The sequence below is a fragment of the Curcuma longa genome, unplaced genomic scaffold, assembly GCF_044706935.1.
Source record: "Curcuma longa cultivar G26 ecotype Majalengka, Jawa Barat unplaced genomic scaffold, ITB_CL_G26_1.1 contig_18985, whole genome shotgun sequence".
NCBI lineage: Eukaryota > Viridiplantae > Streptophyta > Magnoliopsida > Zingiberales > Zingiberaceae > Curcuma > Curcuma longa.
In genome coordinates, this window is record NW_027430964.1 from 32,876 (window position 1) to 104,964 (window position 72,089).

At 38.8% G+C, this 72,089-nt stretch overlaps 4 protein-coding genes and 1 non-coding gene across 6 annotated transcripts; 3 read left to right on the forward strand and 2 right to left on the reverse strand.

Annotated features, from left to right (window-relative positions):
* The first annotated feature begins 469 nt into the window (after positions 1-469).
* Positions 470-541, forward strand: TRNAW-CCA (transfer RNA tryptophan (anticodon CCA)). The gene has a single exon. It is a non-coding gene; the product is annotated as a tRNA-Trp (tRNA).
* Positions 542-20,218: 19,677 nt separating this feature from the next.
* On the reverse strand, positions 20,219-21,138 carry LOC141816986 (uncharacterized). Its single transcript, XM_074704699.1, has 2 exons — positions 20,337-21,138; positions 20,219-20,247 (listed from the first exon to the last, which is right to left on the reverse strand). The coding sequence occupies exons 1-2, from the start codon at positions 21,136-21,138 to the stop codon at positions 20,219-20,221; spliced, it is 831 nt and encodes a 276-aa protein (XP_074560800.1).
* A 6,157-nt stretch (positions 21,139-27,295) lies between these two features.
* On the reverse strand, positions 27,296-27,759 carry LOC141816987 (10 kDa chaperonin, mitochondrial-like). The gene has a single exon (XM_074704700.1). The coding sequence runs from the start codon at positions 27,757-27,759 to the stop codon at positions 27,442-27,444; it is 318 nt and encodes a 105-aa protein (XP_074560801.1). The 3' UTR covers positions 27,296-27,441.
* A 6,339-nt stretch (positions 27,760-34,098) lies between these two features.
* Positions 34,099-41,254, forward strand: LOC141816985 (transcription factor TGA4-like). 2 transcript variants are annotated; one of them, XM_074704697.1, is made up of 9 exons: positions 34,099-34,352; positions 36,215-36,380; positions 36,472-36,546; positions 37,463-37,522; positions 37,603-37,680; positions 37,763-37,829; positions 39,097-39,368; positions 39,682-39,912; positions 40,758-41,254. In XM_074704697.1, the coding sequence occupies exons 1-9, from the start codon at positions 34,258-34,260 to the stop codon at positions 40,911-40,913; spliced, it is 1,200 nt and encodes a 399-aa protein (XP_074560798.1). In that variant the 5' UTR covers positions 34,099-34,257; the 3' UTR covers positions 40,914-41,254. The 2 variants fall into 2 exon arrangements, with proteins under 2 accessions (XP_074560798.1, XP_074560799.1); XM_074704698.1 differs by lacking the exon at positions 34,099-34,352 and adding an exon at positions 35,074-35,166.
* A 348-nt stretch (positions 41,255-41,602) lies between these two features.
* LOC141816989 (trafficking protein particle complex II-specific subunit 120 homolog) lies at positions 41,603-57,860 on the forward strand. The gene is made up of 10 exons (XM_074704702.1): positions 41,603-42,162; positions 45,539-45,745; positions 45,862-46,044; positions 46,206-46,315; positions 47,136-47,195; positions 49,231-49,522; positions 51,747-52,039; positions 53,992-54,866; positions 55,795-56,745; positions 57,382-57,860. Exons 1-10 carry the CDS (start codon positions 41,749-41,751, stop codon positions 57,600-57,602), a joined length of 3,606 nt encoding a protein of 1,201 aa, XP_074560803.1. The 5' UTR covers positions 41,603-41,748; the 3' UTR covers positions 57,603-57,860.
* The last annotated feature ends 14,229 nt before the right edge of the window (positions 57,861-72,089 follow it).

The following is a 72,089-nucleotide window of genomic DNA, read 5'->3' on the forward strand; positions in this document are numbered from 1 at the left end:
AATTGTATATTTGTGTATTAAACACGCTTGAGTCAATATTGCTAAAAGAGAGTCTAGCATGCATGTCGACTCAATAATTACATGCATCACACACGGTTTGTCGATATCTCAATTTGTTTTTTTATTTCTAAACAATTTCTTTGTCTCACTTGACTTATATTTTAGTTAGATTTATTTGTTTAATTTAACTTATTTAATCTATCTATCTATATATATATCATATAGTCGCTTAATTTACTCGTTTTAATTGTTAGATTCAATGGTCTCGCTTGACCTGTATTTTGCACTATACTAGCTCATCCCGTTCATTCCATCAAATTATATATATATATATATATTACACATTTCTTTTAAATTATATATAAAAACATATTTACACTATGGAAGAATTAGTAAATTAATAATCTGGAATTTGTTCCTTAACCTAAAAAATTAAATTATATATATTTTTTCAGTTAAAGATCACAACGGATCCGTGGCGCAATGGTAGCGCGTCTGACTCCAGATCAGAAGGTTGCGTGTTTGATTCACGTCGGGTTCAATTTTGAAATCACGGATAATTTATTTTTTACTGGGCCTAGTTCTTATACTATTACGAAGGCCGATTCTCTAGTTGGGCCGTCGGGGAAAACCAAGCTTATCTGCCAAGAACTTTGCTAGGATATTGTAGATGAATCTTGTCGAAGTATTTCATATCTTTGATTTCATCATGTATAAAATGTATAAATCATAAAATAATATTATATTTAATAAACTCGTCGGGTTTTGTAAAATAGATATTTTATTTTATTTTATAATTTAAACTAGTTCTAAGTCAATTTATTACTACGATTAAAACAATTTGATAAATCAAAAATTTAAATTTAAACTATCTCTAATGGAAAAAATCTAAAACTATCTCTTATAGGTTTTCCATAGGTGCTATAAATGTAGTAGTAAAGACTGGCGTTACTGTTGTAGTGGATGACAACTCTCTAGGGATCTGCATGCTTCTAAAAATAATTTTAACCGTATACAATGCAGCAGAAAAGGGATCCCTCCAGAAGATCCATGCGAAACCATATTCATTTTACCGATTCTATCTACTAGAATCGAGATTACCTTCGATGCGAGCCTTTCGCAATCCCGACAGCAACTATTGCCTTCAAAGGTTGACGGATCTCAGCATGATCAGTATGTTTGCGCCTCCACGGTATCCACACGAACACCGAGTTGGAGATGAACCAAACTATGGTGCTAGCCACAGATCAGGTTCGGCCAAGGAGGTAAAAGAGAAGAGGAAGAAGACCAATAGTCCTTCTCTCAAGAGCCTCGATCTTATCCCTTTTTATATTCAACCATGGAATATGAAGAGTTTTTGACTCTTGAGATTCCATGGAATTAATACATAATCTCATGCATGCCATGTATGATGATCATGCAACCCTCTTAATGATGCTCATGCAACCCTTTTAATGATAAAGAAATTAATACCCTATTAATCTTATGCATGATGATCATGTAACCCTCTTAATGAATTTGATTTGACTTGAGTCCAACTTAAATCTCACTCAATCCGCATTGGCACTAAGGACTGACACTAACAAACTCCACTTGTAGTTGTCTCAACTATTCACTCGTAGCCGTCAATAAAATTGTTAATTTTCTCATTATATCAAGGGCTTCCAAATAAAGAGCAAGAGGTGATGAAGAATATGTGAAAAAGGAACATTGATGAGAAAAAGAAATTTAGTTTGTGAATCAATAGGGATGGTTCGTCATAATCATCCACTAAACGACAAACAATATTATAAATCGTAAGGCATCAATCGATTATATGTGTTTTTGTTCATTTATTATACTATAAATATTCATGCATATCGAAATGCAACAATAGTATCAGAGTCTTATTCATATGCATGTTTATCCATGTTTCCTATGCGTGTTTGTTAAATTGTAATATAACTGTTCAGTATGCAACAGTGATCGTGTGAAACATGGTTACGTGCAGTTGTGTTTCTCAAATAACCCTCTGGATTTCTGTGCATGTTCGTGTATGCATGTTTACACTACAAAAATTACTGAGAATAGCGACAGAAATATTCCGTCGCTAATCGGTCGCTAATCGAGATTAGCGACCGATTAGTGACGGATATGGCCCGTCGCTATTTTTTTGGTCGTTGACGTCACATTAGCGACGGAATTCTAAATTCCGTCGCTAATTAGCGACGAAATTTTTTATCCCGTCGCTATTTATTTAGCGATAAATTTTAAAGCCGTCGCAAAATATAGCGACATAACAGTAAATTCCGTCGCAAAAAATTGCGACGAAATTTAATTTCCGTCTCTATATCTTGCGACGGAATTGATTATTCCGTCGCTAATTAGCGACGAAATAATCAATTCCGTCGCTATCTTGCTTAAAAAAAAAGGGAAAAGTATATATTTTTAGGGTTTATTAGCGACGGAATTAATTATTCCGTCGCTAATTTAAAAAAAAAATTCGGTTATTAGCGACGGAATTATAAATTCCGTCGCTAATAATATAATTTTTTTATTATAATTTAATTTGTTTTTTAAATTTCCCTGTTTACACATCAATAAAACACGATATAATAAATCAGAGAATACACAAACAGGCCCATAATGCTAAAACATAACACTAATATAACATCTAAATACATCACATCAAAATACTCCGATACAATATGCAACAATATAATTACAAATATCTAAATACAATGATACTAGATCAACTGTCAGAATACAAGAACTGATCAAAATTATATCTAAACCAGCGAAGGCAAAATAGAAGATCATGCAAAAAACCAATAAGATAGGTTAGTAATAGAACAACATATTTGAAAAATACAAGTAATAACGTAAAAAAAATTAAAAGTAATAGAAATGCTAACCTACCTTACAGACATCTACTGATCAGGAGCATTAGGGTCCTGAGTCTCCGTATCAGGGTCCGCACCTCGCATCGCAGCTCGCGGCGCATCAAAAGCAGGCTGCGATGGCGTCTGGCCGAAGGCCTCCATCCAGGCCGCCATCTGGCGCCCAAGCTGAGCTTGACTTTCTGCCTGCGCCTCTAATGCAGCGAGTCGATCTTGCTGCCCCGCGAGTCGATCCTTTAATTCTTGATTTTCTTTTTGTAGGGCTTCTATCGCTGAATCTGATCCGCTGGGACGACCCCTGGCTCTAGGGGCCATCACACGATCATATACGACTCGAGCCTGGGACCCTAGACCGTAGAGGGTGGAGCTCTTCTTCCTCCCACCGACCACATCATAGTAGATCTCATTCAACTGGTCGGTTGAGAGCTCCTGCCTCTCTCCTCCCTCAACTGCAGGCGCAGACGCCTGTGCAACTCTAGCTGAATATTCAGTCTGTTTAAAAATAAATTATTATAAAATTTAAGATTAGAAAAAATAATTACATGTAGGTAATGTAAAATAAATAAAAAGCGAGCGAGCATCAATAATGTAAAATATATATTTTCTTACGTCTATGGCCTGCGAGCGAGCATCAATAAAAGTGTCATCCTTAGACTTGTGTATCTTTGTAAAAATCTCCCAACAAGTAGGAGGACACTGTAACTGGTGCTCTTGAAAAATAAAAAATATAATTAAATAAAAATAATGACATTAATAATTAATTAAAAATATACTAATTGTAAACTTACCAAGTCTAAGGTATGCTCCACAATGGAGCGGGATCCAGCTGTATGTTTTGTGGATCCGGTGCTAGGGCCAGCTATCTCAGTCTTTCTGTTGCACCGAGCTATCTCTGCATTTGCCTGCATTCTTTCTGCATGCCATACTGCTTGCCATGCAGCTCAGATGTCCTCTGGGATCCAAGATGGTCTGCTGCCCTTACTTCTAACTTTATATAGCATATCTTTATATAATTTGTCAGCAGCAGCATTCCAGGCATCTTGAAACTCCCGCTCATGTCCTGGCTCAAAAGTATATTTTTCTGCAAGAAAAAAAATAATTAGTCTAAATAAAAAAAAACTTCATTATAAGGTGGTTAAAATGACTAACCAAAAACTCGTCGTAGTAGAAGGTGCGCATGGCCTCATCGACATGTCTCCAAGTATGTCCTGAACGACATACTCGCTCACAGAACTTACTAGAAATATATCCTGCAACTTTATGGCCCTCTTGTGTAAAACTGATTAAAAACTATGTAAATGTTAGATATATGCTATAAACCAAAATATGAATTAAAAACTAGCTAAATGTACCAATACTTACCACCCGGCAACAAATCTCAATACTGTCCGGCCACCTAGTGTTGCTGCCTGATCAGACATATCTATATCTGCAAAATCATAAATGAAGAAGAGGAAAAAATTGCTAATAGTCAACAATAAATTGCTAAATCTGTGAAGGTCAATAGCCGGGCAGCTTGCTAATAGTCCAATCCGTTTTGGTTTCCCTACTGGTTGGATTTCATGTATCATGTCTATTATAATTTCAGCAAGAGGCTCAGAACTGGTGAACAATAAGGGAGGATGTTTGCTTGCAAAAAAAGGCTTAAGGAAATAGGTAAACCTTATCCCCTTATATGTTCAATTTGATCGTTGATGTTTTGCACAGCTTGTGGATTTGCTAATCAAGTATTGGAATACCAGCAATAAACTCACAAGTCAAACAAGGAACATTTGATACCCTTGCAAGGTAACAACTCACACTGCCTTGAATAGAAATAAATTCTTAAGTGAGAAACTCAAAGCCATGTTTTCACTCCATAAAATCCTTCACCGAGTACAAAGTAGCGTAATCTAAAAAGAGAGATAAATGATCAACGATTGCACGCAAAGCCAAATTAACTTAACGATTGCATAAAATAAATTACAAGTATTGATTTGCCTTCACAAAGGTCATTGCTAATACATTTAGCAAATATTAGAAGTAGAACGGCATTGGTAATAGCATGCATGATAATCTTAAAGGTGAGGGCAATTACTAGAGCTAAAGATTGTCTAATTGGCAACCTAGCATACCATTTCACAAAGGTCATCATAACACACTGATGTAATCCATATGCAGTGCCAAACGAAAATTATAAATGCAACATAAAAACACCAACATAAAAGCACGAAAATTATAAATTACAAACTCAACTCCTCGAGTTGAGCTTTTAGTTGTTTACTCCTAAGAGGAAGTTCATAAGTAGGCAATAATTAAACTAAATGTAATGAGAGCTAATCTATTTCTTTTTAATCTGAGAGAGAGAGAGAGAGCCACTCTCTCTAAGATTCAAAGAAACTTGAAGAGTTTCCTTTTTTTATCATGAAGATTCAAAGAAATCCTTCTATATGGAATTTAGATTATCATAAAGCATATACGGCAGGTCCCATTTCAATCTTCGCTTACAGATACCTAACCTAACCGAGATGCAGATCAGTTTATAAACATCATATACCTAACCGAGAGGAAGCCGAGACGAACTCGCCGCCGGTAGGAGAGATGGCCGGAGAGAGCCAAAAGAAGCTCGCCGGTCGGAGGAGTGTGCGCCGCGAGAAGAAATCGTCGGAGGAGAATGCGCGAGAGACGAGACTGCCGGAGGGAGGAGACTGCCGAAGGGAGGAGAGTGCCGGAGGGAGGAGAGGAGAAAGGATTTTCGCCGAGAACGAAGAAACGCGCACGGGAAGAAAAGAAAAGGGCCGACAAGCTCTAAATTCGCGATTTTAGCGACGGAAAATAATTTCCGTCGCTAATTAGCGACGGAAATTATTTTCCATCGCTAATTCTAGAGACGGAAATTAATATTCCGTCGCTAATTAGCGACGGAATAATAATTCCGTCGTTGATTCTTTGATTAGCGATGGAAAATAATTACTACCGTCGCTATATTTAGCGACGGAAATTATTTTTCGTCGCTATTTCCGTCGGTAATTCCTGTTTATTTTGTAGTGTTAGCTTTGGTGCATGTTTGATACGAATGTAGGAGCAAAGTAATATGATTTAGTATAGTATTCACAAACCTATAATATTACCATGCTATGATGTTATGATTGCAAGATATTCAATGCACATGATTAGGTTCACATTCGATTGCTTCTTTATCTCATGATCTTTATGGATTGCAAGATATTGAATGAACAGTAAGTTTATGCCCATGTGAAATTAATATGCATGTTCAAATGTGCATGTGAATTCTGTAATTTTTTGTTTTTTGTAAACATCCAGAGGCTATTAACTCCGAACGTCCGATTCCTAACGAAGTGTTTTTTATATGCAAATGATCATAATTTCATAATTGATAAAAAAAATAAGTCAGATGATGATGAGGATGGAGGCCACACTGATTACACACGCCATTATTGGTGCAACAGATAGTATGATACTAATATACAGATATGCCCAGAGATTCGCGGTTCGATCCCCAACTATGGCGTATTTGTAAGAATTTTCTTTCAAATGGGGAACACAATCAAAGGATGCTGGACATCTGGATTGACCGTCGTATGCGCTTCCTGATTTATTCTGGTGGTCGGTGGGAAACTTAATTTCGTAGGACCGGACCGGCTACCCCTAAGGATTGAGTCCACGAGATTAACTGAGATTTATCATTTTTTTAATACGCAGATATGTCATCCAAAAGTATGCATAACATGGACGTAATATGTCATGGGGTGACATGGTCATTGATGTGGTTCAATCGGCACGTGCATCGCACATTTGAGAGTATGACGACACATGTGAGTACATGGTTATATATTATGGGTCGGTTCAGATTAATTCTCTGATTTTTCAATATCTTTATAAATTTTTAAAAATTGTTTAAGTATTTTACATTGAATTTTATTTGTGGAAATTAAATTTAAAATAAAAAAAATATCTATTGATTGCTTGTGTGTTCTTGTGTATTAGTTCTATGCTTATTTTGAATTGAATTAAGTTAATTTTATTATTAGTTTTTTGATTTTGTATTGATTTTATTGATTTTAATTCTAGATGACACGGATTATATACATTATAACTCGTTATGATGTGAACGAAATAAGTTGAGGGAGGCTATTTAGGAGATAATGTATAACACTTCTTATGGAGTCAGAGGGGCATTAAGAAGCTTAATAATTTATTTTAAAAACTCGAGTAGTAAGATTTTCCTATCTTAGACAATTACTTGATTTGAGCCTTGGTTCAATCACTGATAAAATATCTCAACAAAGTATCACATCACATAGGAGGGCCTTATAAGGGATGCATCACATATGTGGAGTTGATCAAAGAGCTACTTTGTCATATGGACATCTAGATGACGTACCACCTCCTCAAGAGGATCTTGATGAGATCGAGAAGGATCCAGAGGAGGATCCCAATTTGGATTCTATAGAGAGTTCTGATGCCAGCCTGTTTGAATTCAATGCCTCTGGTAAGTCTAGGAAGATAAGGGTTATGCTCGCTATTACTACACTAGTGTCAGTTTTAGTTGGAATAGTAATGATTTCTCTATTTTCTTAAAGGACATATGTTATTGTAATTATATTTGTTTTGCACTAGTTTATTGTACTTTGTACTTTATTGTCTTTTAAAAGTATGAAATGAAAAAAATATTATAGTTGAACAACATCTTTATTATAAATGATTTATTCATTTATTTTAAATTTGATGGGTTGTATCTAATATGATTGAATAATATTGGTTAGATTTCACTGTACGAATGATGATGAGTGGAAACATTATTACCATTTGATTTTATAAATCGAGTCAAATTAACATTGAATTGCATACATATATGTATATATATATTATAAATTATAATGAATTGCTAAACAATGTGTTTATTTATGTTAGATTATGACTTCTAAGAACATTATAGTCGAACTTAATAAAGGAGAAAAATTAAATGAGGATAACTACAAAATATGACATCTCAAGATGCAATATATGCTCGAGGAGCAGAAAGTTTTTATGACTATTAATCAAGTTATGAAAGAACCTGCTAATGGTCCTATAACACAACATAGACGTGATCTTGATGCCTATAAGACATGAAAAAGGAACGACTCTACTGCTAAGGGAATCTTGGTCAGTTCTATGGATGATGATCATGTTTGTGAGTATGAGCAGTTACTAACGACTCATGCTGTCTGGGTTGCCCTTAGAGAGAAATATAGTGGAGTGAGTTTGAGTAAGCTTCGACAGCTGACTAGTTTGACAGTTACAAGAAGCACCCAAATATTACTATAGCCCAACACCTAAGGGAAATGACAAATATGACTCAGAAAGTAAAGGTTGTTAGTCATGAGTTAACTAATGAACAACAACTTCAGGTAGTAATCCATTCCCTTCCTAATTTTTACAAGACAATGAAACAGAATATTAATCACGGTGAAAGTATCAAAACTTTCGCTGATGTCTCATGCCATGTTGAATTGGAGGCGTTGAGAATAGAATCCGTAAGGATTTTAGGTAGACTTTTGTAGTTGAAAGTTTTGTTGGATCTAGAGTAAGAAAAAATGATTTAAAAAGGAAAAGAGAAATGAAGCTGGTGTTACTATTGGGTTAGGTCCAAACAAGAAGAAATTTAAAGGGAAGAAACATGGACAGAAAACTAAAAGCAAGCTAACTTGCTATAACTGTGGCAAGAAGGGTCACTTTGCTCGGAAATGTACAGAGCCGAAAAAGGTAGATCCATATTTATCTTCTAGTCATGAGTATCATGTTGCTAGTACAATATTGTTAACTAATTCTTATCATTTGTGGATTATAGATTCAGGAGCAACAAACCATGTAGCTCGTGAACGAGTTACATTCGTGGAGTATCATCGGGTATCAACTGGCATTAAGTAGATATATGTGGAAAATAATGTAAGAATTGAAGTCAAAGGAGTTGACACATGCAAACTCAATCTACATGGTAGGCGTACCTTGTTTCTACATGTTGTCCTTTATGCTCTTGAAATTCGACGAAATTTGATTTCTATTACATGTCTTCTTGAATTGGGAAACAATTTGAATTTAGATTGATAATTATTTTTCAAATATTGCTCTTACTAGTGAGGTTGATATTAATGTTCAAGTTTAACATGCTAGATTAGAACATATTTGACAAGATCGAATGAATAGATTAGCTAAAGAGGATCTGCTAGACACTCATGCTAAGATTAACTTATCTGTCTGTGAGTATTGCCTTGTTGAAAAAATAACTAGGAAACTATTTGGTAAGACTATTAGAGCTAAATCACTATTACAATTAATTCATTTGGATATTTATGATCCAATGAATGTGAATGCTAGAAATGGAACTTTCTATTTCATTATATTTATTGATGACTTTACATATTTTGGTCATGTGTATTTGATTTCTCATAAATCTGGAGCATTAGATTTCTTTAGATGTTACTTAAATGAAGTTGAGAATCAACTAGAATAATAGGTTGAAACCTTATACACTGATCGTAGGGGAGAATATTTGTTTGATTAGTTAAAGATAATATGCAATGATAAAGGAATTATTAAATAACTAACAATTCGAGAAACTCCACAATAAAATGGGGTTGCTGAAAGAAGAAATTAAACTCTTCTAGATATGGTTAGGTCTATAATGACTCAAGCCAATTTGTCAATTTTCTATTGGGGAGACGCATTATTAGCTGCAACCTATAACTTAACTGGATGCATTCTAAATTTGTTTCATCTATCCTATATGAACGTTGCATAGGCAGAAAATTAGAATTAAATCATTTGAGTCCTTGGGGGTCAGCTGCCTATGTTCATAATAAGACTCACAAATATAAAAAATTAGGATCCAAGGGTAAAAAGTGTATCTTTGTAAAATATTCTGATACCTCCAAATGTTATGTTTTCATTACTGAGCAACTAGATAGAATCATCTCCGAAATAGAGTGGAGAGATGCAACCTTTCTCAAAACTAAGTTCCCAATAAGAGGTGATGTTGATAAAATTATTCAGCTATTTACAATAGATGAGGAGGATGGTACTTTTTATCAACGAACAATGTATCATAAGAGATGTCTGAATCTAGTCAACCAGTGAGAGTAATTTGCCAAGTAATGAGTTGATTTTTCAAGAGTCCAATCTATGAAAAAGTGGTAGTAAGATTATTCCTCAAAAAGAATTTGACATTGAGAATGAGACCTTAATGATTCTCCTAGTTGACGATGAAAAATCTCAAAATGTTAAAGAAGCATTGAGATGCTTAGTTAGAAAAAAGTGGAAAGTTATAATGGATGAGGAAATAGAGTCAATAAAAAAGAATTAAATTTGAGAATTAGTTGATTTTCTTCCAGATCGAAAGGTTATTGGAAATAAATAGATTCTCAAAATTAAGAGAAAAATAAATAGATCAATTGAAAAGGCTATATTCAACAAGAAGGTATTGATTTTAAAGAGATATTTTCTCCTATTGTAAAATTTATGTCAATTCGTATCATTTTAGCTATAGTAACATATTTTGATTTAGAATTATATTAGATGGATGTAAAGACAACTTTCCTAAATGGTGAATTTGACGAGAAAATCTATATGACTCAGCCAGAGGTTACATTGCTGAAGACCAAGAGGATAAAAGTGTGTAGCCTTAAAAAGTCTATTTATGGTCTAAAGCAAGTGTCAACACAATGGAACATAAGATTTAATAAAAAAAATTTATCTTATAATTTTGAAATGACTAATAAATATTATTGTGTCTATTTAAAATGAAAAGAAAGTTTATCATCTAATCATTATATGTTGATGATATACTAATAGTTGGAATTGACACAGAGTTTATGATAAAAGTCAAAGTATGACTTTTAATATAATTTGACATAAAAGATATGAGAGAAGTTGAATACATTTTAAGAGTAAAGATCTTGAGAGATTGATCAAAAAGACTTTTGGATTTGTTTTAAGAGACTTATATTACTGAAATGCTACGACACTGTAATATGTTGAATTGCAATATTGAATAGATACTTATAGCGAAAGGTATTATTTTGAACAAAAGTATATGTCTCAAGAGACAATAAGGGTGTTATAAGAGACACAGTATGTAATTCATATCATATGTGCTATAGAGATAATAAGGGTGTTATAAGAATGGATTCATGCTTCTCTACTATGTGAGACCCTTGATATTATAAGATAATCTTAGTTTTGTCCTCAATGACTTTTTAGTTGTCTACTTGAAATTTTAATCAATGTTTGCTACTTTAGTAAGTGTTCTAATAATCATGGTTGATTCGGTTTATGGAGCATGACTAAGAAAATGACTAATTAAAATTAATAGATTCTAGCTAAAAATGAAGATTAAAATTATTTTACATCTTTTATATTTATTTACTAGTCAACCAATTATATTTTTTATTTAGTACTAAAAATGTGATTGTGAATAATTGTAATGATTGGAGATATTGAACACGTTTTTGACATAATAGTCATTATGAAGGACTAAAGATATTCATGTTGAGGTATATGATTTAATTTAGGGTTAATGTAAGATATTGATGTCTCTATATTTATCTTGCAAAGCGTGGTTATATAAGGTGTAACAATTTTTTTAGCATTAATCGTTCAATATGCTTACTGTGGCATGAATTTTTTTTCTTAAGTATAAATTAGATGTTTTAATATGATCTTTGTGATTTGACTTGAACTAGTAGAAGATATTGGTAGTGGATGACAACTGCACTTGTAGTTGCCATAACTATCCACTAGCAATAGTTAATAAATTTGCCAATTTTCCCATTATATTAAGGGCATCCAATTAAAGAGCAAGAGGTGACGAAGAATCTGTGAAGAAAGGACATCAACACGAAAAAGAAATTTAGTTTGTGAATCGATAGGGGTGATTCATCATAATCGTCCACTAGACGACAAACAATATCAACAAATCGTAAGACATCAATCGATCGTAAGTGTTTTTGTTCATTTATTATACTGCAAATGTTCATGCTAATGTACCAAAAAACTCAGATAGATCAATCCAAAAATTGAAGTCTACATGAGGCTTCTCTCTGTTGATGCAGTCTGACCCGGTCAGATTTGAGCCGAGTCAGACTTAAGTTTATTTTGTTGTTTGACAATTAATTAAGTCCGGATTAATGAAATAAGATTTAAGTTTAGATTAGCCGAGTTGATTGATGATCGATTATGTAGTGTAATGGTTAGCACTTTGGATTTGAATTCAAGAGATTCTAGGTGAGCTTCTTTCGTTAATTGATTAAACAAAACACGCTAATTGAATAACTAATTAATCAATTAAACTTTTATTAATTAAACAAATTGAAAACACGTTTTAAATTAATCAATTAAACTTTAATTAAACAAATTGAAAACACGTTTTAAATTAATCAATTAAACTTTTATTAAACAAATCGAAAACACGTTTTACTTTATTTCAAATAAAGTGGATATGCAGTATGCTGGTCGACCAGCTTGCTCTGGTCGATCAGCTGATCGACTAGCATGCATGCATTGGTCGATCAATGATCGATCAGCCAGCTTTGGTCGACCAGCTGGTCGATCAGCGTGCTTTGGTCGATCACGCGGTCGATCAGGTCCTGTGTTATCGTGTTTTTTTAAGCCGGGAAACACTGCTCTTGGTCAGGAAAATCTTGCCCGGGAAAATTTGTGTTGGTCGGAAAAAATATTAGTTTGCCCGGGAAGACGTTTATCTTAGTCTAGAAAAGGGTGGCCGGGAGAAGCAAACCGAGAAAAACTTGGCCGGGAGAAAACAGTAATGTTTGGAGACGGAAGCAATAAACATGCCCGGAAACTTGACCGGGAGAAATAAGATTTTACCCGGGAGAAGGTTACACTGAGAAGTTCTTGCCCGGGGAAGCAAGAGTTTGCCCGGGAAGAAGATTACTTACCCGAGAGAAATGAAGTCGGGAGAGACAAGGTGTTGGTCGGGAGAAGCAAAGTCTTAACTGGTGAAGTGAGAGCTTGCCCGGGAACATGACCTGGAAAGAAAAATGCCCGGGAATTGATCTAATAGATAAGGGCCTGCTCGGGAAATAGGTTATCATGGTAGGGGTTAGTTAGGCCGAGTAGAAGATAACAGTGGCCGGGAGAAAGGGACAATGGCCAGGAGAAAACCAATGATAATCGGGAGAAAGACCGGGAGAAAGGGAGGAAAACAGCTGGAACCAAGCTGCTGATCGACCAGCCGGTCGATCAGCATGCCAGCATGCCCTGATCGACCAGCTGGTCGATCAGATGGGGCTGATCGACCAGCCGGTCGATCAGCATGCCCTGATCGACCAGCCGGTCGATCAGATAGGGCTGATCGACCAGCTGGACGATCAGATAGGGCTGATCGACCAGCTGGTCGATCAGATAGGGCTGATCGACCAGCTGGTCGATCAGATAGGGCTGATCGACCAGCTGGTCAATCAGCCTTAAGTGTTGTTTCCTGGAAGTCCGTCTTGATAGGGAATTTAGTATTTATGAAAGATTGGAGAGAGCTTTAGTAGTTCTCGACCGAGGTGGTCTAGAAGAAGCCTTGGTGGCTTAGGACCGAGATAAGAGAGAAACTTGGTGTTCGTAGGCGGATGAAGAGAGCTTTGGTAGCTCGTCTTCGAAGTGGTCCAGAAGGAGTCTAGGTGACTCAGGACCGGGGAGCTTGGTGCTCGTGGGAGAATGGAGAGATGTAACGCCCGTCCTTACCATACCAGAGCCTTATGACGGACGTTACGGGGTTTTTTTTTTTTTTTTTCATACATACATATAAAGTATATCACATACGAGAAATCTAAACTTGCAGCGGAAACATTTTAACATAATAGAAGTTCATATGTGATACTTAAAACATCTTAAGAGCATGCAAATATTGTCTAAGTTATTAAGGTTCTATCATCAACCACATAACATCATAAATCTTAAAACAATAGCAATTAACACAGTCATTTAGCATGCAGTGTTTAGGTTTCATATTCGTCGTTATGGCACCACCACACACATCTTTATTGGCCTTGTCCAGCTGCTTCCCGTTCCCTAACGGCCTTGATTTGGTTCTGCAACATGAGAAAGAAAAGACTGTAAGCACAAGGCTTAGTAAGCTCCTTTCCTACTCACCAAAACCAAGTCGTTAATCCGAGCATATAAATATCATATGGTAAAAGCAAGCATAAACATCAAAGCATACCATTTCATAAACATTGAGCACATGTAATTTCCTTAACTCTACATTGTCATAATATGCATAAGTATAATGCACATGCTTTTGAAAACTTATTACATAATAAGTGAAATTAATCATCTTATCATTCTTTAGGGATCCCTGGCTTGTACCCATTCATCTTTTGCGCGCCATTCCAAATAGTACGAGGTTGCAAGTCTCGACTATTCGGTTACTAGGTCTTTTGTCTTTCGACCTAGAGCCGTTCTTTAGGTGGCCATCCCTTGGACCCCTTTCGGGTTCCGGTACAAGCCATTCATTAAAGTAATTTAATGCATATACCTTTCTTTTTCATTTCATAACATGAATGTCCTCTTATCATTTCATCGTTCATCATCCTTTATACACGATGAACATTCGGACATCATTTCATGTGGTATGTTATAACATATCATGATTTTCATCTTGTGTCATTAACATGAGATAAACTCACGTCATGAACCTTTTATCATGGTTATCCACATGAACATCTTTGTTCAATCAGAACCTTACACTTTTCTTAGGGTTAAGCGACCCCCTTATAGGTTACCTTTTTCCTTAGGTCCTGTCATTTCTTATTACTTGGAACGTAATAAGTTTGACTAAGGTTACCCATTTAGTAGTTGATCGCATAAGAACTCTAGATCCGACCAAGTCCCTAATCTCTTAAGGTTGGTCGAATCGTCTCGGAGTCCCCTTTGGTTTCTTTGCTTTCCCTATGTACCCTTATCTATTTTAACTTCATACGAGAGCCTCAAGTCGTGTTTAAAACCTATTAGAGTAGGTTCAAACCATTACTTGGGTCCCCTACCTAGGTTGGCCGAACCTCACAAGGTTGAACCTCGAGTTAGGTTTAGCCATTGATGTCCTAGGTTCTTGTTAAGGTTTCTCTACCTATTAAAGCCATTAGTTAGGATTAGAACTACCATTAACCTTTTTGTTTCATGGTGGCCGAACCCTATACATTTTCAAAACCCATTGATAACCTTAACTTAGTTACATATTCTCTTATATCATGATAGGCATTCATTTCATGGCATAGACACATTACCTAGTTTGAACGATCCTTAAACCAGTTGGTTACATGGTCTTGGCCGAATGTTCATCCCAAAAGCATAGGGTAGATTCCTAAAAATAACATCTTGAAGCATGTGATCATATCCTCTAGCCTATCTAATCCTTGTTAGGTTTTAGCATCACATAAAACATACCATAAAAGTCATTGCATGTAAAACCTTCCATATAAACCTTATCTTGTATTTTCTTCTAAACCATGGCATGTTAAACAAACTCTTAAAATTTCTAGCATGTATAGCCAAAAACCTAAGGATCTATAGCATGAGCCTTAAATTTTTATCACATGGAAAATGAGCCCGTTTACTTATACATTTCCATAAATGGCATAAAGAAACAACTTACAAAAACATGCTTTTAGATCCTATTTTTAACTTCATGGTTGAAAGTTATAATCAAGACTTCTTTATATTTTTAACATGAAAATCTTTAGGAATACAAGAAGTCATAGAACAACCGTAAACTATCATGTTGCAGGGTGAGGGAGTCTTACACTGGTTTCGTTGATTTTTTTTTACTCTAAAACCCTTCTTGTTGCTATTTCCTTGGTGCCCTTCCTTCCTTTCTCCAAGCCTTTCTAGCCCTTGGTGTTGTCTCCTTGTTTTGACAACAAAAATCATGAGAGATAACCCATCCATAGTTTCGGCCAGAGGTTAGAGCATGGAAAAGATTAGAAGAAAGAAAACCAAAGAAAACTAAACTATCCCTTACCAATGACTTTCCCTAGAGCCCTTGTCTTGTTGTCTTTCCCTTGCTTGGTTGGAGCCGCCGGCCCGTCCACCTTAGGTTTCGGTCACAAGAGAGGGAGAGAGGAGAAGAGGGTTTCGGTGAAGGGAGGAAGGGAGAGGTGAGAGAAGAAAACCAAGGAGAACTAAACTCTTACCAATCCCTTGCCTTAAAGCCTTTTCTCTTGTTGTTTTTTCTTCCTCTTGCTTGTAGGGAGGCGCCGGCCACTTGGAGCTCTTGGGAGGTCTCGGTCACAAGGGGAGGAGGAGAGGGAGTGGGTTTCGGTGGAAAGAATGAGAGGAGAGGGAGAGGGTTTCGGCTATAAGAAGGAGTTGTATAAGGAAAGCAATGAGGTGGAAAAGTTTCCATGTTTCCCCTCCTAACTTGGCATGAAATTCCCTCATTAAACACTTTCCTAATCTCCTCCTCCTTCCATGGCCGACCAAAGCCTTCCTTCCTTCTCCCCTTTTTGAATTTCGAATCCCCCTTCCCTCCATGAGGTTTCGGCCAAGGCTCCATAAGGAAGGAAAACTAGATTTGAGGGGGAAGGAAATTGATGGAGAAAATGCTTTAAACTTACCATTGGGGAGAGGGTTATTCCTTATCCTTATTTATTCGAAATTTGAATTTCGAATTCCCTTTTCCTTCTCTTAAGATTTCGGCAACCACACTAAGGAAAGAAAATCTTGATTGAGGGGAAAAATATAATAGAGAAAAGTAATTGGAAATTGCCTTTTATAACCTTTTCCTTTATCTCCTCATTTAAATTTATTTCTCTATGTGTCTCTAACAAGATAAACTTGCTAGCACATTTGGTTAACTCATGCTTCTACTAGGCTTGCCATTCATGAGGTCCAAGGATCAATCCCCGGCTCCTCCATTAATTTTTCTTTCTTTTTACCTTTGCAAGCCCACATGAAATTAACCCATTAAATCATCAAGACACATTTAGAAATTAAATTCCTTTGGAGCAATCATTCATTATTATTATCCAAGAATTATTTAAGGAAAATTGCGGGTATTACAATCCTCCATACCTTCTGAAAAGTTCGTCCTCGAACTTAGAATAATTCTGGATATTTCCTTTTCATATCATCTTCACGTTCCCATGTCATCTCTTCCGATCTTTGATTTCGCCACAAGACCTTGACTAAAGGAACCTCTTTGTTCCTTAACCTCTTGACATCCCGCTCCAGGATCTGTATAGGCTTACTTTCGTAACTCAGATCCTCCTGGATTTGAACGGCTTGCGGCTCAATCACCTTGTCCGGATTCGGAATATGTTTCTTTAACATTGATACATGGAATACATTATGAATAGCGGCCATTTCTGGAGGTAACTCAAGCTCATAAGCCACCTTCCCAACCCTATTCAGAACTTTGTATGGTCCCACATATCGCGGACTTAACTTTCCTTTCTTTCCGAATCTCATAATCCCTTTCATAGGAGCTACTCGGAGAAAAACTAGGTCTCCGACATTGAACTCCAACGGCCTCCGTCGTTTATCAGCATAATTCTTCTGCCGACTTTGGGCCGTCTCTATACGTTGGCGGATATTCTGTATCGCCTGAGTGGTGTCTTGTATGAAATCCGACTGAATTCCCATTTCTTTCTTTTCACCACTTTCGAACCAACAGACAGGAGATCTGCATTTCCTTCCATACAAGGCTTCATAAGGTGCCATGCCGATAGTAGCTTGATAGCTATTGTTATAAGCGAATTCCGCTAAACATAAGTATCGACTCCAGCTTCCTTTGAAATCCAAGGCACAAGCTCTTAGCATATCCTCTAGTATCTGGTTCACCCTTTCTGTTTGTCCATCTGTTTGAGGGTGAAACGCAGTACTGAACTTCAGCTTTGTGCCTAAAGCCTTGTGAACACATTCCCAAAACTGGGAAGTAAATCGACCATCTCGATCAGAGATAATGGTCTTGGGAATACCGTGCAATCTGATGATCTCCTTAACATATAATTGAGCCAGTTGCTCAATAGAGTAAGTCATCTTGATTGCCAGGAAATGCGCTGACTTTGTCAATCTGTCGACTATAACCCATATCGCATCATATCCATTAGTGGTCCTGGGAAGTCCTGATATAAAATCCATAGAGATATCTTCCCATTTCCACTCGGGAATTTGAATGGGTTGCAGAAGCCCTCCTGGTCTTTGATGTTCTGCCTTGACTTGTTGACATGTCAGGCAGGTACTGACATGCTGAGCTATGTCCCTCTTCATTCCGGACCACCAGAACCTTACTTTCAAATCTTGATACATCTTGGTGGATCCCGGGTGCATAGCATAGGGAGTCCCGTGAGCCTCCTCTAATATCTTTTTGCGTAGTTCCGGATCGTTAGGGATACATAAACGATCCCTAAGGTATAATACCCCATCATTGGCAATCCGAAAACCTTCGTCTTTTCTTTCCTGGATCTCTTGCTTGATCTTTTGTAGACTTGGATCCCATTTTGTTTCACCAATATATCTTCGAACAAGGATGGCACTATGGCCAGAGTCGAGAGTTGTCCAGAGATAACTTCGATCCCATAGCTCATAATTTCTTTCGCCAATGGTCGAGATAATACTGATAAGGACATCAAAGTGGCACTAGCTTTTCTGCTAAGTGCATCTGCCACTTTGTTTGCCTTTCCCGGATGGTAGAAGATCTCACAGTCATAATCCTTCACTAGTTCAAGCCATCTTCTCTGTCTCATATTGAGATCCTTCTGCGTAAAGAAATATCGCAGACTCTGGTGATCTGTGTAAATTTTACACTGTGCTCCATAGAGGTAATGCCTCCATACCTTCAGAGCAAAGACCACCGCTGCTAATTCTAAATCATGGGTGGGATAATTCTTTTCATGATTCTTTAATTGCCTAGAGGCATAGGCAATCACTTTCCCACCTTGCATCAGTACAGCTCCGAGTCCTAGTCGGGAAGCGTCGCTGTACATATCGAAGCTCTTATCGTTCTCCGGAAGAGTAAGAACGGGAGCATTCGTAAGTCTTCTTTTCAGTTCCATGAAGCTCTTCTCACAATCCTCCGTCCATATGTACTTCTTGTTCTTCTTAGTAAGAGCCGTCATAGGTGCTGCGATCCTTGAGAAGTCTTCCACGAACTTACGGTAATAGCCCGCTAATCCGAGAAAACTCCTAACTTCGCTAGCATTCTTTGGCCTACTCCAGTTACTCACAGCTTCAATCTTTCTTGGGTCCACCATAACTCCATCTTTGGAAATAATATGGCCCAGAAAGGCTACTTGCTCCAACCAGAATTCACATTTGGAGAACTTAGCATATAACTGCTTTTCCCGAAGAATCTGTAACACCGTCTTCAGGTGTTCGGCATGCTCCTCGTGACTCTTCGAATAGACGAGAATGTCATCGATGAAAGACATCACAATTTATCGAGGAATTCAGAGAATACCCGATTCATCAGGTCCATGAACATGGCAGGAGCATTGGTGACTCCGAACGGCATGACTACGAATTCGTAGTGTCCGTATCTCGTTCGGAAAGCTGTCTTCGGAATATCCTCTTGCTTCACTTTCACTTGATGATAACCAGACCTGAGATCAATCTTCGAGAAAACCGTGGCTCCCTTCAATTGATCGAACAGATCATCTATCCTTGGAAGAGGATATTTGTTCTTTATCGTCACATTATTTAGTGCCCGATAATCTATGCACAAGCGCATAGTTCCATCTTTCTTCTTCACAAAGAGCACTGGAGCTCCCCATGGGGAATAACTAGGGCGAATAAAACCCTTATCCAGTAACTCTTTGTAACTGAACTTGAAGTTCCTTCAATTCCGCGGGTGCCATACGATAGGGTGCCTTTGAGATCGGATTAGTACCAGGAACCAGTTCGATCCCAAATTCGACTTCCCTATCTGGGGCTAACCAGGCAATTCATCTGGAAATACATCTGGGTAATCGCATACAACTCTGACATCTTCAAGCTTCCGCTCCTTAACTTGAGTTGTATCTATCACATAAGCGAGAAAACCCGTGTATCCCTTGTCTAACATTTTCTGAGCTTTTAGAGCCGATAAGAATCTCCCAGTTCTTCTCTTTGGCTCTCCTATAAATTCAAACATACTCTCTGCCTCAGGTTGGAAGACCACTCTTCGTTTACGGCACTCGATAGAAGCACCATATTTGGTCAGGAAATCCATACCCAATATGACATCATAATCTTGCATGTCCAGTACTATCAGATCGCAGTAGAGTTCTCTTTCTGCGATTCCGATGGGTACGGCACGCAACATGTGGGTAGATGCCATTATTTCCCCCGAAGGCAGGGTAGTTAAGAATTTCTCATCTAACATTTGTAAGGGTATCTTCATCTTCTTAGCATAAGATATGGAAATAAACGAATGCGTTGCCCCAGTATCAAATAATGCATTAGCATATTGACGGTAAATGAATATCTGACCTGTGACAACAGTGGAAGCATTCGCTACGTCCTCCCTGGTAATGGAGAAAACCCTTGCATTGGTCATAGCTGGAGGGGCCTCTAGCCTTCCCTGGCTGATCTGTGGTCCTTCCAGCACAGCCGGCATATAGTGCAGCTGCGCAGGTGCCTTCTGATACTGCAGTTGTTGTTGCGGCTGCTGAGAAGACGCTTGGGACTTCTGGGACTTGGTAGGGCAGGCGTGAGCCTTATGCCCTTCCTTCCCGCAGATGAAACATTTGTTGGTCCCTAAGCGGCATTCTCCAGGGTGGTTCTTCCCGCACTTTGCACAGGGATTCAACTTAGGTTTCTTATTTGCAGGGCCGCCTTTGGACTTATTCCATCTCTTCTTATCCTTGCGGTTATGATTCCCAGTAGGCTGGTTCTTGTTTTCAGTCTTGACCTCGGTTGGTGCCTTCTTTTGTTTCTTGATGCCATTCAGATAGTGCTCCGTAGCTAAAGCACCACTGATCAGCTCCTCAGTGGTCTGCGGCTTCGTTACCCCGCCAGCCACATTCATGGCTATCTCGGGCCGCAGCATCCTCAACATGAGGCGAACTTTCTCCTTTTCTGTGCCCACTAGCTCAGGGCATAGGCGTGCCAACCGGTTGAATCTCTTGACGGCCTCGTTCACCGACAAGTCACCTTGACGGAATTCGGTGAACTCGTCGTAGTGCTTGTTGGTGACCCTCATGTGGAAGAACTCCTCCAAAAACTCTGATTCAAAGTCTGACCATTTCATCTCATTAATGGTCCTCTTGGCCTTGACCCGATCCCACCACATTCTGGCATCTCCCGTGAAGCAGAAGGATGCACACTTGACCTTCTCATGTTCAGGCCAATCCAGCATCTCCACAATGCTCTCCACAGTCTTGAACCAGGCTTGAGCATCCCATGGTTCGCCAGCACCCGAGAATGATTCCGGTTTCAATCTCTGCCACTGTATCAGGTAAGCTTCAGGTCTCATTACAGAGGCAGGGCCCGCTGAGGGTCCGGGTGTAGTCGAGGGTGCTACTGGTGCTGCTGATGGAGGAACAGCGTTCCCTTGTTGCTGACCCATCAAGGTGTTGATGGTCTGTTGTTGTTCAACAAGTTGACGCTGGAGCTCTGCCACCAGCTGGGTCAGGTCTGACTGATTCTCAGTCCCGTTGATTCTGTTACTCCTTCTAGGCATGTTCCTAATAACAAGCAGGTTAGTGTAAGAGTTCATTTCCTTGGTATGTATGCATCATTATATGCATTACTTTCCTAAGGTAAGAACATGCTTCCATCATGCAAAATGTTATTCTAACTAACATTCCTACATAATTAAGCTTAACTAACCCCATGTTATTTACCCATACCATATAGCATGAAAGAAAGTATCATGCTAGTTGGAGAAACCATCCTTCCCACCTAAGTCTTCTTCACTCCCTTAGGTGGGGATACCCATCTAGTGTAGGGTCTATCCAACTTCCCTTCACTAGTAATCCTCCTTCTTATGATGTGGCAATAGTAATCCTTTATTCCATCTTTATTAACCACATAACTTCTTTTACATACTCCACTCTAATCTAGTTAGGAGGTGCTACCCTTCCTACTAGAACGTACAATGTCACGATAGTAAATAATAACCATAACTGTAGAGTCATGATGAGATCGTCCTGTGGTGGAACAGGAACAATCGGAGCAGGGTGCTCCGGTGCCTCATCAGGATCCTCTACCGTCTCCTCCATGTCCATGTCCTCATCTGGATCTTCTATCTCCAGATCTTCATCAGCTTCTTCCTCCTCTAGGATCATCATCTCTACATCTTCGTCCTCCTCAGGAGCGTCCTCAAAACCCTCCTCAGGCTCAGGGTCCTCCTCAGGCTCAGGGTCCTCCTCAGACTCATAGTTCTCCAGCATCTCTGGATCTTCTTCTTCGTCCTCGGACTCTGATCCTGACTCACCCAAGTCCTCTGGAAAGTCGTGCTGGAGCAACCGCCCGCATAACTCAGTGTAAGCTACGCGACAGTCATACTGGTTCCAAATCTCCTGGGCTACCGTCCTCGCGCGCCTGGGTAATGCACGCATCAGTGCCCCGATCCGGTGGTCGTTCAGCATAGGGAACCCCTCTCGCTCCAGCTTCCAGAAGGTGCGATCCACTCTACCAATGACTCCTAGGATTCCTTGGGTGGGACTGTAGTCAATCTCATCTAGCTCCTCGAGCAACTCCTCAATGCGTTCATTGTAATGAGCCATGCTGTCCATAGAGTCAAGTGAGATATAACCCTGATACTCAAGTCATCACATCATATCATGTACATAGAAATAGTAAGCAAGTATGCAATGTACATAAATAGCTTACTTAAATAACTTACTTGGAAGCGGCAGGATCAAGGCTGATGTGTGTGTGTAGTGGCATAACTTTGCTCTGATACCATTCTGTAACGCCCGTCCTTACCATACCAGAGCCTTTGACGGACGTTACGGGGTTTTTTTTTTTTTTTTCATACATACATATAGTATATCACATACGAAAATCTAAAACTTGCAGCGGAAACATTTTAACATAATAGAAGTTCATATGTGATACTTAAACATCTTAAGAGCATGCAAATATTGTCTAAGTTATTAAGGTTCTATCATCAACCACATAACATCATAATCTTAAAACAATAGTAATTAACACAGTCATTTAGCATGCAATGTTTAAGTTTCATATTCGTCGTTATGGCACCACCACACACATCTTATTTGGCCTTGTCCCTGCTGCTTCCCGTTCCCTAACGACCTTGATTTGGTTCTGCAACATGAGAAAGAAGAGACTGTAAGCACAAGGCTTAGTAAGCTCCTTTCCTACTCACCAAAACCAAGTCGTTAATCCGAGCATATAAATATCACATGATAAAAGCAAGCATAAACATCAAAGCATATCATTTCATAAACATTGAGCACATGTAATTTCCTTAACTTACATTTCATAATATGCATAAGTATAATGCACATGCCTTTGAAAACTTATTACATAATAAGTGAAATTAATCATTCTTATCATTCTTTAGGGATCCCTGGCTTGTACCCATTCATTTCTTGCGCGCCATTCCAAATAGTACGAGGTTGCAAGTCTCGACTATTCGGTTACTAGGTCTTTTGTCTTTCGACCTAGGGCCGTTCTTTAGGTGGCCATCCCTTGGACCCCTTTCGGGTTCCGGTACAAGCCATTCATTAAAATAATTTAATGCATATACCTTTCTTTTTCATTTCATTATGAATGTCCTCTTATCATTTCATCGTTCATCATCCTTTATACACGATGAACATTCGGACATCATTTCATGTGGTATGTTATAACATATCATGATTTTCATCTTGTGTCATTAACATGAGATAAACTCACGTCATGAACCTTTTATCATGGTTACCCACATTGACATCTTTGTTCAATCAGAACCCTTACACTTTTCTTAGGGTTAAGCCCCTTATAGGTTACCTTTTTCCTTAGGTCCTGTCATTTCTTATTACTTGGAACGTAATAAGTTTAACTAAGGTTACCCATTTAGTAGTTGATCGCATAAGAACTCTAGATCCGACCAAGTCCCTAATCTCTTAAGGTTGGTCGAATCGTCTCGGAGTCCCCTTTGGTTTCTTTGCTTTCCCTATGTACCCTTATCTATTTTAACTTCATACGAGAGCCTCAAGTCGTATTTAAAACCTATTAGAGTAGGTTCAAACCATTACTTGGGTCCCCTACCTAGGTTGGCCGAACCTCACAAGGTTGAACCTCGAGTTAGGCTTAGCCATTGATGTCCTAGGTTCTTGTTAAGGTTTCTCTACCTATTAAAGCCATTAGTTAGGATTAGAACTACCATTAACCTTTTTGTTTCATGGTGGCCGAACCCTATACCTTTTTAAAACCCATGATTAACCTTAACTTAGTTACACATTCTCTTATATCATGATAGGCATTCATTTCATGGCATTTGGACACATTACCTAGTTTGAACTTCGATCCAAACCATGGTTACATGGTCTGGCCGAACCTTATCATCCCCTAAAAAGCATGGATTAGATTCCCTAAAAATAACATCTTGAAGCATGTGACATATCCTCTAGCCTATCTAATCCTTGTTAGGTTTTAGCATCACATAAAACATACCATAAAAGTCATTGCATGTAAAACCTTCCATATAAACCTTATCTTGTATTTTTTCTTCTAAACCATGGCATGTTAAACAAACTCTTAAAATTTCTAGCATGTATAGCCGAAACCTAAGGATCTATAGCATGAACCTTAAATTTTTATCACATGGAAAATGAACCCGTTTACTTATACATTCACATAAATGGCATAAAGAAACCAACTTACAAAAACATGCTTTTAGATCCTATTTTTAACTTCATGGCTGAACAGTTATAATCAAGACTTCTTTATATTTTTCTTCATGAAATCTTTAGGAATACAAGAAGTCATAGAACAACCGTAAACTATCATGTTGCAGGGTGAGGGAGTCGTTGATTTTTACTCTACCAAACGCGAGAAAACCCTTCTTTTCGGTGATTTCTTTGGTGCCCTTCCTTCCTTTCTCCAAGCCCTCTAGCCCTTGGTGTTATCTTCTTGTTTTGACAACAAGGAGAACATGAGATTTCGGCCAGATTCGGTGTATGGACAAGAAAGAAAGAAAACGAAACCAAGGAAAAACTTAAACCTATCCCTTACCAATGACTTTCCCTAGAGCCCTTGTCTTGTTGTCTTTCCCTTGCTTGGTTGGGGGCGCCGGCCACTTGTCCCCTTGGAGGTTTCGGTCACAAGGAGAGGAGAGGAGAAGAGGGTTTCGGTCACACAAGGAGGAGGGAGAGGTGGAGAGAAAGAAAACCGAAAGGAGACTAAACTCTTACCAATCCCTTGCCTTAAGCCTTTTCTCTTGTTGTTTCTTCCTCTTGCTTGTAGGGAGGCGCCGGCCACTTGGAGCTCCTTGGGGAGGTCTCGGTCACAAGGGGAGGAGGAGAGGGTGTGGAGGTTTCGGTGGGAAAGAATGAGGAGAAGAGGGAGAGAGTTTCGGCTATAAGAAGGAGGGAGGAAATGAGGTGGAAAAGTTTCCTTTACTTCCCCTCCTATCTTGGCATGAAATTCCCTCATTAAACACCTTTCCTAATCTCCTCCTCCTTCCATGGCCGACCAAAGCCTTCCTTCTCTCTCCCTTTTGAATTTCGAATCCCCCCTTCCCTCCATGAGTTTCGGCCAAGGCCCATAAGGAAGGAAAACAAGATTTGAGGGGAAGGAAATTGATGGAGCAATCACTTTAAACTTACCATTTAGGGAGAGGGTTATTCCTTATCCTTATTTATTCGAAATTTGAATTTCGAATTCCTTTTCCTTCTCTTAACATTTCGGCAACCACCTTATAGGAAAGAAAATCTTGATTGAGTGGGAAAATATAATAGAGAAAAGTAATTGTAAACTGCCTTTTATAACCTCTCTTCCTTTATCTCCTCATTTAAATTTATTTCTCTATGTGTCTCTAACAAGATAATCTTGCTAGCACATTTGGTTAACTCATGCTTCTACTAGGCTTGCCATTCATGAGGTCCAAGGATCAATCCCCGGCTCCTCCATTAATTTTTCTTTCATTTTACCTTTTTGCAAGCCCACATGAAATTAACCCATTAAATCATCAAGACACATATAGAAATTAAATTCCTTTGGAGCAATCATTCATTATCTTATTATCCAAGAATTATTTAAGGAAAATTGCGGGTATTACAGGAATATTTTTAATGCTGCTTTTGAGTGTGCAGATATACAGGACAGGTTATGGAGGGAAATTCAAATGGATGGTGAGAGTTCCAAGGCGGGCTTTTGAGCTGTCTCTTCTGCAGGGAGAGTTCTGTGACAACGGACGGCAGCTGGTGTCAGAACAGTGCAGGGATCCGTTGGACACAAGAACCAAGCAGAGGCTATAAGAGAAGCAAGAAGCAGCGCTAAGGAGAGACTCACGCATTTTACCATTGATCATTCTAAAGAGCTTCCACGACTATCTGTTGATCATCCTTGAGAGCCTGATCGTGAATCAAAGAAGAGGAAGCAAGAGCAACGTCCTGTGTTTGGAGGAACCGACTTGCAAGCTGTTCTTGTTGGCTCTGTCTAGAGCAACGTCCTGTGTTTGGAGGAACAGGCTTGTGCTGCTAGCTGTTCTTGTTGGCTCTGTCTAGAGCAACGTCCTGTGTTTGGAGGAACAGGCTGAGCAGCAAGTGGTTCTTGTTGTCTCTGTTGTCCGATCTTTGATTCACTGTATTCTCCTTGTCTTGAGCTTATCTTTGTATCATTTGAAACAATCTGTGCAGGGCCGGCTTTAGGCATAGGCCGGTAAGGCCTATGCCTAGGGCCCAATTTTAATTGGGGCCCACCTTTAATTAGGGTATTTAGGGTTAATGGATGACAGAATTATTAAAATCCGATCCGGAAAGCCCCGATCTGCATCCGCGATGCTGTCCCTTCGCATTCTCCCCCGATCTCTCCCCCGATCTCGCCTCTTCAAAAACGCCCGATCTCGCCTCTTCATCTCCCCTCTTCTTCAACACGAGCAGCGACAGCGAGCTCAAGCAGGCGCCAGGCGAGCCCGCGAATTTGAAGACTCCTCGGCGGCGTTCCTGATCAGGGCGTTCGACGTTCCTGACCGGGGCGTTCGGCGTTCCTGACCGGGAGGACTCCTCGGCGGCGTTCTTGACCGGGGCGTTCGGCGTACCTGACCGGGAGGACTCCTCGGCGGCGTTCCTGACCGGGAGGACTCCTCGGCGGCATTCCTGACCGGGAGTTCACTGCGGATTCGCTGAGATTTTCGCTGGGCGTTCTCGTTCTTCCTCGGGGCGAGCGGTAAGGGCCAAGGGGGCTTGATTTTCCGTTTTCGCTGAGATTTAGGGTAGGACGGCCGCCCCAGCTGCTGATTTTTTTTTTTTTTGAGTAGCGAACCATGTCTAAATTTATCAAAACAGTAATTGTTCCACCACTTGGGTTTGATTTTAATAGCAAACGGAAAGGATTACAAGAGTTCTGCTCTTAATACGTATCCTCATCAATGCTAACTAGAGACAACCTAAGAGAGAACTGAGATAGATCTGCTAAAAATTCAATCATGAAGAGTACCAAGTATGTCATCTTCTCTGAATAAATGGTACTCTTTTTCACAGAGTTTAACTTCAGTCCCACCATATTCCGGCAGCAAAACTGTATCTCCTTCCTTTACAGTGACAGGGATTAATTTCCCATCACGATCACGAGTCCCAGGACCAACTGCTACCACTTTTCCAGAGTTCAGCTTGTTCGTCTTCTCTGGGAGGAGGATTCCGACACTGGTCTTAGAGGGAGGGACAATCTTCTCGACTAGAACGCGGTTAAGGGACGGAATCAGACGCCCCAGCTGCTGATTGCGTCCTGTTTCCTCCATATTTGGGCGTCGGATCCGGTAGGTAGTAGTTTCTTTTTTTTCCTTGGCTTCCTTCTTCCAGTATTATTGTTGCTGAGATTTAGCCATTTAGGTAGTGATTTTTCATGTTTGATCCAGCTGTTTACAAGTCCTTTAACGAATCGTTCGAGGGGCGGTGGATCGTTTCTGACAAGGCGGACTACCAAGGTAGATTACTTCCGGATCTATTATTAATTCTTAGTAGATCGTTCATTATTAGAGTAAATATTCATCTTTCAGTTTCTATTATTAATTCTAGATCATTTACATATCTAGAAATGACAAACAAGAAGCATGAGTTATTACCACAATTAGTGTTATGCTACTCAATTGCGTTACTTTAGATTACTTGTTCTTAATTTGAAATTCTATATCTTGATTTGTGTTGGATGTTTGGATGAAATGGATGTTTGAATTTCTGTATCCTTCGCAGTTCGCCTTTCGTCAGACCTTGTAGGCTCGTGGCGGTTGAAGAAGAGCAAGATCGAAGAAAATTGGTAAGCACTGAGCACCCTCTCTGTTAATCTGTTCCTTTTTATTACGTATAAATTAGGTTTTATTATTATTTAATTTTAAAATATTTTTATTTCTATAAAATAGTAGAGAATTATATTTTTATTATTATTATTTGAATATAAATATGTCTGCTAAAAAATATGATTCTAGACATACAAAACGCAAGAAAATTTAATTTTATCTAAAAAATTTAATTAATAATTTTGCATCTCAAAAAGTAAGAAAATTTAATTTTATCTAAAAAATTTATTTTTAAAATTAATATTTTAATTTATTTTAAAAAAATTTTAAATCCACCATTGTCGGTTTCAAGTCCGAATAAAAAAGGGTGAGAGAAAATTTTTTAAAATAATAACAATAATTTTTTTAAAAAAATTTGCCTAGGGCCCTCCGTAGGCTTGAGCCGCCCCTGAATCTGTGGAGAGGTTCCTCCACCGAGAAAGAGAATATTATAGTCGATATTTATCGGGGTCTGATCTGCCGAAAGATCGAGGGATCGTCCACCTTACGGACACGCCGAGGAGTAGGAGCATCATCTCCGAACCTCGTAAATCACTGTGTTAGCGTGCTGATCCCAGTCTTCATGTACTCTGATTGTTCATTCCGCTGCGACAACGAAGACGAAGGAAGAAAAGCGAAAAGTGTGAGCGGCTATTCACACCCCCCTCTCTAGCCGTTGTCCAAGAGATCCAACACTCTCTACCATAGTTTTTTTTCGAACTGAGCATGATTGTGATATGAGTTTTTGAAAGTGAAACCAGAATCGCGATAAAAGATTTCACGATCTTCAAAATCTTGCACCGCTAGATGCTAGGTTAATTTTGTAACTTGCTCTATAAATCTTCAAGTATCTTGTTTTGGGTGTTACGATCACTGTGTGAGACTTCCTCAATCGAAACTTGCTTGTGACAACTATGATCACGACCATTTCAACAAACCATAGTATTTATAAGTGTGAGATTTGTCCCCGGGGCCATGGTGCCGCGGTAGGACATCCAGGTTGTCACCCAGGCACCCGAGGTTCGATCCCCAGTTACGGCGTATTTACAGGAATTTTCCTCCAAATAGGGATCACAATCAAAGGATGCTGGGCATCTGGGTTGGCCGCTGCGTGCGGCGTATTTGCATGCAGGAATTTTCCTCCAAATGGGGATCACAATCAAAGGATGCTGGGCATCTGGGTTGGCTACTGCGTGCACTTCCCGATTTACCCTGATGATCGGTGGGAAACTTCCGTGGGGCCGGGCCGGTCACCCCAGGGATTGAGTCAATACGACTAACTGGGATTATCATTTTTTAAGTGTGAGATTGGAAGTTACATGTTGAATTGTGTCTATGATCTTTGAAAATATTCTGCCATTTTAGTCACTAATCTTGATATTAATTCTGGTAATCTTCATTAATATCTTTTGTTTGATTGTTACAAGCCACTAATTGCAGAGATAATGATCGCGAGAATCGTGAGCCATGTCTACTTACAACTAATAACCATGCGGGCGATCATATATAAGAACTCGAAGTAAAGAGCTCAAGAAGCTCAAAGGAGGAAGTTTAGGAAGCTCCAGAAAGACTTTGATTGGAAGATTGATCTAGAGATGCTGATGTGAAGACTAGCTCAAGAGGTTGACCTTAACTACTCTGAGCCATATGCTGGTACGGGCTGAAGCTACGTGGGGATAGTATGTTGATTTGAGCACAATAACCGTATTCATACATGACACTCGTGTGCATATCAACATAAAAAACAACTTACAATAATTTTAGTCAAGATATATATTGGATAAGTCTTCACTACGTAAAATGATAAAACACTTCTATAGTTAACTAAACATCTATAGATTGATTCCTAACTATGATATATTATAGATTAATTTCTTGAAAATAATTTTGAAATGTTGGCTGTGGAGTGATACGTCATTTGTACATTTAATCAGTGATTGATGAGAAATTTCTATAGAATCAAATCAATCACCTTCAAAATTAATTAGTTATTATATTTTTTTTTTAAATATTAGATAAATTAATATAAAATGATCCTGTTTGTTAGCCTACATTCTTCTTCTTGAATTAAAGAAACATTATTGTATTTCCTCTCATTAACTGGTCGTCGATCGTCAATGATATTTTTGTTCTGAAATCAAGCTAGACTTCACGCAGTCACGAGAAGATCAAATTAACGTGCACAACCTTCGGTGCCCCAACCAGTGCGAAGTTTCAGAAATCGTCGTCGCTGCATGAGAGACAGATGGGCAAGGAAACATTGAAGCTTTAGCTAAGGCGTGCGTTGGGATTGCTAACGTACGCGTGCCTCCTTCCTCTTTCTACTCCTGCCTAAGATCAAAGCCGTGCAAAAGCTATCCTCATCAGTGGAACTCCATGTCATCGCCGGATCAGGAACATATTAATCATCAAACTCTGTGTAGAGCCAAATAGATTTCTTAACTGCAAATGCTGGAAACTGTTTACAAAGCTACAGATATTTAGCTGTCGATGGTGTAATAACTTCTCTATTGGTTTTCAAGTTTCAATGGCATAGTGAATTGGCGCAACAAAACATAGCTGAAATCTAAGGAATCTGCAAAAATTATCCGAATGAAAATATTGTTGAAAGAGAGGTAGGAAGAATAGAGAGAAAAAAAAGAAAAAATAGAGAGAAAATAATATGATAAATATGGTAACATATTAAGATAACTATAGTAATAAGAAATATAAAAAAAATGATAAATAAGTCATTGCAATCCAAACATAGTAAGCCATCAGTAACAATTTCTGATCAATATCTTGCATTATCCTCTGGCAAACTCAATGAGAAGATGTCGAACGTCAAGTTTGATTGATAATTTATTGAAACAACTTCTCCAACTATACGATTAATTAAATCTTCTAAAATAATGACCATCAATAGAGAAAGAGTAGCAGAAGACTATAGTTTTGCGCCTGTTGAATTTCTAGAATAGGACAGTGAACTTGTGACTTTGGAAATAGAAGAAGAGTCACGATTATAATTTTGGTGGTTGAAATTTTTTGGAATAGAGGAAAGGAAGAAAAACAATGAAAGGTTTACTAGGGTTGACATTGCTGTATGAATAAGAAGAGAGAAAAGGAGAAGAAAGGGAGAGGAAGATAAAGAAAGGAAAGAAACTTATTGTATCGAAATTAAAGAGAAGGAAAGTGATGTTGCTCTCCCTATGGGAAAAAAAGAAAGAGGAAGAAGAAGAAGAAAATGCAATTGTGATTGCTAAAATCATGATGCTTGAAAGGAAAAAAAGGAAGAAGTAGAAGAGGACGTGGAATGTATTATTGCTATTGAGAAGATAAATTTTCTGAATTAATGTCGAAGAAAGGGAGCTTGGCAGAGTGAAGGGAGAAATGGAGAGAGGAGTGCATGTCCAAGTGTTAGAAGAAAAGGATAGAAGAATAAGAATAAAAGAGGAAGGAAAGAGATGAGGTGGTGAGAGTGGTGCCTTGATGAGGAAGGAGGAGATAGCGGCCATTTTTTAAAAAGGAAAAGCACATTAAAAAAGGAAAAAGAGGGGAGAGATGTAATGCTGGAAGAGAGGAAGACGAAGAGGAAGGAAAGGAGAAGGGAGAAAGAGCGACCAACAGAGGATGAAATAGGAGCATGAAAAAAAAAGACAAAAGGTTGAAAAAAAGATTTTTTTTTTCAAAGAGAAGGGGCACAATAGAGGAAGAGGAAGGAAAGAGAGCATTTAAATTAATTTCCTGAGCAGAGGAAGGAGGAGAAGAAAATTTTCATAACACTTTGGATGTAAAAGATAAGATAAAAATGATAGTGGGTAAGTGACATTAAAGATGCGTTAGGTGATGGCATTGAAGCCTAAGAATTCTTTAAGAAGAAAAAAAACTACTATTGTGGGTGAGAGAAGAAGGGAAAAAAATAGTTATGTTAATGTTAGGAAAAGAAAACGAAGAAGAAAGAAGAAAGGAGAAGGAAGAAAAGAGGAGAGGTTAACGTGTGAGGCGGTGGGGGCAAAGTTGCTACATGCATGAAAGGAAAAAGGGAAAAAGGAAAAGAAGAGGAGAGATAGATGCGAAGGATCATAGCTCATATTGAAACATAAAGACATAGGAGACATAGGAAGAATAAGAAGAAAGAATAAAAAGAAAATAATTATTTCTTTATTGATAATTATCATAGAGTACTAACAAACTTATTTATACATATTGTCAAAATAATATATAAAAATATTATGATAAATATGGTAACATATTAAAATAACTATGATAATAATAAATATAAAAATAATAATAAACATGGTTGTCATTGCAATCCAAACATAATAAATCATCATCAATTTCATATTAATATCCTATACTCCTAGTTGTTATTAAATATATTGTAGATATGGAAAACTCAGCCTGTCTTCTTAATATTACAGATTGAGCCAGCAGGCTAGTGAAATTAAAGTAGTGGTGCAGTTTAATTGAGAGGAGACAAATCTAAGGTTAATTGAGAGGAACACTGTGAAGATTTACGGATAAACTTTATTAATTATTTGAAGGCCTATAGCCTAAAATACGTCGTAAGAACCATCCGACAATGATCCTTGATGAGATCATATATCTTTTGTGCATAAGGTTTTCTTACTTTTGCTATGCTTTCTGGATTTGATCATTTCTTTTGGCCAGGAGCTACGTACAGGGAATAAAACCTCTTTATATATCCTATTAAATGCCCCACGGTATCTTGTACATTCCTTAGCTAAATATGGTCAGAGTTGGTATTGCAGACTCCAAATGGATCTTTTACTGGTCAGTGATGCATGCTGTTTGAGCTGCACCTCTATAGATGAAAATAATTTAGTTTAAAGCAGAATGAACGCAGCATTTTCCACTGTCAATCCATGCAATTGCAAGAATCTTCCTCATCACTCATTTCTTATATTATCCTTGCACTCTCTTTACTATGCTTTTCCAGGTAGCTTTGCACTTTGCCTCCATATGCTCCTATGCATGACCCTCCACCATTATATTCAAGTAACCAAAATTTATCTCATATCCATTTTTCATGCAGAACAGATCAATTGATAAGAGCACCAATATTTAACTGCAGTAGCTGTGTTTCAGAAATCCAAGGGTCAGTGAATTTTTTTTTGTTCCTTTTATAATTCAGTGGAATCAACACTTAATCATTGAAATAATTACACTTGAAAATCTAGTACGCAACGTATGCATTTGCTATAGGGTTAGATGGCACCTCCAGTGAAAAGCTAAAGCTGATGAAGACAAAATTTTAAAGATGCAAGGAGGTAGAATCCTTAGAGCTTAAGTATTTTAGGGCATCACCTACTTGGAAACTTTCACAGGAGGGCCATGAATGATTGAACTCTCTACTTTTATTGAAATGCAAAAATGTTTTCAGTACAGTGATATATTTTCCAGTTTGATGATCCTCAAGTTTGTTATTGCTATTTAAACTCCAAAAAAATTTATATCAAGATCATACTCAATTAAAAGTCCATGAAAGCAATGCCTGCCTTTGTTGATTCCTTAGTCCTGAATTAATTTGCCATTTAACTAATTGCTTTACCATTTACTTAGATAAGAAAAAGAATGCTAATCTAGGATTATCATATAAAGCACCAGTCAAGTTGATTCTACTTTTAGCCCCATCAGGAGCATGATTAATGCATCATGCTCTTTTAAAGACATTTTTAATGCTTAATCCATAAAGGTTTAGTGGATGGCAGCTACTTAAAAGGTATGCCCACCATGAGCTTATCTCTTGGTTGTACTCCATTTAACACCTTGCTTCCTTCCTCGAAACTTTGAGCTTGAGTGCTAGTTTTAATTATTCTCTCCATCGATCTTAAGATTATTAGGCTTGGAATTCCTTGACAAAGAAAGAGAGGTATGACTCATTCCTTCCTCAAGAACAATAAATTTATGAACTGCAGCAAGAAGTATGAAGGATGAAGGATGGAGCTGTGAAATGATTCAGCCATGAACCTTTGCAAGGATCATCAACAACAACAAGAAGATATAATGGAGCTTTACCTTGGTTACTTTGAAAACAACATGCACCATGTAGGATCTTGGTAAGCAATTTCTTTTTCTGTTCTTCTTCTTTCTTTAATTTGGTGTTGTCGTTCTTGTTTTTAAAATAAATAAAAAAAAGTGATTAATGATTTCAAAAATAAATTTGAATAGCCCATGAAAATTTCACCAATTTTTTAAATTGAAAACAAAAATTATCATCATCATTACTGGCATTATAATGGGGATTCAAAAGCTTTGAATCATTGCGCGTATAGTAATCACTCAGTGGTCGACATTGCGCTGTCAATATCGCACGGGAAAATTCGAATTTAGCCATCGACTTTACCTTCCTTTTTAAATTGCGTCCCCAAACTTTCAAAAACATTCCTTTAGAAGGATAACGTCTAGAGGGCGTTTTTCATAATTTTAAACTTATGAGAATGTTTGGGAAAAAGGTAAAGTCGTCGTGACTGGTGAGTGAGCGAGGGAGACAACCAAAAATTTTTAGGTGCGTTTGGGGAAGGTAAGTGCACCGGGGTTGTGCGCGACAGCCATCGCGGGTGTCCCGATGGAGCAGGATAACGAGACGCCTAACTGTGTGACACGCTCTTTCCGCTTTCCCGCGACCCACCATTAAAAAATAACGGTGGAGGACTGAGAAGGGACGGAACTCGACCTCCGGGAATCTCCACTTCCGTCTACTAATCTGCTTCTGAGCCTCTCTCTTTCTGTCTCCCTCTTGATAAAGGGGCGGGGAGGGAGGGAATGGCGGCTGCGGGCTTTCCCTATCGGGGTTCGGGGTTAGGGTTGTGCGCTTCATGCCGAGGCAATAGTTTCACGGGGCAAATAGGCAGCTCAACTCTTGTCCTCAAGGTTGATTCGTTTTTTTTTTTTGTCTTTTCGTAATAGTTGATGTGCTTGTGTCCTGGTCGCTGCTGGTTGTGAAGTTGGAATCTCTCTGTTCTGTTGGACGGGAAAAATCCTTTTTTTTTTTGTTTACTTAAGTAACGGTGAAGCGGAAATACTGTTTTGGATGAGTTTTGTCGGCAGAGAACGTAGGGTAGAGTCAGAGTTTATACTGTTTCTTTTTGAAGTTGTTGCGGAGGCTGAACAGAAATTTACTTGTACTCTGAGTTCAGCACTGCTCTTGTGTTTTTTTTTTTTTACCTTTTGTAGATCAAGGATGTAATCAAAACTCCGATTTCATCTTAGAAGGATTTGAGTAATTCAGATGAAACAATAATATCTCCCTGGTGTTCGATTTTTGAATGTTTGTAAAAGAAGAATGAAGAAGATATACGATTACTTTGCATACCTAGTTTTGCGTGACAAATTGATCTAACATATTGTTTAGTTTTATGAAAGCTTCTCGTGACACAGTCCTGAAGTATGTTGACAGGAATAATTACGGGGATTTGTCTGAATCCTGATAATCTTTCTCTGTAGAATGAAATGATCTTAAGTGGGGGTTGGAGATATTGCTACTTATGGTTATTTATCAAAAAGTTATGTATACACCATGAATATAGGCGGTGGATAATTTTTTGAGTGGATTACTCAGTGATAAAATCCCAGGAGTGAAGATGGATTTGTTAAGTAATCTTGGGGCTTGGATTCATTTCTGTTCAAGGAGTTTGTCAAACAAACTTGTGTTGTGTCATTTATACAAAATGGCTGTTGTACTTAGAACTGTTTGGAATGCTAAAAAGTATGTTACTCATTGCTTACTATTTATGTTTGGCTACCAATTAGATACTAGTGGAGTGAGGTTGATTGTTATATTTACTTTTATTGGCATGATTAAAAGCCTTGATGCAATATATTGAACATTGTGTCTCTAGGAAACACTTCCTTTAATCGATAAATTGTTTGACTTTTAACTGCTGTGCATTCCATTGGAGTAATCTTCTTATCCTTTCAGTGCAAACAGTAGGAGCCATATATCTCCATTTCAAGCCTCGCTTAGGATGGGCATGTGTGAAGAAAATCACCACATCGGCATGTGGGAGGACTCATTCAAAGCTGATAGTAGTCAAAATACATGTGCTTCAACTGTTATGGAGGCAGATATGCGAATTGACTATTTGGTCGATATCTGCAGCATATCTATCTTGTTCCAATTATAACCTTTACTAATGTCAGCACTTGTTCTGATTGGTTATTTGTATTCTTATGTAGCTAGAAGATATTCCTCTCAAGGCACAAGGAAAACCAAAGAAATATGACCATAAAGAAAACAAGACTTCAGATAAGGTAATAAAATATTAAAATGCCTATGAGATTTTTTTTACTCCTATCAATTCTATGGTAGTTTTATTAGTTTATTTTTCTCAATCTTGACTAACATGACATTAGTAATTGTTTCCTAAGTCATTTTAATGTGATTGTTATGCTGTAAATTCGTGCAGAAAGTATCCTTTTCACAAAATCTTCAATATTCTTGTTACTACCAGAAATAAAATTTTGATATCATGTGTCAAACTAAGTGATCTATACCAACCTCTCGAAGACTTTTTCATGTATAAAATAAGAAATACTGACCTAGGTAGTAAGTGCATTTATATCTGATTGAAACTTAATTTGTGAGGCAATTTAATTAGTGATAACCAATGGAAGCACACATATACATTCCAGACTTAGAGAATTATGGATTTTGAAGTTTAAATTTTACACTTGAGAATATATTATTCTAGTCTGCATCTTCTATATAATTGTAAGCAAGAAATGTAGAAAATCCTATAGTGAGCACCAGAATAGAGAATGTATGTTGCTTTAGTATAATGAACTTATGTTAAGGTTTTTCCTACATCAGACTGGGATATTTCCTAGTTAAATTTGTGAAATTCCAACAGTTGATGGTTTGAGATATCCTATCATGAACTGAATTATAATTATTTCAAGCTGGTTGAATTTTTGTTTTAGTTACCTTAAATGGTTTATATTTGAAAGACACTATTGCTTCTTATTTTGTTAATCTGGTGTATGGCATGACTGTTTGTATTTGATCAGAGATTCATCTTCTTATATGAAATCCCAATCATCTCAGTGAGCCACGTTCAGCTCTGTTAATTAAGTAGACTGTGAAAGTATGGATTGCATTTTAGTAATGCTTATCAGAAATGTTCTGCAATTAATATGGGCCCCTTAGTTTAATAAATGACATTTATAGATATTGAAACGGCTGGCACAAAATCGAGAGGCTGCTCGAAAAAGCCGACTGCGGAAAAAGGTACTTAGCAAAGTGATTTCTTTTAACTGACTAATAAAGTCAGGCTTAATATGCTGATCTTCAAGTACATTCTTTGGCAGGCTTATGTTCAGCAGTTAGAGTCAAGTCGTTTAAAACTCTCACAACTAGAACAGGAGGTTGAGAAGGCCAGACACTTGGTATAAATGCTACACCTTCATGATGAGCAGAAATCTTATCTTGTTCATGTCAGCTGATGAACAAATTGTTGCTTTACTGCAGGGTATGTACACAATAGGTGGGAATTTGCGAGGGTCACCCCTCGGGGTGCCTGGAAGCGTCAATTCAGGTATGATGTTGATTTTGTTTTCCTCTCTTCTTTATACTAAATCATCAAGGAAAGGAAAAGAAATCTCAACAATTTCTTGAAATAATCATTTTGCACCAATATGTTGATAACGATAGGTACTTGTATCTAATATGGCATGAGTCTAGATGGCTGATACTTTTTTTTTCCTTTCTTTAAAGTTATGATACATGGTCTATTGAGCATGACAATGTTCATATTGGATGTTGGATGTCTTAGAGACAGGTGTAGGAGTGGTGGCAGAGTCCTACTATCATAGTTCACTAGATCTTTTAGTTTATGCACTACAGTTAATTTTTTGGTTGCCCTTTTAGCATTACTAGATAAATCTGTGCTTTCTTCCTTTTTTTTTTTTTTTTGCATGTTGAGATGCCAATTCATTATTATCTGACCTTTATTCTTTTTGATGTTTAAGCTGATGCTAGTACTTGAATGAATTGTGCATAATGTTCCCTGGACTCATTTTTAAAAATGTATACCATGATATGAGTTGGATGAAGAAACTACCATTTATTGAATGTAATGAAATAGCACAGAAATCTGTAAATATAGATTTAGTGCTTTTAAAAATAATATGGACAATATGGGACACCTTAATTTAGCACTAGATGCCTAGTTATGGACCACCGGAAGAGTCTTGTGGGCTTATATGAATAGAGTACTGATAATTTGTTCCTAGGCAACTAGAGCATGTGGCTATGCATAATGAATTTCTCGGTTGGTTAAATTGTGACATTTTGATTAATGCTAGGCATGGTAAGGTGGTTAAGCCTTATGTGCCTCCATTTACAATTAGGGATGATTCTTGATTTTGAGTTGGACTTTGGGTATTGACATGGACATGAAGCCTGTTAGGCAGAGGAGGTTATGGAATTTTGATCTTGACCTACATAAGTAGTTGATTGGTGAAATGGGTTTTACAAACTTATGAGTGAACTATTATTATTTTGGATGAATGGTTAGAGCTACCAAGTTATGATAGGGGTTAGTTCTCCCATTTGAAAAGGTTGTGATACTATAAAATATTGCATAGTTGAATTCATCTTCCATTTACGATATATTACATCCTCTTTCTTCTACGATAAACTTGTCACACATTTATGACTTTTCTACCCATGGCAGCATAACTATTTGCCAAAGTAGGTTTGTTTTGGTTTATGTCTCCTTGGTTCTTTGGATGAGTTATTCTTTGATCTTATAATTTCTTAGTACCTATTACTTAAGGTGGCAATTCTTGTTTGCTTTCCAGGGATTGCTGCTTTTGAAATGGAATATGGACACTGGGTTGAAGAACAAAATCGACAAACATGTGAACTTAGAGCTGCACTGCAGGCAAATGTGTCTGATTTGGAGCTTCACATGCTTGTTGAGAGTGGAATGAGACATTATGATAATCTTTTCCAAATAAAATCCATAGCTGCTAACTCTGATGTCTTCTATCTTATGTCTGGCATGTGGAGAACATCCACTGAGAGATTTTTTCTTTGGATTGGTGGATTTAGGCCCTCAGAGCTTCTGAAGGTGATTGACTTATTTGAAAAAAAAATTTCTAGCCACCATTATGATTGCACATGCACACTGTACTTCGATATCAGCATGAAAATCTGTGATTCCTTGAAAGTGCATAGTGACTACTCTAATGTAGCATGGGACTGCTGAAAGTATACAGCAATCTAAATCTAAACTAGGTCTATTCCAAATTTCCATATTGAAAAACAAAAAAATACACAAGTTTCAGATTCCTATTATTTTGCTGTAAATTCTTTTTTCTTCTGACTTGCCAAGGCAACCATTTTCATTATCCTCATACTGATATCTCATTCTTGGTTTGCAGGCACTCTACCCACAGCTAGACCCTCTGTCAGAGCAACAAATGACTGCTGTCTGCAGCCTGCGACTATCTTCACAACAAGCTGAAGATGCACTGTCTCAAGGACTGGAAAAACTTCAGCAAACTCTTTCTGAAACTCTAACATGTGTAGGCACATCTTGTGTTTCGAGTTACATGGGACAAATGGCAAATGCCATGGGAAAGTTGGATGCTCTTGTAAGCTTTCTGAACCAGGTGATACAACAATTCTGCCAACACATTCATTAATTATCTTGCCCTGCATATTTTTATTTTCTGTTTTGCTGATTCATCAGTGTGCTACTACTTCAGAGTTTCCTTAATATTATATATCAGTGCAATGCTTAAGAATGACTTATCGACATCATTTTAGTCTTAACTATGTTACTTGGATTTGGCTACCAATACCTTACCTATGTTTCTGGTATATGATTTTGTGAAAATCTTTGTATGCGACCAACGGCAATGTCTGTGTCCAATTTGGAGTATTGGTTGTCTGAGACAAGTCCCACATATTCTCTGAAATGGTGTTGGATTCTAAGCAAGTTCTTGAAGGTTGTTCAAGAGTATTCCTATTTGAAAGGATAAAACTACAATCCAATAGATGTATAATCAGGCCTAGGATGAAAAGTTGGTAGTTTAGTGAGGTGTTGGAGCTCTTCAAACAACAGCCATCATCTATACTGCTGGACAACATATCCCTTCCCAATCAGATTAAGTTTCAGCGTCATCAACTCTTTTCTTCTATACGAGTGTCTATGCTTTTTGTAGTAGCAAGTTTTCAACACCGTCTTGGGTTGCAACTGGCGGGTATCCATTTATTCTCCTCTAGTCAATTTCTGAACCAATTTTAAGTTTGCACTTCCATTTACACTGGATAATTTTCAACCATTTCTCTCATCGGTGCACTATTGTTGTTTGAGTTTTTCGTAGAAATGAAACAGAAAAGCTATTTATCCACACCCACAACTGTAATATATTTGACCTTTTCTCTATAATCCTTGGAGTTTCTCCTGACTGTTAGTCTGACCATCAATCATCCTTTCCTAAATTTAATACAGGCTGACCACCTGAGACAGCAGACTTTGCAGCAGATGCACAGTATCCTCACAACCCGTCAGGCGGCGCGAGGTTTGCTTGCTTTGGGCGACTACTTCCAACGACTACGCGCCCTTAGTTCATTATGGGCTGCTCGACCTTGCAAACCAGCTTCATAATAATCAGATCAGATCCCATTGGTGAAAAATTGTCATTTCAAAAATCTCCAAACCAAACCAGCTGGGCAAGGGAATGGACATGAACAAAATGATTCGTAGCCTCCATCCGGATCATTTTCCTAACAGTATATACAACACAAATTGCACCGTAGTGTAGATGATTTGTAAAAATATATCTGGTGGTTCTGTAGCTTGTTTATGAACATGCCATTTGTTATTGTTGCAGCACCATTTTCAGTATAAGGACATTAAGTTGCCCATGAACTGGTATTCGATATCAGGATCAAACAGCTCTTTCCCAGTATATATAAATGCTTGTTGTAAGATATGTTTACTTTGAAGGGCTGTGTCCGCTTTTTTTCCAACTGTTCTCCAGAAAAGTCAAACAGTATGGGTGATGCTAATTCGGATGAAGAATTGAATTTTATTGTAAATATCATTAATTAAATTAATATTTTATATTATTAACAAGTTATAAAGGAAGAACAGAAAAAATTCTTTAAACTTTATATTAATTTACTTTTAAAATAAAATAAAGAAGCACTCTCCAGCTTTTCACTCAATGCTATAATTTGGGGTTTCCTTTTTAAAAATAATTAAATTAATTAAATAATGATAACCAAGATTAGTTATTTAGGTAAGTATTCCTTACGGATTGCCTACTGTAATCCATCGGGCGTCGGGTACGACTCGTGTCTGGTGATCCATCTGCATTTCTCTCCCACTTCGCTTGGCGAACGACAGATCTCCGATCTAATCTCCCACCAGCTCTTCCTCGTCGTCGTCGTCGTCGTCGTCCGTAGCACAACCTCCGCCGACTCCTCAACGCGAGGTGATGGAGCCGGACGTGAGCATCGAGACGGGATCCATGATCCGGGTGGCGGTGCTCCCTGTGGGCGGTTCGATCCCCCACTCGCGGCTGCGGTCGTACGTGGCTATGCTGGGCCAACATACCAAGATCGACCTCTCCTCCATCAGTTCCTTCTATTTGGAGCACCAGAAGAGCCCCTTCACCCATCAGCCATGGGAGACCGGCAGCATCCGCTTCAAGTTCATGCTTGGAGGCTCGCCTCCCAGCGCCTGGGAGGACTTCCAGTCCTGTCGCAAGATCCTCGCCGTCATAGGCCTCTGCCACTGCCCGTCTTCCACCGACCTCGATCTCGTCGCTGATCAGTTTGCCACCGCATGCAAGGGTTACTCCTCTGCCCTTGCGAAACGCTGTTTCGCTTTCTGCCCCTCTGATTCCCAGGTGTCTCCTAGATCTGCTTCTTCCGTTCATTTGGCTAACGCATTTCGAATCACTTTCTTTTGCTGGATGATTCCTGGTATAGTTATCAACTTATCATATCTAATATCTACCATATCTAAATCTTTCTCGATATTCCAAATTCTTTAACTGAACAAATCACAAATAGGAAGAATGGGGAAAACAATTGATCAATAGATAATATGGAATTTGATTCGCTGTGAGAAGTTAGCAAACTGTCCTAGTTATTACATTATCAACATTCTGAGATACTTCAATTGCAACCTGAACTTATAAGGTGAGAAGGTTGGATTTTAGTCTTTTTTTTGTGCAGACATTTATCAGTTAACCTTCCTAAATCAATAAGATGATGCTATTGGGATTCTTATATAAAGTTAGAATTTTGCCAATGTATTTTTTACCATCAAAGGGCTGTACTAATTTTTGTCATACTAGAACCATAGGTCTAGCTCCAATATATTATAAAATGAATGAAAACCTATTAAGACAGTGTGAACATTTTCCAAGTTTTATATAAGGTGAATTAATTAGAGATGGTTTAAGGAATCGAGACCTCTTATTAGTACAATTATATGTAACTATAATAATATCGGATATTGTCACCATATAATTGTAGATCTCAATGGAGGGATAAAACCCATGTAGCCCTATATAGTTTTTTGTTTATTGCAAGTAACAAAACTTTCTCTCCTTATCCATAAATTGTATTATGGGTGATGGGGTGATGAAAAAGGGTTTGCCAATTTCTTCTTTATGTAAACATCTGAGATTTATTGTAAAAAGAAAGACAAGGGACGTAATATACTATGATTTGATGAATTAAGTTGGGATGACTGGAAAAAAAAAGAAAAAAAAAACTTAAGGTTACTATACCACTTCCTTTTACTTGGTTTGGTGGAAGAATCATGATATCAAAATTAAGAAGTTGGGTTAAAATGTCAGCCTTATGCACTTCCTATGCAACATATACTAGCTAGTGAAGCTAAAGCCCATATGTAGAGCTGTGGTGCACCATAGTTTATCAGTCTATATTGCATTGAGTCTATTTGACATATTTTATATTACCATAAATTCTAGAAACATCTAAGATCATACGGCACAAAATAGAAGGTGTTAGATAATAAATTTGTTTTGGACATTGATTGACATCCATGTTTTGTGTTATCAACTTGTTACTTGGTTCATTATCTAACATTTTCCTTGAAAAATGATAATATGCTCAGCGATTAAAATCTCATGCTGACTGACACGAATGAAATTTTGTATTCCATTCTCATATTGATATGTGGAATGGTCGATACCGGCAAGCAAGGAAGCGCCAACGAAGGAGGGAGGGAGAGAGATAACAAATGAGAGAGAAAGATCGCTCACCATTCATTGACGGCTTGATCTGGTCGATGTTGCGAGAGAGATGGTGAGAGAGAGTGTTACTCGACGGACTCAATGTCGCGAGAGAAGCATCGCACGACGAGAAGCCATCGGTGAGAGAGATGAGCAAGAGAGAGCTGTCGACTTGGACATCGCATGGAGAGAGATGTCTGTTGGAGAGAGGGCTGTCATGTGCAAGAGAAATGCAAGAGGTTTAGGACAGAAAAAAGATTTTATTTTAAAATTTTTCTTGAACCAAAAAAATACAATTAAACCAAAAGGTTTGAACCAAAATGACCTACATGATAAGCCTACCTAAATGGTCGAATCATATCCTAATTAAACTCTGATTGAGTTTTTTAAAACCTAAGGTTTGGCCAGCCTAAATAACTAATAAAATTTAAAATTAAATAGCAATGAAATTTTTTACAGAAAGAACAACACAATGTTGTAATAGTTCTTATACTAAAGAAAAGTTTAAAATTTATTTCCTACACACTTATATTTTTAATTGGCTGATACTGGAATTAAAGTTTTTCATATATCTTTGTTGGTGTTCCCAATCATAAGTTATGCTAAATAAAATTTAAAAAATATTACGTTCCCACACAAAAATTATATTGGTAGCTCTATAAAAAAAGTAATCGAAATTCTTATAATAAATTGCAACCTATTACTCTCAAATATTAATAAAAATAATTCTTTTAATTGATGTATTCTTATATTTAAAATAAATAAGTACCAAAGTTATATTGGTACAACACGATGTGATATCGAAATCGTATCGTCCGGTCAAAGATTGAAACTCCGGCACAGCTTGAAATTTTAAACCTTGAATATGCTAAGGATTTGTCGTTATGATGCTAGCAAATACCAACCACTAACATATGAATTACAGTTATTATAAGTGAAGACATCATACACAGAATAAATGTGTATACACATTTCCCTCAATTTAATATTGTTGGCTGGACCAGCGATTTTATGAAGAATTTTTGGAAGTTAGTATGGTTTGGTACTAGCAACATACAGCATGAGAGTGGATTCTGATGATTGGTACAAGAAGTCTGATTAAGATGTCATTGTTCATGCTATGATTAAGGGTTAGAAAATAAAATAAAATGTCATAGAAACAGAGTTTTTAGATGGATAAAAGGCATTATAAAAAAGAATATAAACTATTGCATTCATTGAAATTAGGGGTAATACAATTACTTTTAGTTTTGATAAGTAATCACCACAAATTAGAATATAATCACTGTTTTAAACACATTGGCTAGTGATTTGATTGCCATAACAGAACTGAGAGAAGGTAAAATATATATAAACATAAATGAAAAATAATTTTTATATTTCTTATTTATATGGAATTTGATATTTAGTTTGAATCAGAAGTAAGCCAAGAAGGTGAAAAAGTCTATTGGAATCTCCAAGGCAGTTTATCAAGAAAAACATAAAACCACTTTATGATTTCAATGTAGGTTAAAATCAGATTTTAAGTTGACATTAAATATCTCACATGGCTACTTCACCTACTTTTATTGACTGATTTTAAACATCTTCATTTCAATCCCTCTGTTAGTTCTATTACATGCTATTTCTCCTGGACTGATTTAGTTAACAAACAATAGGTTTGATTTCTTGGTTGGGAAAATTTCTTTTCTTCATGGTATTGTGTCTTAATGTAGTTTCAGTGATCTAAAAACAAAGACTTGTCTGATCCCTGGAAGCCATTATTTTCTCTTTCCCAAAATTTAATTGAAGCACTTGCTGAGGCATAAGTTAAATTTTGGAATTCATCTGCCAGAACATTTCTTACTTTCTATTTTTTTCTCATGAAAAAGATTGTACTATAAGAAATTAGAGCTTTGATCCATGTCATATACAGTCTGCTGGTTGGTTATTTCTATTTAAAATTAAATTCTTCAAAATATGCTAGTTCTTTTAATTCTATTCTTTGTACATTACTCTTTATGGTTTTTGACAACAGTTGGAGGATGGGGATCACAAAAGAGATAACATCATATTGTTTCCCCCTTCTGATCAAAAGACACAAGAATTCCATATGGTGACTATGATGCAAGATCTTGCTGCTTCTTTGTTGATGGAATTTGAGAAATGGGTTCTTCGTGCCGAGTCTTCTGGAACCATCTTAAAGACACCTTTGGACTCCCAATCTAGTCTTGGTGCAGAGGAGGTTCATTCTTTAGGTGTTCTAAGGACATAAAAAGAGTTTTAAGTACCACATTGAAAATAACAATAGGAGTCCAATTGATTGTAGATTTCAATGACTTTAGTTTGGTTTTGTTCCAGTTTATCAAAGCAAAGAAAAGGCGCCTTGCCCGAGCCCAGAAGACAATAGGTGATTACTGCCTGTTGGCAGGATCTCCTGTTGATGCCAATGCACATTACTCAACTGCAATTGAGCTAGCAAGGCTAACTGGAGATGTATTCTGGCATGCAGGAGCTCTGGAGGGTAGCATCTGTGCACTATTGGTAAATGATTTCTATACTTCTGTACTGCTAGTTATGTCTATACCAATGATATCTCACATACTAACATAAATTCCATCAATTGTACTTGGAATATATGGTCTTTTCTTGCTTCTGGTGGATTGTGCTAACTATATTAATTGATTAGTTAATTCCATATGTAGCTCGACCGAATGGATTATAAAGATCCTGTTCTAGAGGAGGAAGTGAAGTACCGCTATTACACTGCCATCCAGCTCTACAGAAGATCTTATCTGCAAGATAATGCACAACGGTACATAAAATTAGTTACCTGTAGTCTTTTGTTTCCTTCAGCATCTAATATTGCTACTGAATGTTTGGACTTCTGATTAGTCAGTTAAATGTTATATGATTCATTTAAAAAAATACTAAATGAAATTAATCTTCCTAAGCTTATATTCACTTGAAAGTGCTTTGTAATTTCTTTATCGAAAGTTGTATTAAGGACAATTACCAGACAAAAATAATATGCTTGCTTATTTCAGCAATAATAATAGGCAATGGTACAGGCCAATACTATTACTATCTTTGAGTAAGTTTTGTATTTATTTAACAAAAGGTACAACTTTATCTCAACACAATTTTTTCTGTGAATAAACAATCAATATGCAGTGTTTTATTTTTATCATTCTTTAATTTGTTTAGTAGTGAATTAAGATTTTCATTGATGCTCAGTACATGTCTTTCTATTCAAATAGTGATTTATGTGGATACATGCATTCCGCAGTTGAGATTAATGCCACAATGCATTAGTTCTCTTGTATCAACAGTCTGACTATGAATATAAATATTTCATCTAGCTGTATCTACATGCCAGAAACTGTTAACCTTGTAGGGAAACATTGTATTGAACTTATCTAATCTGTGGACCATCAACATTTTGAACAATAACTTCACAAATTTCTTCTTAGGTTTATAATAGTTTTAGTTCATCAACACGGTCACTTTAGAATAATTTTATTTTTTTACTATATTTTGTTAGGCATATTAGATATGCTTGTTTATATATTATAGTGAACCAACAAATTATTGTGATCTCTCTGCTAACACAAATCATATCATTATCTCTGTAGGGTCTCAACAGTGAGCTTTGAACTAGAAGCTACACTGAAGCTAGCTAGGTACCTTTGCCGGTAAGTCTGTTTACTGCATTATCCTTTCTCATTTTACTGGTTATTGGTGCCTTTATCTCCTATATTTCATCTTTTGGTAGCAGCCTAACATTCATCTAGATATTGTTTGCTTCATAGCTTTGAAACTGTTCTGTTATTATTTTTTATTTGAATGAATATGAAGGCTTACTTATGCTTTCAACTGCTGCATGTGCTTGGAATTGAATTTTGCTCTGCATCTCTTTTTCTTCATGCTTATATAACAATTGTTTGTCATATAAGCACCTTCATTTTTGTTCTTGTCTGTGTGCATGGGGCATTTAAAAATTCTTTGTAATTTTGATCAAAAAACAATAGAAGATTTTGACAATAGAAGATGTTTTTTTTTTCCATCAGGTTCACTACATCTATAATTAAATTGATTTAGATGTGAATGTGTTTCTCTGCTGAACTATGTTCCTTCTGTGAATGAGTTAGCAATCTGATACCACGAAAGCAGCAATACCTTGTCCAAGCTTCTGGTCATAGATGTGTGTTCAAATCTCTCTTTAACTTTTAGCATTGCCTTGTTGTTGACAACATAAGCATAAATAGTCTTAATAACAACAGGGTGGGGGGTTGAAATAACATTTGTGTCACTAGAGGGAAGAGGAGGGAAGGATCTCTTAACTATAACTTGATGCCACCTAAGGTCAACCAAAGTAGAATAAATTTCCAAAAACATATAGAAGTGGTGTGAGGTCAACTCATACACTACGTATGTGGCCCATATTAAAAACATATTTATGTCAAACATATAACATGTATGACAATTTGTATTAGTTAACTTATGCAATCTATAATTGCTCACAAAAATTATAACCTGACCAGTCCATATTTTAGAAGTTGTATTCCTAACTATTTCTGGTTAGCTGCATGAACTTTATTCCTGCATTGGATGCAAATGCAAGTTTATATCACTACTAATAATCAGATCTCTTAAATCATTTTTTAATCATGTTAACCAGAGCTTGCTTTGGTTTCACTCTGGCTATTTGATCTTTGACTAGTAAGATTATGGGAAAAAAGTATGAATATTCTTATCTGAGAAAACAGAAAGGAGAGTGTGAGAGAAAGTGAAAGCAAGCAACCATTAAGAGATAAAAGTGGTGATGGTGAAAAGAGGGGCAGTGATGAAGAGGGAAGGGGGTGGACAAAACAGACAAACAGTACTAAAATGACAAAATTAGTAGTAGCTGCAAACTGTAGCAGGAATATAGTGGCATAGAAGAGTAGGATGAAAGCAGTTCACATTCCACTTGATATGATATGAACTTGAAAAAAAAAAATGAAACAAGAAAATTTGGGGTTATATCTTATTCATTAGATATCACACATATTATCTATGCTAATGATAGGCTCCAATATCTCAAGATAACAAAACTCGATGACACATCAAAACATCTTGGTACACATGTGCCATAGCACAAAACTTGAATAAGAGGCAGACTTCAATGATTTTCCTTAGTCAACTACTAAAGTTGAAAATAACTAGCCAAGCTGATTTGTCTACCAACTAAAGCTTATAGTTAATTCGCGCTGACATAATCTATTACATATACTAAATTATCTATCATTCCTCTAAAAGAAGCTTCCTCTCAAGTCTATATCTGCTTAAGACAACTTCCTGAAGAAAAATTAAGGTATCTGAGTTCGTCACTGGGATTTTCTGTGTATTGATATTGCCTTATTCATAACCTTTCTACAACTTGCTGTCAAGTTGTCTTGTCTATCAAATTATTTGTGCAACTGAAATATCATGGGAAGTTGAAAACCATTTCAGTTGTTAGATGTTTTTTTTTTGCCAATGTTTGTATTACTTGCAGTTTTGTTTTCTCTTTTTCTATGAACTTGAGTTCTACTCATTTATGAAAAATATTCTCATTATTTTTTGAAAGGTCGAATTATTTTCTTTCCTGTAGTTTGTACTTACCTGATTTTGATTGTTTCTGGAGATCCCACTAACCAGTTATGAGTTAAAATACTTATGTTGCTTCTATTGATGTTAATATGTTAGGCGTGAACTTGCTAAAGAGGTTGTAGAGTTGTTAATGGGTGCTGCTGATGGTGCAAAATCTCTAATTGATGCAAATGATCGCTTAATTTTGTATGTTGAAATAGCAAGATTATTTGGGACACTTGGTTATCAACGCAAAGCAGCCTTCTTCTCCCGACAAGTAGCTCAATTGTACTTGCAGCAGGATAATTCATGTGCTGCTATAAGTGCTATGCAAGTTTTAACTATGACCTCAAATGCTTACCGTGTCCAAAGCAGAAGGAAGAGCCAAAAAATCAGTACAGCATCCCAGGTAACTTTTCTACAAGATGCAGAATTCTTAGATTATACATCTAAAGTTGAAATCCTCACTTGTTGATTTGCTTTTTATTTACCTAATTCTGTCCCTATGTGTGAAGTCATGAGTATACTCTTCTAGGAATACAAAATTGGCTTTGCGGTGAACATCTGTTCATATTTTTATATAATATGAAAGCATGAATGTGGATTACCTACACATTGAGCACACCCTCTCTTCTTATTGAGACAAATGATCCATGGAATTCAAGTTATTCATATTATATAGACCAAGGTATAAAATTTAGGCCATATTTAAGTCTCTTGCCAGAACTATATAGTGTCATGTTGTGCTGGCATGCCGACATGGGGTGCCGGAGGCATCGAGGAGAAGGAATTGGGGAAGAAGAAGAAATAAGGAAGAACAAATTGACTTACCTTGTCGAAATCCTAGCTGTTGCCGCGATTGCTTGTGGAAGTCGCTGTAACTGGCAGAATTAGTAGATGTTGATCCCGACGTTATAGAAGTCATTTGTGGAAATGGTGGACGTTGATTGTGGATGCCAAAATTTGCTTCCTTCTCTTGCAGAACTCATTGTTGCTCATGGAATTGCCAAATGTTGGTTGCAAATGCTGCAGATGCTCTTGCATCGCTCATAGATCTCAAATCCTTGTTTTGAGGTTTCATGTAGTTACTCATGTTGGTCAGTAGGTGAAAGAAATGATTCACTCATGCGATTGGCACGGAATGATTTATGAACCATGGCACCAAGCATATCTGCTGATAGATAAACTTGTCAAAGTTTTTTCACTTTGAGTCTCATGAGTACAATAAATTTTGATTTATTGGTCTTACCGAAAGATAGTTGGGTATTGTCATTGTGTTTGAATAACTAATGGGGCAATTTTTCCTTTCTTTTCTTTGATTGTTTCTCTTGCTTATTTGCCATGCTAGATTGCCCTTTCAAGCAATTTTTGGTAAATATGTTTGTCTTTTAGTGCTTTAAGTTTTTATTTTAGTTGAAAGAAACATAGGTAATATATAGCTTTAATACAGATTTCCCCAGGAGGCAATTTATACTAAAGGTTTTGAAACAGTCTAGACTCTAGACTTCATGTTTTAGTTCAGTGAGTCTTTGAAGTTCAATCACTAAGTCTTACGTGTTAATCCACTGTTCTGTTAAATTTTTTTGTTGTCATGTCTCAATATTATGTGAGGTTTTGAGAATCTTTTGCAAAATAGGTGCTTGAATAGCTGGTAGAATCTATATTCTAAAATCTTTATCACAATGTTATAGCAAAACTACTTAGAAATTTTTATACGGTCAGTTAATGTGAGAGCATATCACTATTTCTTGTTCATTTGACCTAACTGAAGAGTGTCCCAGCATATAAATTGACCATATTCTTAAGCAAAGTAGAACAAGTTCTATTAATCACACTATAGTAGTCAGCTGCTTTCATTTTTGAATATTAGTATTGAATAATTGCAGAAATGAATTTGGATCAGCTTATTTACTCATGTTGACCTTTCAACAAGCAAAGTGTTTTACTAGGTCTAGATCTAGTTCATATGACAATAAGTTTTTTTGTAAGAAAATCCTATTACATATAATACAAAAAGTTTGTAAAGATATCTTTCTTTTTCTTTTCAAAAATTTCATTTTTTTTGCTGTTGTTTGTGTAAAATTAAACAAAAATAGTAGATGTGTTGAAAAGAAAAAATAGGTAATCTATTTTATTTTAGAAAATGATCTTATGTCGTGTAATGCTTTCTCTTAACTCTTTGTTTCTTGCTTCATCTTCGTTTTTTTATCTAATAATCCAGGACATAATCCTGGATGCAATGAATATTTTTTTGCCTTTTCTAAACTTTTATTATTATTTTGTCTAATGTATAAAAAATGTGACCTGAATCTCATTTTTCCTTTTTCAATCTTCTTAGATCTCACTACATCTGTTTTCCCCATAATTGTTACCATGGGGAATACCATAGGAGAATATTATTATAGAATATTTAGTGGTGTCTAACCAAACAAAATGGTAAAAAGAATTGAGATTTCAATGTTCTATAATTTTGGAATTACCAATCTATATTGAGATAATGAAGTTGAACCACTCTGAAAGTTGAATGAATTTTTCATATCGGTCTGAGTTTTGGTGGGGATTCTAGACTAACATTCCCTTAGATTCTTCTGCAATTTTAATATATCTTATTTCTTTGTGTTGCTTGTAATAAGGAACTGGGAGCAAGCCATTCTGATGGGGGAAAAGTGCACCCTCAATTGATAGTCTCTTTATTTGAGTCTCAATGGAGCAGCATACAGATGGTTGTTTTGAGAGAGATATTGGTGTCCTCTGTACGTGCTGGGGATCCTCTTGCTGCATGGAGTGCTGCAGCTCGTCTACTTAGATCATTTTACCCACTCATCACGCCTGCTGGTCAGAGTGGCCTTGCAAGCTCACTTGCAAATTCTGCAGAAAGGCTTCCATCAGGCACACGCTGTGCTGATCCTGCCCTTCCTTTTATTAGGTGAGTTTTTTTGCCTAATTGTTCATGGTTTGTTTCTCATAGTAACTGATTAGTAAAAGGTAGGATACATCCAAATGGGTATTGGTTCAAAACATCTTTCCTTAATGAAGCAAATATTTATCTTCACCACTGTGTGGATCTGAGTCACTGACAAAATACATAACAGCTGCTAGAATCAACTTTTATTATCACCCATTAATTTATTTGTCCATAATGCGAAATAAAATCATTTATCATACTCTGACATGATAACCTATCTTCCACAGTTTGAGAAAACATCAGTAACCTTGTCCTTATCAACTCTGAGAACCTTTTCCATCTAATGCACTTGATAGGTTTTATGCTGTGCTAATATTCTTAATAACTACGATCAGTGTAGGCAAACTCACAACCGAATCAACCATTTGAGAATTGTGTTCAATGTCAAAGTATTTAGGTTACCTAGTGCACATACTTGTGTTATGGACCTTGTTTAGGAAGTATGCCCAAACTAGATTCCTTTTTGGCAACAAATTTTATGGAAATGACTAAGCTCTAAATACTAACAAAGCATAGAGCCATTCACTTTATAGTTCCCATGCAGGAGACCCAAGTAAAGGCCTTCTCTGACGGGTCATTGCACAGTTAGACACATTCTTGAAATCTCAACATGCAGGAACCAAATTTTTCAGCAACTGAATGAAACATGAGGCACAGTTAGGGATCAAAAGAATGTTGCAAGCCTTGGTGTCCTATCTCTTACTAGTCCCTTTTGACAATTCTGAAACAGATAAGAATTGTGCTGAGGGCATTGAGAAATTTGTATCATTATGCAAATAGTTAAATTTGAGCAATGAATCTGATAAAATAAACATAATAACTTCCACTAGGAAACCAAAGTGTAAAATGTAGGTGCCCATATTCTTATTCTTCTTAATCCTTCTATGTGAAACAACTAGTCCTGTCCTGTGCACTATAAACAATTTTTTCAAAGAATTCATACTGGAATCTGTCAGGAAGGCTACTACACATGCCATCTGACAGTTACCATGCACTTCATACCTACATTAATTTGATGGCAGAGTTGAGCTCTGTCCATCAATCTGGGAGAATATGGAATTTGAGTTTAGTTAATTTAGTAATTTAAATACCAAAGCATAGAGCTCAATGGAGGGATAAGATTCATGTAGCTAACCCCAAATAGTTTGGAAAAACAGGGTAACCCCAAATAATTTGGACAAACATGGTGTGATGATTATGATGAGTAATTTAAATAAGGATAATAAATGCATTGTATATGCTTACCTATATTCAAATGTCTGGAGTACTAAGCCAGCTCATGCTTTTGGTTATGAAATTTGTTTCTTCCAGAGCTCCTCTCTCTTTCGTATCTTTTCTTGCTTCCCTGAAGCTATTGTGCCGCATCAAACTTAGTAGAGATTATTCTCTCTAGCACTAAATTGTTGGATCCTTTTTGAAAATGGAATATAATATTTTGATTTTGAAAGCTATAATTAGAGCCTCTGGTATTCAGAGTTTTCATTTACCCTTGTACTTGTTGGTCTCTCTATGCCCCAATTGTCATTCTAAGTTAGACACCAACATGTTCATTTACCACAAGCTTCAGAAAATAATCTGCAGGGAAACTAGAATTGACATGTTTACATATCTCAATACTCAAGTCTTTGTAGCATAGATTGGGAATAGATGTTAATATATATGTCTTTTTTATATATATTTATATGATGTGTTGTGAGCTCTGGCCATGGTGAGAATTATTTTATACTTTTTGTTCCATCTGGTTATTCTTTAACCACTAACTGTGAATGTATAGCATTCGTCTTTTGAGGTTTTGTCCAATGCTGCACTGCAAGCTTATTATTTGGTGAACTTGTGTAAATGATACAATAATAATGTGTAGATAATATTATAGTAATTTTTCTGCTTACAGTAAGCGGTCTGACTCTTTCCAGGCTGCACTCATTTCCCCTCCATCCTTCACAAACAGATATCATAAAACGTAATTCTCAAAAGGAGTGGTGGACCGGCTCAGTACCATCTGGACCATTTATCTACACACCTTTCAGCAAGGGAAGTTCCACTGATTCCGTTAAACAAGAGCTGACTTGGATTGTGGGAGAACCAGTTCATGTTTTAGTAGAATTGGCAAATCCTTGTAGCTTTGATCTTATTGTCGAAAGTATCTATCTCTCAGCTCATTCTAACAACTTTGATGCTTTTCCTGTAAGTGTAAATCTGCCTTCTAACACTTCCAAGGTGATATCGTTATCTGGCATTCCAACGAAAGTGGGAGCAGTTTCAATTCCTGGATGCATTGTCCATTGTTTTGGTGTCATCACAGAGCATCTATTTAGGGATGTTGATAACTTGCTTCTTGGAGCATCACAAGGTCTTGTTCTTTTAGACCCTTTCAGATGTTGTGGTTCTACCAAGCCAAAGAATGTGTCCTTTCCAAACATTTCTGTGGTGCCACCTCTACCCCTGCTAGTTTCCCGTATGGTAGGAGGAAATGGTTCTACAATATTGTATGAAGGTGAAATTCGCGATATTTGGATAAGTCTAACAAATGCAGGGACTGTGCCAATTGAACAAGCACACCTTGCATTATCAGGGAAGAACCAGGATTCTGTTAGTTCAATTGCACATGATGTTTTGTTTTCAGCTCTTCCTTTGAAACCTGGTGGTGAAGTGACTATTCCGGTGACCCTAAAAGCATGGCAATTAAATTTATCTGATACTGATTTAGATGCTAGCAAGAGCCCTTCTGCAAATACACGAAGAGTATCTAAGGAAGGAAGCAGCCCTTTGTTGGTTGTTTATTATTCCGGTAAGCAAGTGACCATATGGTTGTCAGAATTACTCCACTTCTACCCATTATGAAATTCTTGTATGTAACACTGAATTTGATTTGCATTTCTTGACTCTGCTCAAATTTTGAAGCTCTAGGAAAGGTATTTTAAGGTTTCTTGTATAATTTTACCTGTTTGCATGATTTCAATTAGTGTAGTTTTAGCAACCTGGATCCTAGGTCAACATTTGCATATATATGCTAAAATCATAAATATTAAATATAGTAGTAAAATTTTTTAACTAAATTGTAAGATTTTACAATGCTCCATTCCAATCCTATGGTCCAAACTTATGGTCCAAACTTATGAAACTTTTTTCCATTCCTAGGTAGGATGTTGATCCTGATGACCTCAGAAAGAATGCGATTGGATCCTAAGATTTTGTCAAGAACCTCTTTTCACTCAGTATCTCTTTTGACATTTAAGACCTGTTTTAGTGCTTTCCAAATTGTTGCCATTAGATCTGATGCTTAATTATGTAACCTCTAGCTGCATAGTTTTCTTCCTTCGAAATTAATAATCAAGCAATCTCATTGACATTTGTGTTAAATTTCTAGATTAGAGTTAAGCATTTCAGTGCAGTTACAACTGAGAAAGGAAAGTTATTGTGCAACTAATTCTCTACTTTGCTTAATGCATGCGTACCGATAGTATAGGTTGGGTATACTGAGTGGTGCAGATCTCTACTCAATACAGTACAAAATAGGTATTGTCTTGAACGTAATTATTGACGCATGTCATGACCTTCTGAGCAGGATTTTTTTGGGAAAATGTCCATGTTGGTATTGGGCATAATAGGTACCTAATTGTTTAGTTAGTAGAACAGATGTCATTAACTTTTCCTGGTATTCTGTTAATCATCAACTAATTTACTGTTTGCTAACTTCTTTTTTCTTTATCTTGTAGGCCCATTAAATTCTGATGAATTAAACAGCAATGGGAATAGTGTTCCACCAGGCAGGCGATTAGTTGTCCCTTTAAATGTGTCTGTTCTGCAAGGCTTGCGCTTTATAAGAGCACGCCTGCTCTCAATGGAGTTTCCTGCACGTATAGGTGGGACACTTCGTAAAAGAATTAATTGCGAGAAAGATATAACTGAAGAAGGGAATTCTTTGGTAAGGATTGATCCTTATCGAGGAAGTTGGGGCCTACGACTTCTTGAACTAGAACTGTCTAATCCTACTGATGTAGTTTTTGAGGTCAATGTGTCTGTGCAGTTGGAGAGTCAGCCGAGTGAGTATGGCATGTCAATTTTCAACAATGCAGACATCGACTTTGGTTACCGGAAAACCAGAATTGATCGTGACTATTCTGCAAGGGTGTTGATTCCCTTGGAGAACTTTAAATTGCCTGTCCTTGATGTTTCTTTCTTTTCAAAAGATGCTCAAGTCAACAATGTACTAGGAAATGCAGTAGCAGAAAGGAATGCAAAGGCTGAGTTGAATGCTTCCATCAACAATTTGATTTCCAAAATAAAAGTGAGATGGCATTCTGGAAGAAATAGCTCTGGAGAGTTGAACATCAAAGATGCTACTCAAGCAGCACTGCAAGCATCAGTGATGGACATATTACTCCCAGATCCTTTAACCTTTGGATTCAGGTTGGCTGAAATTGGAACTACATCAGAAAACATTGGCTCCTCTGAAGAATCCAGTACGGCAGAGAATTCCACTGGCCAGACTCCTGAGTTCATTGGAAAAGCTAAAGATTCCATATCACCTCATGAGATGACTCGCATGGAAGTCATTATTCAGAATAATACAAAAGAAAAGATTAGAATGAGCCTTACTGTATCATGCAGAGATGTAGCAGGGGAGAATTGCTTTGAAGGAAATAATGCAACTGTTCTATGGGCTGGTATGTTCAAATAGATTGATTGACAATTTAGTTTTTAATTAGTAATATCAAGATTTGATTATTTTGATTGGATATGAATTGGAATTCTGTAAGGAAAATGTGTAAAGGTTAGATAAAGTTGCACACAAGCCATAGGCCGTGACACTAATATACCAGGAACCAGTTCAAACTTTATTTAAGACCTTTAAATTTCTCCTGTAGGTCTATCTTTCTTGAGTGCACTAATACATTCTACTTTAGGTGGTCCCTCTTCTATATGCCATGCTCCATGTTACTATCAATTATTTTATATGCCATGCTCTATGAAAACATCAATTGTGGAACAACTGAGGATGCAATGTGTCTTCAAATGTTTTTTATATAATTGTCTTATGATCATCCTGCCTTCATATTTGTGGAGTCAGATTGAAGTTTGTTTATTACCTAGTTTGATATTTTCTTTCCTTAAAAACACTTGATCACATCAAGTGGATGCGCAAAAAGGAGTCAATGATACTTGTAGGTATTTTATTTCCAAATAGATCCATAGCACATTGGTTGTGTATAAGAGATGAAACATCTGAGTCATACCTTTACATATTCATTTATCTCTTCAGAATGCATTTTGTCAACCCCTTATTTTTCTCCCTTGCTCAGGTATCGTTACTGACATCAATCTGGAGGCGCCACCACTCCAAGAAATTACACATTCTTTTGCTCTTTACTTTCTTGTGCCAGGCGAGTACACATTACTTACAGCCGCCGTCATAAATGATCCAACTGATGTCCTCAGAGCTCGTGCCAAATCAGATTCCTCAACTGAGCCAATCTTTTGCCGTGGCTCCCCTTTTCATGTACACGTTTCTGGGACTGGCTAAATACCTATCATGCTGCGATGAAGGACTGGTCGTTTCATTAGCTGTTATCGTGCCACCCATGTTTTTAGATTCATTCAGGAATCATCCAGTTTTGACTAAATCATAGACACGTACGATATAGTAACGCTTGGGCTGTGGAAATATGTATCCTTTTCTTGCCTTGTTTGTTGTATGCACTATTTTCCTGATGACTGAATTCACTGAAATTTTTATCGTTGTGTATTTCCTTGTGCGGAAAAACTAGAAAGAGTTTGTTTCCTTTTTCCCTCTTGGCTTATGTGTTGGTGCGGGAAGCATCCGACGATCGAACTTAAATTTTGATTATGACAAAGGGATTCAAAGTTAAGTCTATTTGTGATCTAACGGTGTGAATGAGTTTGCAGGAAGGTCCTAAATGTACTTAGGCAAAAGTCCTAGCTGCGGTTAGGCAAGGGGAAAATCCTAGGGGTGGTAACCCTAGGTCATAGGGGGTGGTAACCCTATGCGGAAAGTCTTGGTGGGTCGAGTGCTTTAGGCAAAAGTCCTAGGGGGTGGTAATCCTAGGTGAAAAGTCCTGGTGTCGCGAACCAGGTGGAAGACTGGACCAGTCGAGAAGCGGAAGTCCAGCAGAAAGTCCGGGAGCATCGAGCGCCGAGCAAAAGTCCAGTCGATCTGGAGGATCGTACTGACATCAGGTAATCTCTCTTGAGGGGAGTAGGTGAGGACGCGTTCCCCGGAAGAGGGAACAGTAGGCGTCGGGTCGACCTAGGATTTCCGGATGGAAATCCAAAGTCAGACTCGGACAGTCCGGAGGCTGTCGACATATCTTTTTATCCATTTATGTTCTAACTTTGTGTTGCAGGTCTGTTTTGAGATTAACATATTTTGCAGGGATCAAAATGCAATATTTGGTTTGCTTTGAGATTAACATGTTTTACAGGGACCAAAATGCAATATTTGTCTTGAATTGTGGATAAGTAGCAGAATAAATCTGCTCTGATCGGCTGATCCATGCGTGCAAGGCTGATCCACGCGTGTAAGACTTTAATTGGTTCCTCAACGTGTAGATCCTATTTCCAAGGATCTTGATTAACTTTGCAAAAGCTTTAAAAGTCACCTCAACGTGAAGACCAAGTGAATGAATCTCTTGAACAAGAGAGCAATTGGTCTTCTCCAACGTGCTGCCTCAAAAAGCTTCAACAACGTTCTGCTGATCCGATTCTTCATCTCTTAAATTGTTGATATAATTTTATTATAGCATTTGAATTAAAATACTGATTGTATAAAGTTTTTTCGATATTATAGTTGTTGCCCATCGAAAGCGATCAACGATCGCGGGCCTTGGAGTAGGAGTCGCTCAAGACTCCGAACCAAGTAAATCTTGGTGTCCCTGTGCCTTGTTTTATCTTTGTTTCCGCTGCGTTTGTTTTACTCGTACGATTCCGAAACAAACGAAATAGCCACGAGCGCTATTCACCCCCCCTCTAGCGCGATCTCGATCCAACATTATGTATTAACGGAGGCGTTTTCTTTATTCCCACCTGCATCTTATTATCTAGAATAATAAGTGTGAAATTAGTCATTGCTCTTCAGATTTGAATCTCGAGATAAATATTTTAAAGATCATTTTTATATAAATTATGTTTCAAATTTATCCAGTAAATAAATGAATTAATTTAAATATTAGAGAATTACAGCACATGATATCAGTGAACTTAAGTATATAATTGAGATGGTTACTCGGCCTTGTGCAAATAAAATAAATCAGATATATATAAATAAAAATAATTTAAAGAATGCATTATCTTGAATAAGGTATAATTTGGAACTTTGTTATATCTATAAAAATCCCTGTTTAAGCAAATTACTTGCATCAATGTCCTTGGACATGAAAAAGCTAAAGATAGATAGATATTATATTTTGCATAGACATGTTCGTTGCAGCCATATGTTATATTTTGATTTCTTGTGTCTGAATCATTATTAGTTTACTCAATACCTACCTACTTAATTGTACATATTATATATACAACAACAAATTAATAGTGTGGATATATATAAATAATCTAATTGGGACCATATTTAAATTTGATTTGTGTCACATCTTACCTATCCTCTTGGTTAAGCTCAAGCTCAGATGACTGTGCTTGTGTTACCTAGCTAGAACCCACAAACCCAATGTATTATTTAATTATTAAAAATAAAAACATAAAAATTTGAAAAACATTAGTGAAAATGTTGATATTTACATGATTATAAATTTTTATTATTATATATTAACTTTAATGCAATATAGATAATTTAATATAATGTGAATATTGCATTTTAAATTTCTTAAAAAATATTTATGTTTGTTATTCAAGCATACTTTTCCTGGTTGCTTGCTTTCTAAGGATAAGTATCAATGTAGTTCTATATACCTTATAACTATTTTCATTATCACATGTGAGTTGGAGATGGTTTTAGACATGATAATGGTTCGATGAATATCTTGAAGGTTGACCTTTGAGTGTGTATAAGTCGTACTCTAAATTTACTCGGTAAGGAACCAGAAGAAAGATCATCTATCTCTAGATTAGTCGGACAAAACTTAAGACATATGAATTATATATTGAAATAATTAAAAAGGGCTTAGTTGTAAATTTTAAAATTTATTGGACCTTTATGAAAAAATATAAATAATTCTTTTTAAAACTTCTCTAACCGTAAACCCTAATCTCCTTAAAAATGATCTCACCCTCAAACTCCTTACGCCGCCGCCGCCATCCTTACTCCCTGCTGTCGTCGTCGTCGTCGCACGTCGTCACAGCACTGCCAACATTTCACAGCATTAAGTGCGAGTGGATATTTAATTAAGGTGGAGTTTTTCTCACTTGATCTCTTTCGATCTCCTTTCGTACATGAATAAACAATTTAATTGAATCCCTTTATCTTGATTGTCCTATGGATTCATAACTCAACGAACAATCCAAATTTCCTTAGCTCTTCGCGTTGCTACTTTTTTTCATATTATAGGATGCAAATCAATTACTTGTAGCTTATAAACTATTATTGATTTTATTCGGATTCCAACCTATGAAAATATCATTCTTTTATTCTTGTTTGGCCTAAGATATTATTTCACATGCGACTTCCTATTATAAATCAACTTAAGTTTTTTCTTAATAACAAATATCAATAATTTCATTCCTTTAGAAGATAATAATATGTCATATGTTTCTATATATATCCTTATGGTTTGATTTCATCATTCATATTTGCTTATCTTTTCATATATGATCTATTGTTGTTTGTCCAAAAGTTTGATCATGAAAAAAAAGGAATAACCTGAATGATTACGAGGAAATAAAAAGTAGATGAATATTAGAAATGAATTTTATTCATGAAATTCTAATAACTGAAGCAAGCCATATAATCATACGAGAGAGCTTCGGCTCAATACTCGTAAGAAGATATATAACTTTTCTGGTTAATACTTCCTGGCGTCTCATATTTTTAAACACTTTTGGATAATACTTACTCTCAAATGTCTCCTTGAATTGCTTCCAAGAGATGGACTCAGTCCTAAAAGTTTGCTTCTGCATACGCCACCAAACCACTGCTCGTCCCCGAAAGGAATAGGTGGCCAAGTGTACCTTCTCCATATCCCGACAGGCTATATAGTCAAAGGTGTTCTCTAAATCTTCTACCTAGTTACGAGCTTCCCATGGTTCAGTAGTACCGTGGAAAAGAATGCATCGATCTTTTACTAACTTTGCAAGTTGTACAATTCTAGCCTTGCCAACTGGAATACTTTCAGTAGGTGTATCAGATTCGTTCCTAGAGTCTTCCGTTGAGCTAGTCCTCGACTCGCTCTGCTGCTCAGTTGGGTGTTTTGAACCTTGAGCTACTTGTTGACTGGGAAGGTTCTCCGGTATGGAAGGGTGTGGCTGACCTCACTCAAGTTCTCCAACAGCAGGAGTACGTTTATGGTCATGATCGCGAACTGTAGAAGATTATTCCCGCACCATGGTCTGCAATGAACCCATAGGGTGAGACAATGTCATACACAGTCATAAAAATCTATGACTTTTATATTTTGCTCAGAGACCCTCGATTTAGTTTGGAAATGACTCTATAGACCATTAAAGAAACACAATGCACAAATCATGAACTCCTAGACACATATCGCCAACCTCGCTCTTATACCAATAAATATTATCATGTCTCGGAGACTTCCATCCCTATATGGAAGTTAGCCTCCTTGCTCGGATAATATTTATCCCTGCATCAACAACTATGAATAACCCAACAAGAGTACACAGGCTGTACGAACATAAATATGTAATATTTTATTCAATAATGTAGACAATGTTCAATCCCAAAATCCGACTCTACCATACCATGACATGACTGACAACTGACCCCGTGCAGATAATGAAATGAACAATATCAAAACAACAAAATGTATAAGTAGCCTAATTGACTGCATAGATGATTTTGATAACTTAGCTGTGTTACTAGACACTTGTGCTATCCCTAATTGACTCATAGATGATTTTGATAACTCAGCTAAGTTTAATTGGTGCGATGCAGTTTATAGTTTCATGGCTCCTCAATTAGAGGCCATTAGTTTGGCGATTACATCGAGAACCAGAGGCTGAAATATTTGTCACACCTTCTTGCTCCATTCTAAAACAAGAGTATAGACGATAAGCAAAATCCTCAACTCGAATGTAGAGAGTCGAATCAGGTCAGTTTGTGGGTTTCGTTGAAAATACTAAGTGAGTTGCTACTGTCTGAAAGGGACACAAGAAGACACTTGCAAATTCTTTCGGTGTGGGGTGATCTCGCCGGCTAAATAAAGTGTCAGATGTTTGTCTTCAATGACTTAACAGAGAAAAAATTAGGTTTGCATGCGTGGAGAGAGAGAGATAGGGAAAAAGATGTTGAGGTTGCATGCATCCTAACCATCAAAATTATTTTCAAATTTAAATGTTTCAAATGTGATTCGCGGATGCATTAGAAATCGACGTGTAGAAAGCTAATATTGGAAGGAAAGGTAGCTCCCAAATCAGTACACCCTTTTGTCATACTCAAAATATGACGTGTGATTTTAAAATTTCTTAAATCTATATGCCCACTTTGATAAATCACCCAAAAAGCAATAACAGTATGTAACAGTTAACTTCCATTCCATTTTAGGAAAACATGACAACAATTAAATAGCTCGTACACATGCATGCTTTAAAAACTCTTCACGTGCATTAAATAAGATTATAAATAGCAAGAGAAAGCTATGCATCAACCACAAAATCTCTGGTGATGGAGAAGCAATTGACAACTCTGGTTCTAGCAAAGAAAAGATAGTTTGCAAGACATCAATATAATATTGTTTGTGAGATATAATATTGTTTGTGAAATATAATTATATGTTGTGTTTATATAAGGTTTAATATATAAGATATGATTTATGTGTTTTTATTCGGAAATGGAAGAATTAAGTAAAAAAATTAACAAGAGAGTATCATGCTAACATTAAAAGATGGTGAAGCTCAAATTGAACAAATGGCTAAAAGAGACTTAATAGAATTTCAATTATGTCGATAGGCAATTCATCGCAATATAATCTTACTTTTAATTGAGTTACTTGAGGAGATTTTGAATGGTTTAAATCTTATTAGACGAGAACCAATGTGATGTGATCTTTGACCAAGCAATTCAAAGGGTCTTGTTTAAAAATTTTCTATCAAAATCAACTCCAAGGTTTATATAAATCTAATATTTTTTTTAAAACTTATTGGATGCTGTCTCTGAACCTTGTAGAGAAGATCATGGCTTTGAAAAACCATGAGTAGGTCCAAATCCTTCTATTGTAAATTCACAATTCTATTTGAGTCACATGAGATTAATTTTTAAAATTAATTTTGAATTAGAAAATATTTTTAAAGCTCTTTTGAATTTTAAAGTTCCACATACAATTTCTAAAATTATTTAAAAATATATATATAGAAGTTATTTATCAATTTTCAAGGTCCAACAAACCAATTTTAAAATATATGGAAATTTAAAATTAATTCTTAAAATTTTAAAGGCGAACTTGAATTTTGAAATGAGTTAAACTATAATTTATATAAAATCATTTAGGAAAAGTTATTTCCATTTGTTAGAATTTCTTTTGAATTAATTTCTCAACTGTGTGTTAAATTAAGTCGGATCATGTTAAAATTAAAAAATTTAGATATTCTAATCAAACCAAATCCATCTGCCAAAAATTAAGTCTATTTACCCCCGTGGGATTTGTTGTGAAGGAGAGGAGAGCTTTGAGTTTGAGGAATTTCCATCTGCCAAAAATGTCAATTTTTTTTCCTTTGTGCAGCAAATGAAGAATAAAGTGACATGGTAGAGAGGCAGGCTAACCGAGCTGAAGTGTTTAGCCTCGCAACAAGGCAAACTACAACAGGCAAGGCTTAGACAACGATTGAGACATGGATGACAAACACCAAAGTCTAACAATAGTCTTAATTGGATGATGGACATAGGGGATACTAAAGACAAGCTCGATAGGGACTAGGAGGACAACATCTTTTTTACCTTTTGACTTTTCATCTCCTCTCCCCCCTCTCAATTAAGAAAAATGGTGTAAGCACTTGTGGTGTGAGCCACTCCTATTCCTCTCCATCCCTTTCTCTTGTCTACCCTCCCCATCAATAGGTGAGCATACACTTAACGGATGGGAACCATATCTAATTAATTAATCTAAAATATACTCTTTTCTATTCTTACTTTACTCATGATTAGCGGTGTCAATTAGTCATACCTAGGTCGGGCACGACATGTGTCTTGTTGGTCATTTTTTCATGTTGTGCTTGACCCAACATGACTCCAGATGGGTCATGCCAAGCATGACAAAAAAAAAAAAAAAGGTCTTTGCTCTTGTTACGGGGATAATCCGAGAGGCCCTTGGTCAGACCCTTGGTCAGACTCGAGTCTAAGTTTGGTCCCATCTCACGGGCCCAGCCAGCCGAATCTGTGAACTTGATGGGTCAAGTTCCTTAGTATCGAAGTATACCCATTCGGCTATTTACTGGCCGAATCGCCCATTCGGCCAGTTACTGGCCGAATCGCCCCCACGCGGCCATTAATTAGCCGAATCGCCCATTCGGCTAATTACTGGCTGAATCGCCCCCACGCGACCATTGCTTAGCCGAATCGCCCATTCGGCTAATTACTGGCCGAATCGCCTCCGCGCGGCCAATGCTTGGCCGAATCGCCCATTCGACCAGTTACTGGCCGAATCGCCCCCACACGACCATTGCTTAGCTGAATCGCCCATTCGGCTAGTTACTGGTCGAATCACTCCCCACGCGGCTATTGCTTAGCCGAATCGCCCATTCGGCTAATTACTGGCCGAATCACCCATTCGACAGTCCTCTAGCCGAATCACCTATTCGGTTGACTCCTATCTGAATCGCTTATGCGGTGTCCCTCTGGCCGAATCGATCGTATGGCTCCTTTCTTACTTAGCTTCCGCAACATTTCAACGCTGAAGGCCTTCGCCTCACGCCTCCTTTACCAAGACGAATCAACGAACCACCCTACAGTGCCCTGGTACATCCCATCATTTTTGACAGGCCCACGCCCCCATTTATTAAGACTATCTCCCCGTCGCCTGCACGGATGGTGACAAGATAACACTTTACCGGCGATGGGACAGGGAACTCGATTGTTCCTGCCATCTCATTAATCATGATGGGACGTTCCTTAAATGATGACGTGACAGGTATACACGTTCATCTCCTCCTTAAAACGACCACTCCCTGCAGCAGGTAACTCTCTCGACCTCTCTCAACTTCTGCTCAAGCTCTTCTTTCACTGTTCATCTTCTTCCTCCCACCGTCCCTGACTTGAGCGTCGGAGTGGTCGCGCCAGAGCAACCCCTGGCCTTCCCACTAACATTCTTTGTGTGCGCAGGTCCCTGAGTCCCTGAAGCTTTTCCTGTTCCCCGCCAGCTCCGACGAAGCTCCAGAAGACCCAGAAATTCCCGTCGTCCTTAGCTCCCTCCACTGTTCCATTCTCACGGCAAGGAAGGTCCGGTGACGTGTCCAGAAGAAGCTCTCAACCGGAACATAATTTGGCGCCGTCTGTGGGAAGGTTTCTAGCCCGGATTTGAGATGCCGACGGACGAACCTCCTCAACCTCGCATTCTCACCATAACGCAGGAAAATTTTGATAGGGTGGTGGCCGCCGCCGTCCTAGCAGTCTCCAGGCAACAATCACAGGTACCAGCTACCCCCTCAAGACCTCGCTCTTTCTCCGGTGAAGCCCCACCGACACCGGCGCCAACCCTAGCACGCCGATTGTTTGAGCCCGTAGAGGCCCACCAGGCTCAGGCCCATCAGGCCCAAGCCCCTCTAGCTCCAGCCCCCAGACTCGAGCCCATCAGGTCCAAGCCTACCACACTCAAGTCCATCAGGCCCAAGCCTGCTAGGCTCCGGCCCATCAGGCCCAAGCCCCTCCAGCTTCAGCCCCCCAGACTCAAGCCCATCAGGCCCAAGCCTACCAGACTCAAGTCTATCAGGCCCAAGCCTGCCAGGCTCTGGCCCATCAGGCCCAAGGTCAAGCCCAGCCCTATATTTTTGAAGACTACGGTGGGATGTCCGTAGAATCTGCAGCGGCTAGAACTCCACCTCGTCATCTCGCACGGGGAAAGGGCCCATGTTCAGGAGAAGGCAGTAACTCCCACATATCTCCTTTTGCCCAGTGGATTTTAGAAGAGGAACTCCCGCGTCACTTTCGCGCCCCTCAGCTTGTGGATTACACCGGAGCGACTGATCCGGAAGACCATTTGGGGAAATTTGAGAATGCCGCCATGTTACATCAGTACACAGATGCCATCAAATGCCGAGTTTTTCTCACCACCTTGGCCGGCGCGGCGGTCCGCTGGTTCAATCATCTGCCGCCCGCATCCATATGCTCTTTCAATGATTTCCGAAGCTCCTTTCTAAGGCACTTCGCCACCAGCCGAGCTTACCGAAAGACAGTGATGGACCTTTTTTCCATCAAACAGAAATCCAAGGAGTCACTCAAGGAGTACGTGCGCAGATTCAATCAGGGGGCGTAGGAAGTCCTGGCCGCTCCATCAGAGGTCCTCGTCAGTGCCTTTTCCCAGGGATTGATAGAGGGAGACTTCTTCCGATCTCTCATCAAGAATCCTCCCGAGAATTTCGACATGCTGCTGACCCGAGCCGACAAGTACATACAAGTGGAAGAAGCTCAGTCGGCTCGGCGCATAAACTCCGACACTTCCTCCCACGGTGGTCCGACTCGACAGCTTACTCCGGCCGTTTGAAGTGAACACCGCCATCCGCCTCAACCACTCAGGAGACCGGAGCCGGAGCATCCAATTAAACCAGCAGGTGGCCCTCGTGCCATACAAGCAGTGGATTCCCGACCCACTCAACCGTCGGGGCCTTCACGATGGCTGCCCCGTTTCTGTGCGTATCATCGATCGCGGACTCACGATACGCGGGATTGCCATCAGTATGCCCGGGTCCTCTGGGAGTGAGAAGAACAGCGCTCGGGGAGGGCGACACCTGCCCCCAACCCCGGCGGGAGACCCACACTCAGGCCGCTCCTCAACCTCCGCCACTCTCTCCTCGGGCCGCCTACAAGCGCCACCGGTCTCCGAGAGAACTCACTCCCCCAATGCAGAATGAGGGGGATCGCGGTCAGGGATCCGACCCCCATGATCCTCGAGCCGGCAATCAAGATAACGCCCCCCGAGGCAATATCCTCATGATTACGTGGGGCGCTACAGATGGAGACTCCAACCGAGCCAGGAAGGCCCACAGCTGCCAGTTGGAAGTCTGCGGGGTGGCTGGAGGAAGTCGAGGAGATGGGCCCATCATCGATTTTGGACCACAAGATTTGGAGGGAGTAGAAACTCCTCATGACGATGCGCTGGTCATAAGGGCCACCATCGCCAACTATGATATATCCCGAGTGTTTGTCGACACTGGTAGTTTCGTCAACATCATCTTCAAGACAGCCTTTGATCAGATGCAAATTGATGTGACTGACCTGGAGCTGATGGCCACTTCCTTATACAGCTTCACAGGGAACGAAGTTCGCCCCTTGGGACAGATACGCCTCGCTATCTCTCTCGGCGAGGAACCAGCTCGAAGGACGAGGAACTTGATGACGGCCTCCTCGGACCTACTCCATCGACAATAATTAGGTCTCGGACCTACTCCATTGACATTACTTAGGTCTCGGACCTACTCCATCGACAATAATTAGGTCTCGGACCTACTCCATCGATAATAATTAGGTCTCGGACCTACTCCATCGACCTACTCCATCGACATTACTTAGGTCTCGAACCTACTCCATCGATAATAATTAGGTTTCGGACCTACTCCATCGATAATAATTAGGTCTCGGGCCTACTCCATCGACAATAATTAGGTCTCGGACCTACTCCATCGACGTTACTTAGGTCTCGGACCTACTCCATCAACACTACTTAGGTCTCAGACCTACTCCCTCGACAAACGCCCTCTTCAGGGCTCAACCTCCATCGACTTGGACAAAGGCATGGATGGAGCATACGACCATTTGCTCCTGGGTCCTCGCTATCTAGACTCGAAGGCAAGTATGCACCAAGCTCCGAGGGTCCAGCCTCACCTGCAGCTATACCTCCTCCGTTTGAGGATAATGAAGCCTACAAAGGTATGGTTCCCCGGACATTGGATTATTCAGGGACAAGGAGTTACTCTACCTTAGGCTTCCCCGCCCGCCAAGTGCTATACCAACTCGGCGATCCCGACGAGCGATTCGGGAACAGACTGCATTCGGCCACCCGTTGAGCTTGGCGGACAACTCGTTCACCACTTGTTAGCAGGCCTCACTTGATCAAGCATAGCCAAACCCAAATGACCAAGGCACACGGCTTCGGACCTCGCCCCTTCACCACGCTAGGAAAAAGACTTAGTTCCCGGGAGACCCCCTCTCAATCTAAGTTTCATTTTTTCCCCGAGTCGACCTTTCTACCTCTTCAATTCGGACTAGGTGCACGACGCATGAAACCCGACGAAAAATTCCCAAAGAAACAGAAAAATAAAAAGAGTACCAATAAAATTCTCATTAATATATCAAAAGATTACAGCAAGAAGGCCGGAGCCGAATACATTTACTTTTTCTTCCCCTTCCCTTTGCCAGCCGGAGGCTTCTTTACGACTTCAGAAGCAGTCCGGGCAGAGGCGGGCAGCTCTTTCCATACCCTCTACGGGTCTAGCTGGTCGAAGGACTTCACCCGGGATAACCACGCCCGCCGCCTGAAGCTGCCTCAGTGCACCCTCAAAACCGGACTGAAGCATATTAGCAGTCCGCTCCAAAAACTGGTCAGTGAACTCCTTGGACTTCAGCCAGGCCTCCTTGGCCGCTTCGACCCGATCCTCCTCGCTGACTTTGTAAGCGGCAAGCTCGTTGCGCGCTTCGGTCGAAACGCCTTCGACTACTCTGGCCGCTTCGGTCAGCTCGGCCACTTGTTTCTTTAGCTCCGCTGTTTCGGCCTCCAGTGTCTCGACCTGCGCTTGCCGGCTGTCGGACTTATCATAGACAAAGTCCAAATCGGCTTGTTGTTGTTCTAGCTGCTCCTCCAAGTAGTATAGCTCATCGTCCTGTTTGACGAGTCGTTCCTCTACCTTGGAGAGCTGCTCTTCCTTCTGCTGCAGCTCCTCCTTGAGATCTTGTACCTGAGATAGGCCCTCCTGCAGTTCGTGCTCTAAGTTGTCGGCCCTATCCTCAGCCGTCTGTTGCCTAGCCAGGGCTAGACTAGCCTCATGCTGGTGCCGAGTCGCGGCACTCTGCGCCGTCTGGAGCTCTCTGATATGCGCAGACTCTCGGGCTCTCAGCTCCGCCACTTGCCCTTCCAAAGATTGGAATTGGAGGCAAATTTGAGGCAGGCGGTTATGAACCTCCAGAGTCTCACATAAGACCTGCACCACCAACCGATATCAGTCAACGATGCAACTAATACCGAGGACACATAGGAGGTAAGGAATAGAGCTTACCCGGACTATGGAGTAAATGCCGCGGCTGGTTAAGTCCGATAGCACCAGGGATGAATAATGGGAGGGACCTCTGATTGACCTCACTAGGTCAATAACGCTGTTGATTTCTCCTCGCGTGAAAGAGGCGTCTATTGGGACGGAGGGAGTGCGGGTGTCCTGAGGCGGGAATACTCCTCCTGGGAAAATTCCCGTTGCGCTCGGAGGAAAGACGGGGAGGGGAAGTAGAGGGGGTCGCGTCGCGGAAGATGGCATAGCCGTAGATGAGGAGACGACCCTCACTGAAGGAGCCGTCTCCCTTCTTGTGCCTTGCGGGACTTCTGCCGGCGCTGAGGATATGGACCTCGGATTGGCTACCTGCGTCGTCCCTACAACTGTGGGCAACGTCATTGCTGGTTCGGTAATTGCAGTCCCTTCGGCCTCTGTTTCCTTCTTGGTCGAAGGCCCCACAACCCCCTCCGCAGATGAACTCGCCGGTAACTCCGCTGGCTGCTCGGTTAGTTGGACAACCACTGATTCCACCATTCGCGGTGACTGCACTGCCGCCATCTCTGGTAGGCCTCCCCCCGTAGTCGTAGCCGGGACAGTCGTGGATTCGGTAGATGGCGCTACCGAATCAGGGACTTGCTCTCCCCTCGATGCTGCATCAGGCGCAGTTGGCCTCGTGGCCAAGGCCCTAGGAGATCCGTCCATGGACTCCTTGACTGGGTCCACAGTCGATGCCTTCGGTAGGATAGCTGGTGTCGCGGCCTCTGAAGTCACTCGCCTCGCCACTCGTTGCTCCGCTTGGCGACTCGACTCGGTTCCGGGTGTACTCTTCGGCGCCTTCGCGGGACTGGGCTTCTTCTTCTTCTGCTTAGGCTTGGCTGGCGGTTCAGGACGAGCTTTCTGCTTCAACTTGCCCTCTTCAATCACTGGAGGACGCTGCCGAGACGCTGGTTCATCGGTGGGCTTGTTGATGGTCAGTGCCTTGGCCTTAGGGGCCTTCTCGTAGGGATCCTCAGCTCGGGACTTCTTGGCCTTAAGGGCCTTCTCGCGTGGCTCCTCCGCTCGAAGCCTCTTAGCCTTGGAAGCCTTCTCGCGAGGCTCTTCCATCAAGGGCCGCTTCGCGGCTCGGCTGGAGGGCGTGGCCGAATGGGACCTCGTCTCGGACCCCGCCGCTGCCGACTGACTGCCGGTTGAAGCGGCTACTGCTGGAGTCCCTTCAGAAGGGCTGGGAGTCGCCAACCTCTTAAAAGAAGCGCGGTCCCACTTTATAAACTTGTTCAGTGAAGCCGCCATCCAGGGATCCTCTGCAAAAAGCTGAGACACACATGAAATTAGACATTAACGAACTAAGGCAACCACACTATCTTACCAAGCGGCTGAGACAGCTCCGCAGCAATCGGGCTCAGACCCGCCCGAAACAGAAGACCCTCCTCGCCTATTAGCCGCTCGACGTGAAATTTCAAGCCATCCAGCACCTGTGACGCCATTGAGTAGGCGGTGTCCGACTTGTAGCCGCTCAGTCAAGGCGGAATCAGGAGTTCGTCCTGCCACTCGGTTATGCGAAGAGGACTCGGGGGTGGACAAAGAAGATGTAACGCCCGCCCTTACATAGGGCCCATGACGGAGCTACAGTTACTCTTTTTCATTTATTTCATAAGAGATCACATACGAATATCCTTAAAACTTTGCAGTTACATACAATCATGGCAAGGAATTCATATATGATTTGCAAATGAAACTAAAGGTGCATGCATTGTCTAGTCAATTACTACTTAGCAATATTCCTTATCCAAACAGAAAATGTCTAGACATTCAACATGCATAGATAAAAGTCATGTTTAATAATTTACCAACTTATGCCATGTCACCACCACCACACACATCACATCATCACTGCTGCTTCCCTTGTTTAGTGACTACTGGAATCTGCAATATATATGCACAAGGCTTAGTAAGTCCCTTTCCTACTCACAAAACCTTTCGTCACAACACATTCCTTTAGCAAAGGTGCACATGCAGCTTGCATCAAGCATATACATCATTACTACATTCAGCACATGCATACAAACAATATGGAACTAGGATCAAGTTAAGTATGTGGTTTGGCTAACTGCGTTGAAGTAAGATTGCAGAGAAACAGGTCAAAGTCCTAGTAAGTCTAGGCAGGAAGACTTGGCAAAGTCAACGTGCACCAGGCAAGATCCGGACTTGGGTAGTTGCGGATGAAATGGACTTGGGTCAGGAGGACCAAGTAAGTCCTGGGGGGCAACGACAGAGCCGAGCAAAAGTCCAACAGGTCAGGAGGACTTGGTTGGCATCAGGTAAATTCTCCCGAGGGGAGTGGGTGAGAACGCGTTCCTACGAGGGACAGTAGGCGCCGGTCTAACCCAGGATCTCACCGGAGATCCGAAGTTAAGACTCGAAATCGGTTCGGTAAGCTGACCGGTTTGTTAAATTACTATGTATT

What these genes read in the sequence shown, in the direction of transcription:
- LOC141816985 (XM_074704697.1), top strand. Translation starts at nt 34,258, where the DNA reads ATGAACCTTTGCAAGGATCATCAACAACAACAAGAAGATATAATGGAG. An exon ending in TTGAGAAGGCCAGACACTTG is followed by an intron (nt 37,681 to 37,762) that starts GTATAAATGCTA and finishes GCTTTACTGCAG; the next exon opens with GGTATGTACACAATAGGTGG. An exon ending in GCCTGGAAGCGTCAATTCAG is followed by an intron (nt 37,830 to 39,096) that starts GTATGATGTTGA and finishes TTTGCTTTCCAG; the next exon opens with GGATTGCTGCTTTTGAAATG.
- LOC141816987 (XM_074704700.1), bottom strand. Translation starts at nt 27,759, where the DNA reads ATGGAGGAAACAGGACGCAATCAGCAGCTGGGGCGTCTGATTCCGTCC.
- LOC141816989 (XM_074704702.1), top strand. Translation starts at nt 41,749, where the DNA reads ATGGAGCCGGACGTGAGCATCGAGACGGGATCCATGATCCGGGTGGCG. An exon ending in CTGCAAGATAATGCACAACG is followed by an intron (nt 46,316 to 47,135) that starts GTACATAAAATT and finishes TTATCTCTGTAG; the next exon opens with GGTCTCAACAGTGAGCTTTG. An exon ending in TGCAACTGTTCTATGGGCTG is followed by an intron (nt 56,746 to 57,381) that starts GTATGTTCAAAT and finishes TCCCTTGCTCAG; the next exon opens with GTATCGTTACTGACATCAAT.
- LOC141816986 (XM_074704699.1), bottom strand. Translation starts at nt 21,138, where the DNA reads ATGTGGTGGGATCGGGTCAAGGCCAAGAGGACCATTAATGAGATGAAA. An exon ending in TGCTTCCACTGTTGTCACAG is followed by an intron (nt 20,248 to 20,336) that starts GTCAGATATTCA and finishes TATGCTAAGAAG; the next exon opens with ATGAAGATACCCTTACAAAT.